This window comes from Triturus cristatus, chromosome 3_2 (genome assembly GCF_964204655.1).
Source record: "Triturus cristatus chromosome 3_2, aTriCri1.1, whole genome shotgun sequence".
Lineage (NCBI taxonomy): Eukaryota > Metazoa > Chordata > Amphibia > Caudata > Salamandridae > Triturus > Triturus cristatus.
In genome coordinates this window covers 1155960203-1156032291 of record NC_140584.1, presented here as the reverse complement: position 1 = coordinate 1156032291, position 72089 = coordinate 1155960203, and the positions used below count along the sequence as shown (strand labels likewise).

Here is a 72089-nt window from a genome sequence, read left to right as displayed (position 1 = left end):
ATGCATGTCTGAAAATGTCCCTATTTTAACCTTTACTGGTTCTGTAAGGTACGTTCTAATTTGTGTGTTAGACACACCAACTACTTGGATTGTTTCATCCGAAAGAGGAAGATTCTATACATCAGCTGACCTGACAGTTGATCGTGTAGCTCCAGTGTCGACTTGAAAAGTAATGTTTTCACCATTAACCTTCCCATCTACAAATGGTCCTGTCTGGTCTATTTCTAGAGTTGCGCCAAGCACGCACTCTTCTTCCTCCCTTCGACACCGTCAAAAGTTCTCCCCTGAATCACTCTCATCATTTCGCAGCCAATATTGTTTACCTGTTCTACATTGTAGAATGCCGAGTCGTTACTATACTTCTGGGTGTTTCTGCTCTGTGGTAAAGGCGGTTTTGGCACTTGATTCTGTTGATTAACAGCCTTCTGCTGTTGCTGCTGTTGGCTACCCACCTCACTCTGCACCTGTGGATTCAATGATGGATTTCATTATTAGTACTTGGAGGTGACTTACACTCGGATTTCCAATGCCCTAACCAACCGCAATTGTGGCATGGAAACTTCTTTTTAGCATCTTCTATATTACCTTTCCCCTTTCCTGGGCCAAATCTTGGTTTATTTCCTGGGTTATTTGCTTGTTCGACTAACTGGGCTTCCTGTCTTTCTGCAACTTTCACTTGTGCCCACATTGCCTTTTCCTTCAGTTTTTGTTGCTTTGCCTCAATCTCATCACTAAAATATTTAGCATGTCTCAGGATTTCATCAATTTTCTTGCTTTGCCAGTCAACTGTTTGCTGCTTAATCATCTCACTGATTTCAGGATGTAAACCATATACAAATCTGTATACAAAATGACTCAGATCCTTTTCACCCAGATTCTCATCTCCACTAAACTGCTTGAAAGCTAGTATTAGTCTTTCGTAGTAGGCATGGACTGATTCTTTCACTTCCTGATGTGTTCGATCTATTTTTACCCAGTCTGTTTCTTTGGGAGGTACCTTGTTTTTCAAAAATACCATGACTTGTTCGTATTTCTTCATTACCTCAGGGTCTGGTGCTCCTGTTTTGGGATCTCTCGGGTATTCTTTTGTTGGCCAATCTATAACTATTTTGCATTCTGCCCATAAGTCTGCTGGCACTATTATATCGAATAGGCTATTCAGGTCAATCCACAGTACTTTAGACAGCTTCACAAATCTGTCTACTTGTCTGCACCACTCAATGGGCTTTTCTCGCAATCGAGGGGAGTCATTTGTAAATGACAAAATGTCCTGTCTGGTCCATGGGACATGCACATATCCCCCTCCTGGAATCTCTCTCATGGGAAGTTCTGTTACTACCTTCTCTTTTTCTCTCACAGAAAATGCTGGAAAAGTTCTGTCTGAGGCATCATCTCGTTTTCTATACCACCTACTTTTCCATTTATCCACATCTCCCCATTTTCTCAGCAAAGTGATTATGTCCTTAATCTGTCCTATTCGTCCTGTAGTGTTCATGTTTTCAATGTCTTTTTCAGTGAAATCCACTCGGTAAGGCTTTTGTAAAGCTTTTACCCTGTTCATGTCAATTCCCATTTCGCTTGCTATTTCTTCTAGCCTGTCATGTAGGTTCTTTGCTCTCCAAGTGACACTCTTGCATAGAAACAACAGCTCCTCATCCTGGTAATTTTTCAGCTTTTCTGTGGGGATCGTCCCTAATATTAATTCTTCTAGTACCATGCGTAATTTGGCCACATCAATTGTTTGGGATTCTCTTTCCCTTCCCTTCAACCATTCGCTCAATTCATCTGTAGTTATTCCTGTGGATTTTTCTACACTCCCTTGTTCTGTCACTCTTTTTGGTTTTAATATTGATCCTCCTGTCATTCTGGTTCTTTCTATGGAATCGGGACTTAAGAACGGATTATTTGACACATTCAGTTCACCTTCGCTCATTGTATGTCTCCAAGGGTTATCCCTTGCTCTCATTAGGGGCTGTTCAGTCTGTCTATTGCTCACGTACGGAACTGTTTGGCCATGTTCGCTTTCTTTCTGCTTCTCAAAAATGGGAATAACGGGACCTATTGTTACAGGAACTGTGACTGCTTCTACATTGTTTGTCAATTCTCTTATCTTCTCTGTTAGTTCTAATGTGGGTTTTGCTAATTCCATCGAGTTTTCACTATCAGCCCTATTTTCCATTTCTTTCTCTCTTTCCCTAAGGGAATTACTTCCTTTCACCTCTGGGGTCATAACTTCTGTTTTGATGATTCGCAGTGTTTCTCTCTTTGGGGTACCTTGGGTTAATGCCTCTGGTTCCTGTCTGTAGGGTGGTGGACTTTTGTAAAACATGTCATCTAGAACATCGTCCTCAGATTCGTTTGCTCCATACCTTCTAGATTCTACATTATGTCTTTTCTCTACACATTTTCTCCCTTCAATCTCCCCTGCAGTTCTTACGGGAAACAGTCCTTCAGTCATACTTGCGTCTCGCCACCTTCTCAATCGATCAATATGAGTTTCACGATCATACTGTCGTCCAAACATTTATCTATATCTACCACCGCTTCTCTGCTTTTCTCGCTAATGCATCTCACCTTCCCACTCAGTCAGCGCCTCAAACTGTGTAGGTCTAGGTCGGGGCTCTAGGCTCATCATCCGCTCCCGCAGATTTCTTAATATAGCCAGATTAAATGAGCCATGTTCTGGGAAGGCTAGAACTCCGTCTTCCCTTGTGTACTTTACCCAATTGTCTAACCAAATGCAAGTATGATACCCATATTTCGCAACCATGAAGGATGCGGGGGTTTTCGTCGGAGGAAGTAACTGTCCTTCTCTTGTCACAATCTCTTTGTCCTTCACAAACCATCCCTTTATTTTACTAAATGTTTTCTTCTTCTTCTCGACTGCATGGTAATACATTTTCCTGTCTTCCGTGAATCCCTAGTCTTCTCTACAACTGTACGATCTCTTGTCCAATTGCAGCGCGACTCTCACTAACGCACCAATCCGGAGCGTCTACGTCACTGTCACAATTCTCAAATCCTAGCGCGACTCACACTAACGCACCAATCCTGGAGCGTCTACGTCACCCTGTACTTCTTCCAATCCTTGCGCAGCACACACTAACGCACCAATCAGAGCGTTTCTGCTGTTCTGACCCACTGTCCAATCCCAGCGCAGTCTTACTGACGTCAGCAGTCGCTGCAGCTGCTCCTGCTCCTGACTCCTGTCTCTTGTCTACCCCTCCTTTACAAAACTACTCGGTAGACTTTGTTTCAATTTCTACAATTCTGTTAGTTACAACATATAAACATCTCCATTGTCCGCTTCGCTAACCAAAGAATAGCAATAGACCTTTCTCACGAGATTTCCGTCTTTCTCGAGAGCAGCGCTTACCTCTGCCCCACTACGGAATCGTTACTTCCGTTGATAAAGTAGCACATCCCTCTACTTCACCCTTCTATCAAGCATCAATTAACTGTTTCTCCAGAATTAAGACACATAGTTGGAAACGCAATGCTCCTGAGAAATAAAACCAGAGTTTCGCAATTAACCGGAATGCCTTTTTCATTCACGCACTTTCACACCAGAAAATGTAGCACATTCACACAGAATCCTGTCTTTTCCGAGAACAGCGAACAGTCTGTCCTACTACAGAATTATGACATACGTTAACAAAGCAGCGCTTACCTCTGCATTGTCCTTCTAACAAGCTCAGAGAGTACCTATTACCTTTCTAGTGATAAGCGTTATCGGAATGCCAATAGGATCCCTGGTACCTAAGACCAGAACTTCACAGGTAACCTTCGCTATCAAACACACTTCTCTCACACACAAAATATGTCTCTAATGGCAACACACGGCGATGCTACCGAATCGAACCCAGACAATGCGACGCGCAACTTCAATTGTTACACGTTTCCCCTGTCTACATTCAGGGCCAACAATTCCGCCTTTCCCGAGAGCAGCGCTTGCCTCTGCCCTACTACGGAACTGTCACCGACTCCCTACGTCCCAGAAGCCATACAAACTACATAGAACTCAATACGACTTCAACCTATAGTGTTAGTACACATATCAATACCAATCAATAATCAATAAGCTATATACAAGCAAAATCATTAAACCAAACAATAAAAACCATCTCTAGCTACCAGAAAACTGGTGCAGTTCGGGTTCCTCAATTCCCCTCTATTTCCACGGACAGAATGATTTCTCAGTCACACACACACACACACATCGTACGCTGGTGGGGCCCATAACACCAACATTCATTCTATCAAACTATCCGTACCTACAAAGGGACATTGGTTCCGAACCAAACTGCTTTCTTGATGGAAGTATCACTTTCCCTGAATCACCCTAGCGTCTCTTCCATCAAAAGGTTGATAAATCATTTAGTTGGATTTAGTTTAATGACGCCTTAACACTCTAAAATTATTCAATAACACATTTCAAATGAAATAACAACCCCACACCTTAATTCAAATAATGATATTTTATCTAATTCAAATGCAGGTTAAATCTCAATAAATCAATTTCATCTTTTGTCATATTTACCTATTCTGGCTAATTGTCGTTTTCTAAATCAGAATCTGGTCCTTAGTCAAAATCGTCAAAGTTCTGTTCTATCATGCAGAGTCACCGTCCTCTCCGTAAGCATAACATCAGGATACTGGAAATGACGTTCGCAAGAAGTGGCGCGCTCATACCTCTCTAGTCTACTATTATTTATACTAAAATTTACATTCAAAATGTAACAAATAACATTTTCAGGGGTTTCTATTGGTTAATAAAAATGCATCTTGGTGTATCCGGCAACATTCTATGATTTTCCCATGTGGAATAAGTTTCAAAAGCGAATATATGGGAAATTGGGAATCTGTAGTTCAAATTGAACCATTTTTAATGAAGGGTTGGCCTTTCGCCCAGGGCAGCCTTGGTGGGCACAGTGATGACAGTTCACTGGCAGGTCACAGCCGCTGAAGTTTGCGCAGGCGCACTTCGCTTCTCCCTTCACTGATGTCATTCGTAAAAGTCAGATTCAGTCGGCGGCCATTTCATGGCAGGCCCAAATGGTCAACTTAAGCAAAGAAAACACAAAAACGTAATTAAAACATGGAAATGATTAAAACAGTGTTATTCCCTTACTAATACCCTTATGTGTGTGCATTTATCTAGCCATATGCAACATCTAAAGCCGTCAGTGCTTGTTTATTTAAGCGCAAATCACAATAACATCACACAAGCAACGTTTATCATTTTAATATGTATACAGGCTTAGTTCACTTATTATTTTAGCCATGCAAAATGCATTCTCACGTGTATTCTTTCTGTTAATAAGGTTGATTAATTCCAAAACATCAAACTATTAATTATTATAATTCTTCATTAGTCGTTTTAATATAAACATGCGAAAATGGAGTAGGTATTCAAAAAGAAAACATTATACCTGCTCCAGCATATGTCCTTCCAGACGCAGGGTATTTTACAGTTCTATGTACTTCCAAGGGCAGGCAATGCCACAGCTCTATGTCCTTCCATGGGCATACAATGTCACAGTTCTATGCCCTTCCATGGGCAGGCAATGCCACAGCTCTATGTCCTTCCAAGGGCAGACAATGTCACAGTTCTATGCCCTTCCAGGGAATGGAATGTCACAGCTCCATGTTCTTCCAGGGGCAAGTAATGTTACAGTTCTTTGTCCCTTTTAGGGGCAGGGAAAGTCGCAGCTCTATGTCCTTCCAGGGGTAGGCAATAGCACAGTCAGTTCAATGTCCTTCCTGAAGCAGGCAATGTCACAGCTCTATGTCCTTCAAATGGCAGGCATTGTCACAGTTCTATGTTCTTCCAGTGGCAGGCAATGGCACAGCTCTATGTCCTTCCAGGGTCGGGAATATCACAGCTCCATGCCCTTCTAGGGGCAGGAAATGTGACAGCTCCATATTTCTATTGGGGTATGGAATGTCATTGCTCTATAACCCTCCATGGGCAGAGAAAGTCACAGCTCTATGACCTTCCAGGACCCGGTAATAAGAACTGCTCTGATGCCTTACAGAGGTAGCAAATGGCACTTCCTCCCGACCAAAGACCCTTTAGTTGTCGGAAACGGGGCTACTCCATGACCTTTTGGCCCCAGTGAATGTAACAGCCCTATCACCTTCCAGGTGCATGGAATGATACAGTGCTATGACCTTCCTGGGACAGGGAATGGCGCTGCTGCTGCTCCATTACCTTCATTCTAGGGGTAGGGATGTCGTAGCACCTTCCAGGTGCATTAGATGTCGATAATCCTTGACTCTCTCAGGAACAGGGAATGTCTCTTCCCTATGATCTTCCAGTGGAATTAAATGGCTCTATTCCATGATGTTTCAGAAGGTGCTCCATGACCTTCCAGGAGTCCTGGACAGGGACTGGTGCTGTTATTTGACCTTCAAATGGCAGAGAATTAGCACCACCCTTTCACTCCAAGACCTTCCGGGGGGCAGGGAATCACAGTGCTACCTGACCCAAAACCATTGGGTTGTTTGGAGAGGCGCTGGGCTAAGACCTTCCAGGGACAGGAAATGGTACATCTCTATGACTGTCCAGGAGTATGAAATATCACAGTTCTGTCAGGGGTGTAATGCAGGCCCCTGCAGCACCTGCTGTGCAGGGGGTCCCTTAACCTTTTAAGGGGCCCTCAACCTTTCATAAGGACAGTACTTGCTTTAGCCATGACCTCCTCCTCAGATTCCCTCACTACCTTTCGGCAAATTTGCCCCTCGTCACTCCATAGCCCCTCTTTCACGTACATTTCATTTGTTTTAAAGAGCTGGTAAAGACTGGCTTTACTAATCCAATCAGCTATCCTCATAAAGTGCAGAACTGCTCTTTGCAGCAGGCATATTAACCCTCCGTGCTACTTTATGGCGAGTCAAAACTGCCACAAGACAAAATTCTGCTCTGGCTTTCTAGCAGGAACATCAATCACAAGAGTCATCTTGACATTTTTATTGCTGCCTGAAATCTGGACCCACAAGAAACTACTCTGCAGCAGGTGCTTTTAAATAGTAAGTTATTGCTAGACAGCCCTGAGATCAGGGCTCCCCCACCCCTTCCAGGTCAGCACCCAGTGCTGCTGCACCAATCCAAGCCCCTAAAGCCGGCCCTGCATGGTGGCTCCCATTGAACCCAAGATAAATGAATGTCTGTGAGAAATGGGAGACTAAGTAGCCCTCCTCCCCCTTCACATTCTGCAAGCGGCCCCACCGTTATGCTCTAAGCCACTGAGCTCTGTCATCTTTTGGGTCAAGGAGTGTCGCAGCTAACTGCTCCATGGGGCAGGGTATAGTGCTGCTCGTGCTCCATGACCTTCACTCCAGGGGCGGGGAAAGTTGCAGCTCCTTTTCTTAACATGGGCAAAAATGTCTCTTCTTGACTCCAGCTTTATTAGGGGCAGGGCATGTCACAGCTCTATGACCTTCCTCTGGTAGGGAACGTCGCCGCTGCTTTATGACCGCTCTTCCTGGGTCACGGCATGTCACAGCTCTATGACCCTCTGGTAGGGAATGTCTACGCCGCTTCATGACCGCCCTTCAGGGGCAGGGCATGTCACAGCTCTATGACCCTCTGGTAGGGTATGTCTACGCCGCTTCATGACCGCCCTTCAGGGGCAGGGCATGTCACAGCTCTATGACCCTCTGGTAGGGAATGTCGCCGCCGCTTCATGACAAGCCCTTCCAGGGACAGGGCATGTCACAGCTCTATGACCCTCTGGTAGGGAATGTCTACGCCGCTTCATGACCGCTCTTCAGGGGCAGGGCATGTCACAGCTCTATGACCCTCTGGTAGGGAATGTCTACGCCGCTTCATGACCGCCCTTCAGGGGCAGGGCATGTCACAGCTCTATGACCCTCTGGTAGGGAATGTCTACGCCGCTTCATGACCGCCCTTCAGTGGCAGGGCATGTCACAGCTCTATGACCCTCTGGTAGGGAATGTCTATGCCGCTTCATGACCGCCCTTCCAGGGGCAGGAAATGTCACAGCTCAATGACCTTCGACCCTCATGGATTGTCACAGCCAAGTGTGCCTGTCACTGTGTGCACAGCAGTTTCTGTCTGTCAGATCGAAAGCCTCTTTAGTGGCGTGGATTGATGGGCCGGCTAATCCGAGAGTTATTCGACACTAATAGGCAAGGTGCGCTTGGACCGCGTTGGAGCAGATGTTTTAGGCCAATTAGCGGTTGTTTCCTGAGAGGAATCCTGTTTACTGCTACAACATGCCAGGTGCATGTGAGTGTGAGGAGGGGGTTTCTGAGCCCCGCGAGAGGGGGCAAGCGGCCTGCTTCCTGGTCCCGCTTGAGTTTATTTATGTAGTCATTACGGGTGTAGCATCACAGGAGATGATATCACAGGAAATGACATCACAGCGTGTAACATCGCATTTTGACATCACAAGAAGTGGCAACACAACCCATGATCTCACAGGAAGTGACATCAGATCTTAAGCTTTCACATATGTTTAGCAGGTCTATCATGAGTACATTTGAGCGCATTACAATATTTAACAAATTCGATTTTGCATTGAGTTTGTGGCAAAATATTGAAGCAACCTCGATACAAAGTCTGGGCCTCAGCTCATACATTTTCTTTAAACCTTGTCACAAAGAAATTGGCAACAAGGAGAAATGTAGCAGTAAATCTGTTCTGCTCAATTGGTTGCAATGTCTGTATTTTAAAATATCTTATGGGGTTAAGGCACCTGCTGCAGAGATTTTTTTTCCACCAGCTAAATCTCAGGGAATAATAATAATGGTGAGTTAACTCTGGAGGGTATGGTACTTGCTGGAGAGATCTGCATCTTGCCTAATCTTATTTTTGAATCAAAGTTGCACAGAGGGTTAATATTTCTCCTGCAAAGGAACTCAATGTAACCCGCAGAAGACAGATTTTTATTTTATGTAAATGTGTAAGTGGGTTACAGCTCTTGAGACAGAGTTCCTTTTGTTACTAGCAGTACATCAATTGTAATCCTTCTAATATAACACAGGGAGGTATGAAGGACATGCGGCTCCAACACCTTGTAAACCTGACTTTCTTATGTCACACATCCTTTATATTGCTGTACACACATATGATTTATTGTCAATGTGTAATCTCTATGTGTGATGTAAAGCGCTTGGACGCCCTGCATTGGGATGAGTAGTGCTAAAGCACTATAAAAGAAATATAACAAAATAGTGGTATTTAAAATGCTGTTTGTGTAAATGCAGGGGCGACCAACGCATCTGACATTCTTACAGCGTATGCATATCACTTATATACAGGGACTGAACACATTCAAAAGCATTTCTCTCTTAAGTATCTGCGAAGTGTTAAAAAATTGTGAGCCTTTGTTTCTCCTCCAGTGCATCTAGGTGTGAGGTTCCCCACAGCTACCAGTCAGGATACAGCAAAAAACAGAGGCCTTATGGCCCCTTTACTTCAGCTTTTGTTTGGGCGAAGCTGGAATCTGATAAGCCCCGTCCCCACCTGAAAGTGTCCCGGTGTCAGAAAATGACACTGGGATGAGTTCAGAATGTGTTCGTGAATTCCATGAGAATTTGGAAAGGAACGTGGCACTCCGCTGAAAGTGGCCAGCTTTGCGACAGGGTAGACAACGTCTGCTCTCTGGAAATAGTGAGTAGACGGTGTCTACCCTCGACTTGATCCCTTGTTTCCTGCCTCATAGGGAGGGTGCTGTGTCTTCTATGGCTTAATATCTGCTTTTCTTTTTTAGGCCCCTCCTTTAGGGCTGGAGCAGCATTCCATCTAGGCACTTTTTGGCTAACTAGTGAACAAACATAACAACAGTGGAAACAGCTTAAGACTGATTGCAACTCCATGTAAATGACTGTCTTTTGTATATTGGTACTTAGTATTGGTTAAATGGAGGGCAGTGACTGAAATCATGTATATAGGTCTGTGCTTGGAGGCATGTGCGGAGGTCTGTGGTTGGAAGCATGTATGATTGTCTGTGACTAAAGCATGTACTGATGTCCATGACTGTAAGCATATATGGAAGTCTGTGTCTGGAAGCATGTACAGAGGTCTGTGGCTGGAAGCATGTAAGGAGGCAAGTAGCCGGGAAGAGTGTATGCAGGTCTGTGGCTGGAAGCATGTACAGAGGCATGTGACCAGAAGCATGTATGGAGGCATGTGGCTAGAAGTGTGTATTTTTTGCAGCTTTCTCTGCATGGTGCATGGCCTTTAAATATGATTAGCTTTCTCCACCAAAAGCATAGTAGAATGTTTTTCATGCTGATTTGGTATGGTCCAGTTGCATCCATTTAGGGCCCTGCCTTGCAGGCTTGATTTGTTTACATCGTAGCATGCCAGTGAGGTTTTTGGGCAGTCCAGTGTAGGCCACCTTGCAGTAGTCAGGCCTTGGCATGCGTAGAGATCTGGTAAGCTCTACCCAAGCCTCTAACTTTATGAGTTGTAACAACTTCTCAAGTACTGATAGTTAAAAGATGGTCGGAAAGGGCTTGTGAATCCTGGCATTTGGACAGGCATTCGTGCCTATCTAGAGATAGAGGCTATGTGAAGATAATTATTAATCATTTACTTTTACGCTCAATAGAAATATTTCAGTGTTTGCTCCTCTGAATGAAAGTCCCTCATCCTTGAACAAATATGGATTGGACATTCCCTGATATTAGGTTGATTCACAGCTTTATTTACAAGCAGACGTGAATTTGAGTGTTGTTCATGTACATGTGGAGTTGTATATCCTGTTGTTAAACGACATTATCTATTAGGTGTGTAAATATTTATATGTATATGTTGCAGTGAAATTGGTTATGGCCATGCACCCGGGGAACGGCGATACTTAGACATTCCTTCTAGTGGACTCAGTAGACCCTATTCTTACAAGGATCCTACTATCCAACTCCAGACTGTACCCTGCTTCTCGTCCAGTGTTTTTACTCTTTGAAGAAGGATAAAGTGATCAACTATGTCCAATGCCCTACATGTGCCAGTGCTGCCTGTTGGTCTTCTTCAAGGGTAATGCGAGACCCTCCCTGATGTCAGTCACCATCGCTTCACCATTTTTTCTCTAAGATCCAGTGTTGTTCCCAGTACCATCGCTTGTGCCATCTCAAGGTCCAGAATCCTGAATGGAAGTCGATGGGTAGCTTGTGTCACACACATTGTCTTGTGAACTCCCTTTGGAGATTTCTACTGTGGTAGGGAACATAGGAAAAAGTACACTATATGAAATGAGTTCTTTCTGCACTAAGGGCGTATAAAGTGATGTAGCTCAGATTTTATCTGGATTCAGGCATTGCTTTAGTTTTGTGCTTCAGACAGACTGCATTTAAATTGGCACGCAGATTTTGGTGCAAGTGAAAAACACCTGGTACATGAAACATGAAATGAGGCCTAATGAAATGCTTTTTAAAAGGGGCACTTTTGGTGCATTCAAAGTGAAAGACATGAATTGAGGCCTGGTAAATGCTTTCAGTCTGAAACGTTTGTGCTGAATTAACATGTGTTTTTGCAGTGTAGAGAAACTCGTGATCGCAGTTTCCTCTTTAGCTTTAAAGATAATCATGGAATGTGTTCTCTCTTCCCAGCTCCTTTCCTTGTAATCTACACTCCCTGTTTCTGTCTTAAGAGACTTTGGATTTGTTGCATATTTAGACAATGCATATTCAGTTCATAACACATCTTTTTATAATGTGTATCAATTAATGCACCAAGATTACACGTGGGGCAAGAGCATTTTGCATGAAAAGCTATCTAAAACATTAGAGCATATTGCTATAAGTACTTATTAACTGCTTGCGCTTTGAAAATTTGCATTGGTGCATGTTTTATGCTCTGCTTTCCATTGCACATTTTTGCATGTTGTGCACAAATTATAGAAAAGCTGCTTTAAACTAATAGCTTTTGCTAGGTAATACCTAATACAAGGTGTTAGTATGAGGTAGGTAAACATAATGGATTTTTTTTCATAAATTAATACTTTTTTTGTGCTTGTTTTGTTTTTGGCCTACCATAAAATGGCTGCCTGGGAAACCAGCATGGCTGAGAATTGTGCTGAATGAGAAACACATGCACAGAACCAGCTACATACTGCCAAGTGCCTCAAGTGAAGAGACAAACGGGTCAAGGCCACAGTGAACTGTAAATTCTTGTTATTGTGCCAATGTACCAGTGTTTGTGCAAAGTATCCTTCCAGTGTGCGATGTGAAAGGAAGGAGGAAATGGACTGATACATTTTTCTGCCTTAATGATGCATATTTGTATAATTATTAATGGTGAAAGAATCAGACTGTATTAAACATTAACGCTTCCTTTGTTAAAACTGGTATGGGTTGAATTTGCAATGAGAACAGGATGGTGAGACCCTCATGTCATCTATGGTAATCAATCACAGTGTGAGTTTTTTCTTAAACTGCAACATTATTAATTGTAGTCAACCAAGAATTAGAGTATAAATAATTATTTCTTTGGAGGCGTGTTAGCTTTAGGGGCTTTAGAGGTTTTCGAAGCTTTAGGGGGCGTGTGAGCTTTTTGGGACTAGAAGAGATAGGAGGAGGAGAGGAGAGGGAGCAGATGGAGGACAGACATCGTATGGGTTAGGCACGTGAACGTCGCGGGTGCAGCCTGGGAGCAGATTGCGTCCGAGGAGAGACAGAGGAAGGTGGGGGCCTTTGCTCATATTTTTGGCAAGGCAGATCACATTCCTCTGTGGTCTGTGAAGGAGGGGCCTTTTCAGGAGCAGCCTCTCTCTGTGAAGCACAGAGACGCAGATGAAGAGACCAGGGCAGAGAATGCAGCTGATAGAAGGGCTTTAGATTTAGATGCTAAAACTCTAAGTTTATGCTTTGACTAATTATCTAGTTTTGAAAAGATGTATTTGTCTAATGCATTTATTCCTCTGTATGGGAGATTTTTGCCAATTATTAATTATTGATTAGCCTTGAAAACTCACTCTTGAATTATATTTTTCCTGAAACTCTTTAAAGAGTTCTGACTAACATAGAATTAGGGGTTTTCCCTCCTGTATGCAACCTATAATATGTTTGTATTAATTGTATTTTCCCAATTTTCAATTCTGTAACCTGTTTGATATTTGACTAAATGAACAAAGGGTCAGAGAACTTTAACTTTTAACTAGAAAATAAAACCCTTTAAAATACTCACAACTCTCTTTATTGGCTTAAAAATTAATTGCATTTTTGATTTTTCATGTTTATGGAAAGTCTCCTGAAGGTAATAAACAGTGGCAAGGATCCAGTACCTTTACAGTGGTAAATTAGAGGTAAATGAGGTTTTGCATTGAGAAATTACCGTAAAATTACCACTGCATCAGAAGGAAGCATATGATATTAGGGTCTGTGTAGTGAAAAGCTCTCAGATAGAACACATTTTCACCCTGTATGTGTCTTCTTCAATAACTGTCTCAACTCTCTGGCATTCTTCCCCAACAAGTTTTCACCCTCATTCAAATGTTATCCCTTTTGGTGTGTCACCCTTCAGGTGTTATTTTGCAACAAGTTTATCACCCCATAGGCATGTTTTATCATCAAGCCTCACCTATGGGTATTCAACACAAAAAAGTTGTTACCTTACAGCCATTTATCCCCAAAATGTATCTCAGGTGATCCTCACTATACGTCTCACCCCAAGGAATTTCTCCCCAACTGTTGTCTTGTTTCATGTGTAGTCTTCACACATGTTCATTCCATATGCATGGAAGGAATGTCCATCCTTACGTGTGTCTGCTCCCAAGACATGTCTTACCCCTCTGACATTCATTTCCAAGTCTTATTCCTAGCAGGAGTCTTCTTAAATCCTAGTTCCTCCAAACATTTGTGACACTCCACAAATGTCCTACTCTAACAAGTGTGTCATCCCTCAGTAGTTCTTCCCTCTGTGAATCCACAGTGGGTCTTCATTTGTTGTGACTGCGCAAATTTATTGAGGACTTAGATTCATTTACTCTTTAAGCCCCAGCAATGAATAGACTTGGAATGTCAATCATTGAACGCATGGCTGGGTTTAGGGAAGTGGGACTGGTGTGCTGGCTTGGGGAGGAGGGGGCTGACCTCAGCGGGGCGCTATGTTTAGCAATAACTTACCATTCAAAAACACCTGCTGCAGAGATCTTTGTGCCTCCAGCTTTCAGGCAGCAATAAAAATGTCAAGATATATATTGTGATTATTGTTCCTGCTAGAGAACGAAATTGAGTTTTGTCTAGCGGTAGTTTTGACTCGCCATAAAGTAGTACAGAGGGTTAATGTGCCTGTTTTAGAGAACAGATACATTGCAGATCACAGATCTGTATTTTATGTGGATAGCTGAGTGGATTACTGATTTTGTCTCAGAGAAGCTATTGTGACTGTAGTTCATAAGATACTACTATAATGTAGAACAGTGACTGTTATGAACTGTCATCAAATACCTTCATGCAAACTGCAAAAAAGGGGTTATATTATGCTTTTTTTCCCCAGTTTTTTGTTATCTATTCCTAATGTTACCGGTAAAAAATGGTTTGGGTAGGTATACATTCTTATTAGTAATGACAATCTATACCAGTGCTTTAAAACAAATGAAATGTATGTGAGAGAGGGGCTATGGAGAGATGTGGGGCACTTTTGCCTGGTGGTAATGAGGGAATCCGAGGAAAAGGTCATGGTGGGGCACCAAAAATGATTGTCGCACAAGGCGCCACTAGTGCTTAGTCCCTGATTGAACTCCCTGGGACATGCCTGTAAGTTACACTATCCAGAGGAGTTGTGCAAACCACAGTGGCACACATCGGTCCAGCAAGCCACCGGGCAAGCGCTGGTCTCCTTTGATGTTTAGAGCTATGTAAAGGATCTCTGATATCGATGCTGCATTAATATTCCTTTGACGGCTTGCTGGGCAGTATCATGTTGGGAATAAACACATACAAGTCAGCTCAAATCCAGGTCCAGTGCCTGACTGACAACTTCATTTTTGACCTGTTTTAAGCCAAGATGACTGTTTCCTTAAGGGATCTGATGTGGAGATGCACCTGGCTGCGACGGATATAGACACCACAACCTCAGTTTCCTTTGTTGGGCGGGCTAACGAGAGGAAACCTAGTACAGGTAACCTGTGCCTTTGTCCAGATGTGGCTGGTGCCAGGTAAGGAAAGAAGGCCGGGAATGGAATGTTCTCCTGACTTATCTGTCCACCGCGGCACTCAACCTATAATGATGGTGCCTCACGCTGTTCAATGCACACTCTTGAATGGAGGTAGAAGGACACACCCAAACAGTCAGTAGCCTTAGGTGAGAGATGAATACTCTACTGGTCTGAGCCAAAACCTGGCTGACAAAGCCTCCAGCTAATGTCTGAAGGAGGCCATTGGTTGAAAGGGGCAGCCTCAAAGCCCACTTCATGTATATTGTTAGCAATCGGTCTGTTTGCCAGCTGCGCCTTCAAAACCTAGCCCTACAAAAGGCTTGTATTCACAAGCACTACAAGTAAAGCATTAGGATCACACATAGTCAGCAATGAAACAAAAGTATTGAGGAACATTTTTCAAAAGCAGTGCATGAAAAGTAATGGGAGTGCCTGGCAGAGGAGGGCAGAACCTGGCATGTGGTGTGAGTACCTGTTGTATATAGTAAAATCTGGCATGTGGTGAGAGTACATGGCAAAGTGAGCATGTACGGGGAGTACCTGAGCAAATCATGCCACTAATTGGTGACATTTTTCATTAGCTCAGCCTTCCAGAAGGATACTCCTCCAGAAATGTGTCAAACATTGATATATAAATGTTTGTCCCAGCCTTACAAAACGTCCATATTTACCCAAACACCCATCGATACAACCATTGATCACTTGGGGAAAGAGAGAGTTCCATGGAGAAGTCCCCAATATGCAGGATTCATGGTCTCTATGCCAAGCTGGTGCACTGTAGTCCTCTTCTGCTGGTAGAGCTGGGAGAAATCAGCGGCTTTACCAATGCCTACATCCCTAACTTCCAGCGAAGAATGCATTATATTTTGTTTCTGTGTTGATGTATTCGTTGAGTTCTAACCTTAAATCTGAGGTCCTTCTAATTGAACTGCATGGTATATTACAACCCGCCCTCTGCACCTAGAACAACTAAAATTATCAGACACAAATAACACACGAATGGGAACAATAATATACAATCGGAAACCAAGGAGTGACTGACAACATTTTATTATCAGATCAATAAAAGCTGCCATTATTTTATACCAGATAGAAAAATAACTTTATTTTGTAAGCGATAAATGGATGGTCAAACTGAATACAATGGCATGCGCATTATGACACATCACAACAGAGGTAACTGAGTATAAGGGAAGGATGCTATGAAATGCTCACACAGCAGTCCTTTCAAAGACAACTCCCGGGGCTCTCCTCATATGGACCGGTCCAATATCCCTCTTACCTCAGTACCACTCTGCACACAGCACTGGATTGCCCCTGCGTCCACTTCTTTCTATTTAGCACACATCAATGTGGGATTAGGAAACCTCCAGTACTGCCCCCCACCTTACCGTACCCCTCTGAGAACATTAGATTGGTCCAACCTTTGTTACCTGTCTGCTCCTTCCTTGACTGTCAAGTAATTTTCCACTTCTTGCCAGTACTCTTTTACTCATGACACTGGACAGAACTAGCATCTATACACTCCACACCCATCTACCCTTCCTGCAACCCTTAAAGCATCCCTCTTGCCATGCTACCTCTAAATCAAGTAGAGGTGGCCTTGGGTTTTAAGGCAGAGCACCAAGACGCAATGGAAGCACATCTTTTCTTTCGGTTTTGAGAGGTAGCCGACATTCCCAAAAATGTGGCCATGTCGGAGTGCAGCTCAATAACCTTCCTATAATGATTTTTTAACCTCAGGTACAGGTAACCCTGCAGATATTTCCATGCCAACATCTCGGAGGAAAAAGGCCTGCTGATGAGTTTCCAGTCAACCTCCTACGGTCTGGATGAAATTCTGGTGCCTGCCTTCCACATCCCATTGTCTCTACTCTCATCTTACACCTCACTGCACTGAACTGTTTGTGACTCAAGAGGCTCCAATAAGAACCGAACAAAATGACGTCAACATATGGATATATGGGGAGAAGGCCTAACGGAAGAGTCAATATTAGCACTCTGCTTCTTGAATGTCAATGGTGGCCTTGTTCCTCCCTCTAATCATGGAATTGTCACTTCTCTATACCAAAGTCTACTTTCCCTTTACTGCACTTTCTTATGGCTCCTGCCTGACCTTTCTAGCTGGGATCTTATAGGTCCTCCCTGCAGAATGGGGGTAGCAGGAGTCCCAGGCTTGTTTTTGGCATTTCCAATCCTGCATCAGAAAGGAGGTCAGAGTGTGAGGGATTGGTGCTGGAAGTCGCCATCTTGTCTACTTGACAGCGTTACCACAGCTCTGCTCTTCAAAGCTTTTGGTATGCTAAGCATTGCTGCCTGTCCTAACACAACACATACAGAGCTCTACGGCCTCAAGGCACTTGATTTTCTAGAGCGAGGATTGCAACGCAAGCACAGTGGATTGATCTCCTGCATTCCTTAGCCTCGCTGGGCTTCCTGGGACAAGGTTCTGGACAGCGACCTTGGCAGTGGCACCTTCCCAAAGTCCATGCGTGTGGGCTGAATGACCAGGGGCAGCTCTTTGGTGATTTCGGAGATCATCTTCTTGTCTTTGCACAGGCCGTTGCCTGGATTGCTCAGGGCTCTTTCAAACTCAATCATTCTGCGCAGTTCCTGAGGTGTGGGCACTCGTTCCGTCTTGCCTCCCAGGTCCACAGGCTTGAAGATGGGCATTGGCAGGACCCGCTGGTAGGGCAGACAATATTCTTTCGGTGCCTCCCCAAGGCGACCAAGCTTCATAATATTCCAGGGTGACCTCTGAACCAAGAAAAGGACCTCGTGCTGCTTGGCGTAGGTCTCTTTTCGGCGATCATTGGCTTCTCTCAGACCACAGCTGTGGAGAGAGTGAAGGAGCATAAGTGTTAGAGTCCCTGGTATATCATCTTGATGACTAATTGATTTCATTGACAATGCTTATTAGATTTCATCCCAGGCCTTGGCAACCTCCATTTAAAAAAATATATATGTTTTTATTATTTCCAAAACATAACAATTCAATTATTATCAGAATACTTAAGCAAGCTGGTGCACATATACCGACAATATGACCTGGTCGCACCCAGGGACAAGTGACATAGCCATAGCCAGCATGTACTGTATATCGTTCTTCAATGTAATAATGCCAAATGTCAACAAGACTCTTGATAAACAAATGTATTAATAATAACCAATTGTCAACGAGGATAATAGAAAAGGCATCCTAGCCGCCCATTTAAAAATACGAAACGAGCTTTCCCCTCACACTCTTGTCCATCCCCCCCCCCCCTCGGTGTGTCGCACACAGCAATAGTAATGGCAACGTCAAGGTGTATCAGAAAGGAGCGCTATAAAGGTACACTGCAGCAAGGATCAGGGAGTTCCTCCGTGCCTGAGGCAGGTATAGTCAGGGATACAATAGGTATAAACATCAGCTTATTAGATACAGAGGGGTCAGGGCAAAGCAGCCGGGTCACCAGCCAGAAGCTCATCATCTAGATCATCGTCCGGAACTTTCAACAAGACCACTAACGCTTCCCACGCCCTCGCTGCTTCCACAGCTTACTCGCTATTTGCTCGATGAGCCAACTGTAATCTAATGCTGGCCTCACATTCTGCCCATTTAAGGAGGTCAGCTTTCCATCTCTGGACACTTGGGCCCCTCTTGGAAATCCAATGTGCTGTAATGTCTCTTTTAGCCCAGAGGAGGCCCAGGTCCAAATACTTACTAGTTATCTTATTCTTGGAAGTATGGGGAAACCAGTGCAGCAGACAGAGACCTATAGTGGGCTCTACATCTCTTTCAGTGATGTCTCGCAGTAGTGTAACCACCTCTTCCCAGTATGTCCCAAGCTGGGGACAACACCACATCATGTGGCGGAAATCCGCATCCTCCGTGTTGCAGTGTGGGCACATTGCCGTATCCATGTAAAAATATTTAATAATTTTTGCCGGGGTAAGGTACGCCCTGTGTAGCATAAAAAAATGCACGAGTTGGAAACTGGTATTTCTAGAGCCTTTCCATGCCCGTTCGACTAGTTCAGCCCATAATTTCTCAGGAATCTCTTCACCCAAATCCCCCTCCCATTTCTGTCGTAGTATCTGTAATGGTGTTAGTGCCTCATGTATCATACACCTATAAAGGCAGGTAACTGCCTTAAAGGTTCCCGCCATTGATACCATGGATTGGCAGACCATTGAGGTTTGTGGCTCAATGAGCCCCTCCCTCCAATGCTTTTCGATGCCCGCAACGGTGAGCAGTCAAAATATCGACGTTTTTATATCGACCTACACTAATATCGATTTTTTAATATTGTAGGGACAGAATATCAACGTCAAGAATATTGGTGACCAGAATATCGACCTTAAGGTAAGTAATATCGTTTTTTTATATCGAAGTAAGTAATATCAAAGTAAGCAATATCAATAGCAAAAATATCATTGTTAATTATATCGATATTTATATTAGTGTTATGTATTTTAGTATGCATTTTATATGTATGTTTATCATTTTTTGTAATGTATTTTCATTATTTTTAAATATATGTATTAAATGTTTAGAAATTAGTAATTTTTTAATGTAAATTTTGCGTTTTAGCATCAGAACGGGTTGTGGGTTTATAGGGGAATAGGGTGGGAAGTAATTTAAGTATAATTAATTCATTGATTTGTTTTTATTTATTGTTATTGATTATGAATTTATTGTTAAATAATTACTAATTGGTAATTAATTTGTATTCATTGATTAATTTATCATTATATTAACTATAATTAATATATAATTTTTTATTTATTGTTATTGTTAATTTATTGTAAATGTACTATTAATTGGTAATTAATTTTATCAATTGATAATTAAGTTAATTGTGTTATTTGTTTATGTGTAGTGGGTTGTGGGTTTATGGGGGAATAGGGTGGGAAATAATTTATTATAATTAAGTATTTATTTTTTACTTATTTCTTGTTGGTATTTATTATTAATTTTTATTTAGTTAATTTTTCATTGGTAATTAATTTGTATTAATTGATAATTAAATTAACTGTTATTTTTTATGTGTAGCGGGTTGTGTGTTTATGGGGGAATAGGGTGGGAAGTTAATTAATGATATGTAAGTAAATATCAATTACATTTTTAGTTAATTAATTATTAATATGTTATTTATTTTACAAAAATTATTTAAATTAATAAGTATGTTAATTTAACCCCTAAGCTATCCTACATTGCCCACACTGTTACACTCACTGGAGTTGGAATAGTAATTGTAACCCCTACGCTATCCAACACTTTCCCTACTGTTGCACTCACTGGAGTGGGAATAGTAATTTTAACCCCTCCGCTATCCAACACTTTCCCTACTGTTGCACTCACTGGAGTGGGAATAGTAATTTTAACCCCTCCGCTATCCAACACTTTCCCTACTGTTGCACTCACTGGAGTGGGAATAGTAATTTTTACCCCCAAGCTATCCAACACTTTCCCTACTGTTGCACTCCCTGGAGTGGGAAGAGTAATTTTTACCCCCACGCTATCCAACACTTTCCCTACTGTTGCACTCACTGGGGTGGGAATAGTAATTTTTACCCCTACGCTATCCAGCACTTTCCCTACTGTTGCACTCACTGGAGTGGGAATAGTCATTTTAACCCCTGCGCTATCCAATACTTTCCCTACTGTTGCACTCACTGGAGTGGGAATAGTAATTTTTACACCTACGCTATCCAACACTTTCCCTACTGTGGCACTCACTGGAGTGGGAATAGTAATTTTTACGCCTACGCTATCCAACACTTTCCCTACTGTCGCACTCACTGGAGTGGGAATAGTAATTTTAACTCCTATGCTATCCAACACTTTCCCTACTGTTCCACTGTTTGGAGTTGGAATAGTAATTTTTATCCTTACGCTGTCCAACACTTTCCCTCCGCTATCTAATATTTATTGTATTATTTTAGTTAATGTAGTGTATAATTAATTTTAAAAAAAATACATTTTTTTAATTTGTTATATATATTTATTTAAATTGTATTTATATTATTGTTTTATCATGTGTATCGATGTATTTCTAATTTATAAGATATTTTTTAACAATTGATAAGTTATTAAAATAATTATTAAAACATATTAATAAATAAGTATATCTATTATATATTATCATGTGATCAAGCTCCCTGCGTGGAGCGAAACGCGTCATGGAGGACACTGGTCCTATGATTTATTGACATCGATTTTTTGGAAAAATAAATACCTGCTTCACCCACTCTTTGCTGTTGTGGGATTCTGTCATTTCTTACGGAGGAGAGAGGTCCGTACCTTCATTTTTCTGCTTAAGTGAAGAGCAGAGAGGGACTGTTTCTATCTATTATATATTATATGTATATGTTAAATTAATTTTTACATTATATATATTACTTATAATTTTTAAACATTTTTAAATATTTTTAACTATGCTTATTTTAATTATATGTATTATTTACTTTATTTTACATTTTTTTTAACTTAAATAAAAAACGATATTTATAACAACGATATTTTTGACATCGATATTTTTTTTCAGACATTTTTGCACTTACCATAATGTAGATAGGATGTCGATATTTTTGACTTCGATATTCTTGCTCCGATATTTCTGTAGGTCGATATTCTGACCTTCGATATTCTGTCAGTGATTCGGCCGCAACGAGGGCCGAGTGGAGCAGAAAGTATCCGCGAGGTAGGTCGTGCCTTTCTTGCAGTGTACGAAAGGGGAGCAAGGTGTTGTCCTCGTACATGTCAACGAGTGTGGTCAAGCTTTTCTCCCTCCAGTCAATCAACGCGGACCAGTTGCCCCCATGCGGCAGAGTAATGCACATGGCCAAAGGGATCTCAGGGGCATAAGGACGTGCGATCTGCCCTCTCCTCTGACTTCTGTTCCAATAAAGCAGAAACGTCTGTAATTCGGTAGTGAGTGCCTTATTTCGTAGTGGTAGTTGTAATATAATGCGAGACAGTGCCTGCCCAAGGGTTTGCCCATTATCTTGTCCGCCCGGCCCTCCAAATTCCATTGCTACTGCTTGGGTAAGCCACTGTAATTGGGCCACCAGGTAGTATGCCTCAAGGTCAGAAACCTCTAGCCCACTCTCAGCCTTCGGTCTCATTAGTATTTTGAGTGCCACCCTCCGTCTGCCAGCAGCGCAGAGAAACTCTGTAATCAATGATTGAAGCTGTTTAAAGATTGACAGGGGTATCCAAACCGGCAGGGTTCTAAAATAGTACAATAGTCTGGGGAGGGTCACCATCTTAAGAAGGGACACTAAGCCAGCCACCGAGAGAGGCAGTCTTCCCCAAAACTCAGCATTACTTTTAAGGCTCCGGATGGCTCTACCCACATTGCCCTCCAGTAAATCAGTCTGCGTATGATAGATTTGGGCCCCCAGATATGTCAAGTAGCAGTATTCCCACCATACCCCATCTGTAGTTAAAAGACCACCAGTCAATGGGGCCGCGGGTAACAGGCAGGACTTCGCCCAATTCACATTGAGTCCAGCAACAGCGCCTAGGTCATGCAGTAGATGTTTTGCTCCGACGAGGGAGTCCGCAGTATTCTCTAAAAACATGAATAGGTCATCGGCGTATAGGGCATTGGCAGCCTCCATTATATCAAATAAAGAGACATTAATGGCAACACTCAAATAGTAGCTGAGTTAAAACCAGAGGCAGTCTAGCTTATAAGGATATGTTGTGCAGATTTAATTATTTAAAGGGTACCAAAACCCATGCAGTGAAAATCAATTGAACAAACTTAAGAATGAAAGATTACGTTTAGAAGATATCTCCTAGTAAATCATTTAGACTACAAGAGAATATCTGATTTCAATCTAACTGGTGTCACAGGTCTTCCAGGAAATACAAAATTTAAAAATAAATTGTCACAGCAATCTGCAGTCAACCAGGAGGAGTAAGGCTTTCCCAAAAGCAGCCAAACGTGCTGGTACTTAGAGTATATACTTGTCCATAGTGATCCTGTCTTGGTGGGAGTTGTCCATGGTTGCTCAGGCAATGGCAAACCAATTTCTAATTATCACCCAGCAGATGCTGCTGGCCTTCACTGCCCTCGATCATTCTGTGCTTCTGTATTTGACCCTTGTTGCTCATAGTCACTCTGTCCTTGTGAAAGTCATTGTCCAGGGTTGTCTTATTCTTGCAGTTGTAATTGCCCACTCCTTGTCCCATTCATGTGTTTGGTCTGTCTGCCTAGTGAAAGCCACTGCTCATTGTCCTTCACTGCTCATGGTTGCTTTGGAGAAATCATTGCAGATAAATGTCAATGTCCCATGCACATGAGAGTTGCTGAGCTGGACACCCTTTCCACATCACTGACAGTTGTTACTCTGTACTTATGAAACCCATTGCTCATTTTGCCCATGATAACCCTATGAATGCGTAAGGTATTCCCCATGGCACTGTGTGCCCACTATAGTCATGTTCATGGGAAAGTATATTTCCCATCATTAGCCATGGTTGCCCTGTCCTTGCACAAGCTGCTGAACCTTCTTTGCTGGTTACCACCATGTCCTTGAGTAAATGATCGCACTTTGCTACCCATAATCGCCTTAAGGCAGTGATTGATCTTTAATACTTCACCCATGCGAAGTTGTCCAGCTATTGTTGCTTTTGGTCTCCCTGTCTGCGTTAATTGTGATGTCCTTCAGTTCCTTTCCCTAATTATTTCAAGTGGAAGACTTTGCATTTTATTCCCCTGATGTCACCCTTATGGGTGCTGCTGTTGCCTTTCTTAAAGTTGGCATTCATCCTTTCTGAAGGTCCATCTGTACATATGGGTCATTGACCATCAATTCACAGTTTCTGTGGCAGGCATTATCCATCATTGTCTATATTAAAACTAGTTTTGTTATTCCACGGTTTCAATGTAGAGTTCTTACTCCTCACCTTCCTATCTTTGTTGGAGTAGTTTGATGTCCTTTTTTCTGATTGCAGACCTTTTTCTTGCGCTTGCTCTATGGGGCCCAATAGGATGGCGGGCGGATTGCCCCCGCCGGGCCGGCGGTGGTCACCGCTGGCCCGGCGGGGGCAATCTGCCCGCCATACACACAGCAAAGACCCCCGCCATATTATAATGGCTGGGGGGTCCGCGGCAGACAGAAAGACCGTCCACCACTTTTCCGCCGGTCGACTCGTCGACCAGCGGAAAAAGTGCCTGCTTATGGTGGCGGTGCCTGTAAGACACTGCCATCCATATTACGTTGCTGGCGGTCGTATGCCTTTCCACGGCGGCGTTGCCGCCATGGAATGGCATATGGTCTTTGCTTTGGGGGCCCGTTGCGGACCCCCAGGGTGAAGGGGGTAGGGGGTGCACATGGGGGTACCTATGGTGGCCTATTACGATGGCGGTAACGGAGCGCGGAACCGCCCGCCGAAGCTGCAGCGACCCGCCATGCACATTAGGATGCGCCCACTACACTGGCGGGCTTATCCTGTGCCTTTTCCATTGCGGGTGGATCTGCTGGCTGCAGACCCGCCCGCAATGGAAAAGGACTGTGCACATCATTGCCATGCACTACGTGGCAGGCATCATGGCATGGCAATGAGGGGGGGTACTATTCACCCTGGGGGCCCGCAATGGGCCCCCAAAGCAAAGACCGTATGCCTTTCCAAGGCAGTGTTGCCACCGTGGAAAGGCATACGACCGCCAATATCATAATATGGATGGCGGTGTCTTTCAGACACCGCCACCGCCCGCCATCCTAATGGGCCCCAATGTTGCTGATGTCTTGCGAGCATTACGTACGCAAATCGATAACTTGCTTAGGTTTTCCTCGGTTATAACGCAACTCAAAACATAGTTGTGTACAAAATGCTCATGATACTCACAACTTTCACTTAAATGTCCAACTTGCTTAGAACTTTATGACCAGCGGGTATTTTTTGTTGTTCGTGTGTTTGTGTCCATCCTTTCTAACTTCACACACCTCCTCCCTCATCCTTCATTAATACCAGAGAACCTGACTTCCATTTTGCGGGCAGAGAGGGGAAATATATAATGCTACTGCAAGCCCTTCATGGAGGAAATGGGTGAGGAGGCGGTAGGACTTAGAATTCGAGGAAGAAGAAAGGGATACATTGAGGAAAAGGAAGAAAGTCAGAAAGAAAGCAGGAAAGGAATAATAAGGAAGAAAGAAAGGGTGTCCTAATGAAAGAAGAAATAAAAGAGGTAAAGAAGAAAGCATGGATAAAGGAAAGAAGAAAGGGAGGATGGAAGGAATAATGCAAGTAATCCCATCTAGCATGACAATCTTTCGAGAGAACTGGGTAGGAAGTAGGAGGGTTTGGAATACCCCCAGCATCAACTCAAGGCAAAATTTCACAAATTTACTCCTGGAAATTCCAATGAACTAGTTGAAAAGTTTTTTTACTGGATCAGATTGAGGCACATGACTTTTGGAAAGTGAAATCTGTGTTTTCAACAGAAGAACAGGGAATGTTCTTCTGGTTGAAACCTTCAGAATCCAAGAGCAAGTTACGGGATACAGCTGGAACCGAATGAAGTTTCTTCATAAGTGCTGATCCATGCCCAAAACCCCCATGCTCCTGACTGGCTTCAACAGGCACCAATTTACCTGGTCAACTGTAATTTTCATGAGGGGGGCGTGGCCAACTGACGGGCATGGAGGACGTGAGATGAAATAGCTCCGTCCCATACCCTGACACTTAGCGAAATATTCTGTACTAATCTGGACCTACACGGATGGGTCACCCATCCTTCAACAGTGGAACACTTCTGGGACCGATGACTGCGTTTTGAGCCCCTGTGCTATTCCTGGACGACACCGGGGCTGTGGAGTGACGGAGGGCGGAGCCACGTCTGCTGCGAGGAGCTCCCGCTGAAACTCGCAGCTCCTGCCGTGCCTGCGGCGGACATGGGCGATTTTGCCAAAGGAGATATGGACACTGTTCCTGGTTGGTGCTAGTGAAGAAGGTGACTGTGGCAGAAGACTGAATGCCCGATTTTATAGGAGACAGCAAAGGCCACGAAAACAAAATGGCGGATGTCGACGGCCGCAAACTCGACCAGCGCACGTAATGGTGGATGCGGGAGGCGCTGCGGTGAGTGACTGAGCACTTGGGGAGAACACTGGCAATGCGAAATGTTGGTGCTGTGGGCACCTCCCCCCCTAACAGGGACATATCCTGGTGATTGCATCAAAAGCCTGTGTGAGGAGGTGTATTGGGAGAGCCCGTGTGGGGACGCCCCTGCTCCTGAGACAGAAGCCGCTATAATCCCCGCTGACTACGAAGGGAAACAACCTGCACGAAGACACATTGGGGTGGCCTCCGCCCGCTGCCCCAGCCTCTGTGCATGAATTAAAAACCGCTACTGGGACTAACGAACTGTATCGCTGCCAGGGCCGCTTCTGATCAATGGCGCCCCCGCCCCCATGAATGGTGGCTACACGGCACTAGCAGTGGTAACGATCTCTACCTGCTGGCTGCCCTGACTGCAGTGGAGTGCCCAAGACCAAACTGGGGGTGCATTGGTACTGCCACCGTTGGGATTGATTTATTGTCCAATAGTTGTGAGGAGACCAGCATTCCTGACAGTGCACACTGGGAGTGAGTGACCAGTGCCTGGCTGGGAATAGAGACCCATAACACGCGGCTGCATGCATAGTTGGTTTACACCTTTGGCCTGAGCCTACCTGTGAGCATATAACTGCAAGGTGAAGTGCCCTGGTGGCCCCGCAAGTAAACATCCTGGAGCAGAGACGGATGGGCGGACGCCATGGCACAATGGGGCGCAGCTTATATTTGGCAGTGACCCCTCCAATGCTTCGGATAATGATGTGATACCTCGCATGGGGACGGATCCCCACTATGCTAAGCTGGACTTAATTCTGAAGGAGATATGTGACCCACGAACAGCACTGGAGGCGCGAATGAGGACGATGTCCACCAATCTAGGTTTACTGCAGGTGGACCACAAGAAGATTGCCGGCAAGGTCAAATCGAATAAGTTGGCACTGGACGATCTCATACCCCAGCAGACCATGCATTCCACCCAGCTAGAACAATTCCAACGCCAACTGAAGGGCTTGCAGGACAGAGTGGACGACGCAGAAAGGAGATCCCGCCGCAATAATGTCTGCATACTTGGAATACCGAAGCGCAGTGAGGGATCCAACCCCACCCAGTTTGTGGAGAACTGGCTGAGGGACCATGTGGCGAAAAAGGGCCTAACATCCCTGTACAGTGTGGAGCGTGCGCACCGAGTGCTTCCCAGACCTCATCAACCAGGCGCACCACCCCGCCCGCTGATCGCACGCATACTACATTACAAGGACCGCGACACGATCCTACGGGCCGCTAGAAAGAATGCTCCCATACGTTTTGAGAATGGGATAATTTCTCTCTACCCAGATTTTACCCAGGCAGTCCAGAAAGCTAGAGCTACTTTTCAAGGAATCAAAAAGAACCTACGTGCAAGCAACTTGAAATATGCACTGCTTTTCCCGGCTTGACTGAAGGTTTTTTACGGACAAAATCGATCTTTTTTGAAAGCCGGGAGGAAGAGGCGGACTGGCTCGAAATAACTTTTACGCTGGAGACCTCACAGTCCTCACTTCCATCAGGACAAATACATCGTGCTTCCCTGCTGCGAACTGCTGGACTACTCAGGCCGGGAAATGGCAGTAGTGTGGACACTATGGACGCTGGCCCAACCTCGGAACAGATCACAAACAGCCAGAAAGATGCACTCCTGATGGCAGCGGCGTTGGCTGCTCATGATGCTCAAACTGCAGCGACTTCAGTGCACTCATCGGATGCTGCCATGGTGCGCTCAAACTATGAGACTAGCATAACGCTGTTGCTCGCGATCGCGGCTCAAATTGCCAGAGACTTCTTATGTTGTGTTCCGGGATGATCGGGAGTGGTAATGTATATAGATGCTATTCAATATAGAATACTGTTGATGACTGCTTTAGTAGGTCTAGTGTAACTAAGCTGTATAGGGAAGTGTGCTAACATAACCAACGCTTTTTCAAATGGGCAATGTGATGTTTGTATGAACTGCCGCAGTTCAGGCCTCCAACCCCCAGGCGATTGCGATATGGCATTTACTGTTTAGAGTCCATGTTGGACTTTTATTTCAAGTTTGGTCCTCTGATGTTTTATGGGGGAAGCTAGTATTGGGGAGTTTCTATGTTGAGGCATGCTCGGCTCGTATGCAGCTCATGTCTGAAGGGCTTCGAACTCCACATGTCGCGTGGCCAATACGCTATCCGTACCACGAGGGCATTACATAATAAATACACCTACTGCACCTGGAATGGGTGGGGCATGGTCTCCATCCATAAGAGACACTGTGTCCTGGTGCAACTCAATAGAAGGAAGGTTGCTACAGCTTACCTGCAAGAAACTCACCTTAATGCTGATGAGGCAGCCAAGTTACAGAAAAAATGGAGGGGGCAACTGTTTGCCATGACATACTCAGCTTTTGCCAGGGGGGCGGCGGTGTAGGTGCGAAATAATATCCAATTCAGGCTTCTAGAGCAAAAAATAGACTTTAATGGCAGGTATGTGTTACTTCAAGGCTTGTTGGATGGGGCTCATGTGGTTAAGGGTTGTATATATGCTCCGAACACTGATCAGGAAAATTATCTAGCTGCACTGGGTGTAGCCCTGACAGACTGGGCCGAATATCCCTGGGTGTTGGGGGGCGACTTTAATGCTGTATTGGACATTGACTTGGACAGGTCTCACCCCCCATTACACGCTACAGAAAGCAAAAAGCAAGCTGAGGCACTCAAAGGGTGGACAGAGGGCTGGGAAATTCACGACGCATGGTGGGCAAAACATCCAGGGCATAGAGAATATTCCTTTTACTCACCACCACACAGACTGCACACTCGGATAGATAGGTTCCTGTGTTCCGGAGCACTGTTGGGATCAGTTACTACGGTACTCCATATGGGCAAAACCCTGTCGGGTCATAACCCGGTGGAATTAACGCTACAATGGGGCAAGACTCCAACTCCGATACCCACGATGCTGGAAGATCCGGTCTTCTGTCATGCCCTCTCGGAGGTGATTGCCCATTATTTCTCGGAGAATGCGGGGTCTGCTAGTACTCCCCAGATGGAATGGGATGCCTTTAAAACGGTTATCAGGGGAGTGGCAATTAGCACTAAGACAGGAGTTTGGCTTGCTCTGATAGAACGGCTCACTGAACTCGAGGGTAAACTGGCTGCGCTGGAAGGGGAAGCTTGGGGACAAATGAACAATTAACAGAGCTACGGGAGGCTAACATACAATACGCCAAACTCCTCGAGGAGCTGCATGTTGTCGATCACCGGCTATACACACAGAGACAACACACACAGGCAGACAGGTCAGGGCCGCTGCTAGCACGGTTGGTTCGGAACAAACCCTTGCCCGCACCTATGTTGGAAATTCGAAACAGTGAGGATGTTGTGGTTAACACGCAATTAGACATCAATACTGCGTTTAGGGACTACTATGAGCACCTATATGGTCCACTAACTGGACATACTGACACTGATTTTGAACTCTTCTTTGACGGATTATGCTTACCAAAGCTCACACAACAGCAGCGTGACGAATTAGCACAACCGATAACAGGGGTGGAAATCCGACAGGCGATTAAAGCTTTACCACGTAATAAAACTCCTGGGAATGATGGCCTGCCGGTTGAATTTTACGTGGTATATGCCGACTTGCTGATTCCTCATTTACAATGCATATATCATGAGTCGTTGGAAGCACGTGGGCTCCCCGCTACTACGCTGCAAGCGCTAGTGGTTTACTTACTGAAGCCTGGGAGGGATGGATTGATCCTATCGAGTTATAGACCTTTAACACTCCTTAACACGGACTATAAAATCCTGAGTAAATTGTTGGCCACCCGCCTCTGTCAGTTTATCCCCAAACTAATACACACTGATCAGTGTGGGATTGTACCTGGTAGGAACACGATACTTAACATCAGACGCCTACACCAAATTATGATGGGCACACTCAGCACGGGAACTAAGAAAACGGGAACTAAGGAAGGTTGCATATCGCTTGATTTGCGGCAGGCATTTGACTCCTTGCATTGGGACTATATGTTCTATGCCCTCGCAGGATTTGGTATACCTGCCAAATATATTACTATACACGAACCCCACTGCGCGGGCGCACAGGGGTCGGCATATCTCGCGGCAATACACGGTGGCTTGGGGTACCTGACAGGGATGCCCCTTGTCGCCGTTGTTGTTTATCGTGGCGCTGGAACCACTTCTGCACAGACTCCGTTCTTTCTCAAGCTGTAGGGGGATAACGCGAGGTCATGCATCTCACACGGTTTCAGCTTACGCAGATGATCTCATTCTTTATATCAATGACATGGATGCGGATCCTCATCCAATGCCCTCCATATTTGCGTTATTCCAAGAACTTTCTGGCCTGGCTATTAATGCTACCAAGTCGTATGCCTATTTCTTTGATAGCTCTGTGAGAAGCGGTCAATTTACGTTCAGCCCCTGGACCTTTCACATAGCGCCTGATACTTTTAAATATCTCGGAATACAGATTTACCGTGATGCCACGGATCTCCTAAATGGCAACTTAACGCGGGTGATTACTGCTCTCAAATCTCAGATCCATTTCTGGATCTCGCTGCCCCTATCGGTGGCGGGCCGAGTAACCATCACTAAAATGGTGCTGTTGCCGCGGCCACTTTGTTACTTCACCAGTCCACCTATACTTGAACCATCGAGGATTTTAAAGTATTGAACTCTTTATTGATAGAGTTAGTCTGGGGCACGGGCGAAGACGTATCAGCCTGGCAAAACTACAATTAACCCCAAAACAAGGGGGGATGGGGTACCGGACTTGCGCGCATGTTGCTATGCTACCCAACTGCAGTGGTTGGCATTCTGGCTTGCAGGACGTAATTTACAAGAATTGGATATGTCACTGCAGGACAGGTCAAGGGGGTCATCCACAGGCTCTTACTGCCTCAGGCTTTCATACCAACATCGACACCCCACTTGCTACGGATAGCCATTACTTACTGGAGGAGCGCAGTGAGGTAAACTGGACAGACACCACCGTATGCTCCCACCATTCCGCTGCTAGGTGTCCCCACACGAACAGGACTGGTCACTAACCGTGCTTTACAGGCATGGACTGATGCGGGCATGAACACAATAGGAGGGTTCTTTTCTGAGGGTGTATTAATGACACATGCAACATTTATACGCGAACATGGTGCCCTGATACACTGTTCCTACTACATGCACATATATGCAGATATATACACACTACATGGTCACCAGAGGATACTGAACCAACCACGAACACACTACTTACCATGCAATACCTAAAGGGACGCCTGACAAAATGGTAGACTCACGGTATTCGGAATGAAATGGCGATCTCTTTACGACTATTGCGCGACAGATGGGAAGAGGACATAGGCCGCGAATGTACAGACAAGGAATGGTACACTATACTGGGCTACCCCAAAAAGGTGTCTCGTAACCCTAAATTTAAATGCATTCAATTGATGTTACTCCACAGAGCCTATTTAACCCCACGCAGATTGTGTGCTATGTTTCCGGGGGCAAGGGATACCTGCCCACGCTGCTACACACCCAACGCGGGGCTGATACACATGGTATGGAACTACCCTAGACTGGGACACTACTGGGCGACGGTATGCAAAATAATGACGGATATAGCCCCAGTGCGTCATAACGACACACTGGAATACTGTATATTGGGACTAGGGCCCCGTGGAAAGAAGGGTAATCCCATTTATCGGTTTGCTAATCTTGCACTCCGTCTAGCTAAAAGAGCCATAACCACACAATGGAAAGCCGCTAGGGCTCCGTCCCTACAGGATTGGCATACGGAAGTAGTGAGATGGGGTAAGGCGGAAGGGGCTGAACTAAAAAGAGAGGAGTATAGAGGTCTACGGAAAACACCGATATCGATGAGCTGGAATGCAATGATGGAAGAATGCGCAGCGATAGATATATTATCCTACTAAGGGGTCATGATGCCATCTGCGGGGGTCTTGGACCACTGGCATGGGACACACAGGCTCCTTACAGCATCAGGGGGATCTATTACTTCTCTGCATACTTCTCAACACCCGTTCCGCACACAAACACGCCGTCGAGCTCTGGGATCTGCTCGACACTTCCGCCCCAGACGTGGCCTTCCTGACCGAGACCTGGTGGAACGACTCCTCGGGGCCCGACATCGCCATAGCCATCCCGGACGGCGACAAAATCACCCGCAGGGATCGCGTCAACAGAATCGGAGGAGGAATAGCCATCGTCCACAAGTCCACCCTCAAGGTCGCCACCCACACAGATGACACCCTCAACACCTCCGAACACCTGCACTTCCGGATCCACAGCAACCCCAACACCACCCTGAGAGGAACACTCATCTACAGACCCCCCGGGCTCCGGGCTCAGCTCAGAGACGCCATCGCTGAACTCGCCAGCTCCCACGCACTCGCCTCCACAGACTACATCCTCCTCGGGGACCTGAGCTTCCACCTCGAGAACAACGACGACGCCAACTCCACCACCCTGATCGACAACCTCACCAACCTCGGCCTCAGACAACTCGTCACCGCACCCACCCATGCCGCCGGCCACACGCTGGACCCCGTCTTCTCCACAGGCACCCACGTCACCTTCGACCACACCACTGAACTCCACTGGACCGACCACCGCTGCATCCATTTCACCTTCAAAAAACCAACCACGCACAACCGCACCCAAAAGCTGCCTCGCTGCTGCTGGAGCAAAGTCACCGAAGACCTGCTGACCGCAACCCTCACCCAGAACCCACCTACCGACCCCATCAACCCAGACGCCGCAGCCCGAAACCTCAGACAATGGATCGACAACTGCGCCAACACCCTCGCCCTGCTCAAGAAACCCTCCAACAGCCATGCCAGCAAGAGAGCCAACTGGTTCACCAACGAACTCCAGACCTTCAAACGCACATGCCGGAAACTGGAGAAGATATGGCTCCATGAACGCACACTGGACAACCACGCAGCCCAAAAGGACGCCACCCGCAGACATCACCACCTCATCAGATTAGCCAAGAGATCCTCCTTCAAAGACCGCCTGGACAACAATGCACACGACAGCAAAGAGCTCTTCAGCATCGTAAAAGAACTCTCCAACCCCAGCGCCAACACCAACGACATCCCGCCCTCACAAGAACTGTGCGACTCTCGCGCCATCTTCTTCCACCGCAAGATCGCTGACATCCACCACAGCTTCAATACCACGTCTGCCACGACTATACCAGACTCCACCTCCCCTACGAGCACCACCAGCGACAACCGACTGACCTCATGGTCCAACGTCAATGACGACGAGACACGCAAGGTCATGAACTCCATACACTCAGGATCTCCATCAGACCTGTGCCCACACCACATTTTCAACAAAGCAGATGCAGCCATCGCACCCCAACTACGGAAGGTCATCAACATCTCCTTCGAAACAGCAACATTCCCGGAAGGCTGGAAGCACGCCGAAATCAACACCCTCCTCAAGAAGCCCAAGGCGGACCCCAAGGACATCAAAAACTTCCGGCCCATCTCCCTGCTCCCGTTCCCGGCAAAGGTCATCGAAAAAATAGTCAACATGCAACTAGCCCACCACCTGGAAGACAACAACATCTTGGACCTGTCCCAATCCGGTTTCAGACGAAACCACAGCACTGAGACAGCCCTCATCGCCGCCACAGACGACATCCGGCGCCATCCTCCTAGACCTAGACCTGTCAGCCGCCTTCGACACGGTCTGCCATTGCAGTCTCAAGAAACGCCTCCTAGAAGCCGGAATCCAAGAGAAGGCCCTTGACTGGACCACGTCCTTCCTCTCTGGCAGAACCCAGAGCGTCCACCTCCCACCCTTCTGATCCGAAGCCACCAACATCATCTGTGGCATCCCACAGGGATCATCCCTCAGCCTGACGCTGTTCAACGTCTACATGGCCCCCCTCGCACAAGTGACCCGCCATCACGACCTCAACATCATCTCCTACGCCGAAGACAACCAGCTCATCCTCTCCCTCACCAAGGACCCACACACCGCCAAAACCAACCTCCACGAGGGAATGAAGGCCGTCGCCGACTGGATGAGGAGCAGCTGCCTCGAAGCTGAACTCGGACAAGACGGAGATCCTCATCCTCAGACCCACCCCCTCAGCCTGGGACGACTCTTGGTAGCCAAGCACAATGGGAACAGCACCAACACCCACCGACCATGCACGCAACCTAGGATTCATCCTCGACTCCTCCCTCTCCATGTCCAAGCAGATGAACGCCGTTTCCTCTTCCTGCTACAACACTCTCTGCATGCTCCGCAGGATCTACAAGTGAATCCCGACTGAAACAAGAAGAAAGGTGACACAGGCCCTCGTCAGCAGCAGACTGGACTACGGCAACGCACTTTACGCAGGAATCCCAGCCAAACACCTATGACGACTACAACGCATCCAAAGCGCCTCAGCCCGACTAATCGTCAATGTCCCCCGCCGCAGCCACATCACGCCCCACCTGAGAGACCTACACTGGCTACCCGTCAACAAGAGGATCGCCTTCAAGCTCCTCACCCACGCACACAAAGCACTCCACAATGCCGGACCAGCCTACCTGAACACCAAACTCAGCCTCTACACCCCCACCCACCTGCTCCGCTCCGCCAGCCTTGCCGATGTCCCCCGCATCCAACGAACAACCTCCGGTGGCAGATCCTTCTCCTATATCGCCGCCAAAACCTGGAACACCCTCCCTACCCACCTACGGCAGACGCAAGACCTACTCGCCTTCGGAAAACTCCTCAAGACCTGGCTCTTCGAACAGTAGCGGCACCCCCCACCCCGCCGTCAGCGCCTTGAGACCCTCACGGGTAAGTAGCGTGCTTTATAAATGCACAGATTGATTGATTGATTACTTAATATAGCAGGAATGCCGGTACACCTAGGACAGACTGTGGACCTGAGATACACGCAAAGTTTAGATCTGGACATGTGAAAGTGCTACTATAGGCACTTGTTGCCGAGCTTGCGGGGAGAGGGAGGGTTGGGTAAGTTTTGTTAGGAATGTTATAGATGTGATAGGTCATGATAGGTTTGATTAACCATGATATGTTATGCTGGACTTCTGATGTAGGCGAGAATGCTGTGTACTATCCGTAATGTCCTGCTATTAGAGACTCATTCAACGATTTAAGACTCTCATAGACCCTATGCAATGTGAATGTGTACCCTTCTAATTTGGTTGTAAACATATGTAACTATACCATGTATCAGTATGTTCATGTCTCGCTCTACGATGTCTGGATAATTGCTGTGGGAAATCAATAAAAACAAATTTCAAAAAAAGAAACTAATTTTCATCAGAGTTCCTACAATGCCCACAATACACCTCCTGTAGGTCACACTACTCAACAACTTATTAAGTATAAATGGAACTAACAGGAATTGTATGGAAGTGGGAAAGAATACATTGATTTCGTTTTTTTTCCTACAGCACAAATGCACTAGATTGCAACACCGATATTCCAAATATACCATGAACTAACTGGATTTGAAAAGAGGAGAGTTTTAGAAAGGGAATGAGGAAAATAGACAGATGAGGCTGCAATGTCTAGGAAGCAAAGAGGAAGGCAAGAAGAAAGGGGAAAAAGGGAAAGAGGATGAAAGAGGAGAAGTAATGAAAAAGGATCGATGAAAGGGGCATGAAAGGAAGGGAAGAAGGTAGGAAAATAGTCAAGGAAAGAAGGTAGGGGGCACAGAGCCTCCTATGAACACCCACTCACCCTCATGTATCCACTCTGTAGATCCGCTTTCACTCACCCTCACTTAATCAAACCATAGACCAATCCTCCCTCACCTTCACTCAGCCAGCCCTTGTGTGTACATTCAAGCCTAACTCTCCTTGGATTTGCACTCACTTCCTCTACCATCCCTTGGATCCGCACTCACTCACCCCCCTTAGCCACAGACTCACTCGCACATCTGCTACTCTCCATATTCTTATCACTTCTCCTAAACGTCCCTACAACCACACTCATCCTCACTCACTCCCCCTGGCTCCATCCCAAGTCAAAAAGGAAGATCATCCTGGACTCATTCTGAAGTTATTCGATGACTTCAGCCAGGCTATTCCTGCAATTATCTGGGGAAGTCATCCCAAACCATCCTGAAGTATGCCTATAGGGGGAAATATTTAAATGAGATGACTCCTCGAGTCATCAAAGAAACTACTCCAGGATTAGCTCCCGATTACTTCAGTGGAAAAGATGTTATGATCTTGTACTACTGCAGGATGAGCCCATGATGATTTCAGGATTAGGGTGGATTACTCCAGAATGGGTTCCTGATTACTTCAGTGGAAAACATGAGATGTTAATGTACAACTCCTGAATGATCCCATGATGATCTCAGGATTAGGCTGGATTACTCCAGGGTGATCCTATGAGTATTATAGGATGGGGCTGTATTATTACAGAATCATTTTGTGATGACTTCAGTATGAGGCTGCATTACTCATGGATGATCCAAGGATAACTTTAGAATGGGACTGGGACCGTACTAGTCGATTAATTCATGATGGGGATGTATTACCCAAGGATGGTTTCTGGTTGCGATACTGCATGGTGGTTTCAATATGCAGATTTATTAATCTAGAATGACCTGGAGTAGTAATACTTGATTGACATACACAAGATGTTAGGAAATACAGTTTTATTAGTTCATTAGCAGACCAAATTATTGCTACAAAAACAAGCATTGGCAAAGCCAATAGGTCTTGCCTTTTTGACCATGTGGCTTGCCAATGTCTTCTGCCGATGGGCTGTAGTATCTGTTAAAATAAATAAGCATTGGGAAAGCCAAAAGGTCTGGCCTTTGAAATGCTAATGACTTTGCCAATATGTTTTAGCCATATTGTACATGAGCGTGGCTGCTGTTGAGCAGGGCTAAAGGTTAGAGGGGTACCGGAGAGTAGCATGTCGAAAAGTGCAATGTGATGAAGTGGCTTAGATTATAGCGGCTGAGTGTTATAGGGCGGTATAGAACAGAGTGGCGTTGAGAGTCTTGCGTAGAGTGATGTACAGTAGATTGCTGTAGAGTGGAGTGGCATAAAGTGGAGTGGTGTAGGAGAGTGGAATGGCAGAGTGGAGTAAAGAGTTGTAGAATCGGGTGTCAGAGTGGAGTGGAGTACAGCGGGGTGGTGTGCTGTACAATAGAGTGGAGTAAAGTGGCATGGATGGGGTTATGTAGAGCGTTGTTGAGTAGTGCTGTAGGGTGGCATAGCATTAAGTAGTGTTGTAGAGTGGAGAGGCGCATAGATTGGAGTAGAGTTTAATGGAATAGTGCATCACAGAGTGGACTATCATAGCTTATAGTGTCGTAAAGTGCAGTAACCTAGATTGAAGCTGTGTAAAACACAGTGGCGCAGAGTAGACTGGCTTAGAGTGCACTGGTTGAGTAAAGTGGTGTAGAGTGCATCGGGGCAGCGTAGAGTGACGTAGAGTGCAGAGTAGATTGCAGTGGTGCACAGTAGATTGTTTCAGAGAAGAGTGGCGTTGAGTTTAGTGGTGCAGGGTAGACTGCAGAGCTGCAGAGCAGAGTGGTGCAGAGTGCAGTGACGTAGAGTCCAGTGGTGTAGAGTGCAATGGTACAGAATAGATTAGAGTGGCGTGGAGCAATGCAGAGTGTAGTGGTGCAGAGTGCAGTACAGTTGAGCGGTGCAGAGTAAAGTGCAGTGGTGCAGAGTGCAGTGACGTAGAGTACAGTGGTGTAGAGTGCAATGGTAAAGAATCGATTAGAGTGGCGTTGAGCAATGCATAGTGTAGTTGTGCAGAGTGCAGTACAGTTGAGCGGTGCAGAGTAAAGTGCAGTGGTGCAGAGTGCAGTGACGTAGAGTACAGTGGTGTAGAGTGCAATGGTAAAGAATAGATTAGAGTGGCGTGGAGCAATGCAGAGTGTAGTGGTGCAGAGTGCAGTACAGTTGAGCGGTGCAGAGTAAAGTGCAGTGGTGCAGAGTGCAGTGACGTAGAGTACAGTGGTGTAGAGTGCAATGGTAAAGAATAGATTAGAGTGGCGTGGAGCAATGCAGAGTGTAGTGGTGCAGAGTGCAGTACAGTTGAGCGGTGCAGAGTAAAGTGCAGTGGTGCAGAGTGCAGTGACATAGAGTCCAGTGGTGTAGAGTGCAATGGTACAGAATAAATTAGAGTGGCGTGGAGCAATGCAGAGTGTAGTGGTGCAGAGTGCAGTACAGTTGAGCGGTGCAGAGTAAAGTGCAGTGGTGCAGAGTGCAGTGACTTAAAGTGCAGTCATGCACAGTAATGTGGCATTGAGTTCAGTGGCATAGAATGCAGTCTTGCAGAGCTGAGTGTCAGAGTGCAGTGGCTTGGAGTGCAGCGGCGCAGAGTAAAATAGTGGTGCAGCTTAGAGTGCAGTCGCAGAGAGTGCAGTGTTTCAGATGAGTCTGTCATAGAGTGAAGTGGCATATAGTAGAGTGGCGTAGAGTACATTAGCATGGAGTCCAAGGGCCTAGAGTGGGGAGTAAAGGGGCGGTGAGAGCAGTGGTAGCAGAGTGGTGGCATCATAGAGTAGTGGTGTCAAGTGGTGACACAGAGTGGTGTTGTCGAGTGGAGTAGAGTGTTGTGGAGGGGTAGAGAGTGGAAGGGCAGAGAGAGAGTGACGTGGAGTGGCATAGAGTTGTAGAGCAAACAGTCCACCATCCTTCTGAGACTGGTCAATGGAGAAATATGAAAGAGGGTAAAAGTAAAAATTGTAAGATATAGCGCTTAATAAAGGAAGTATAGTATAATTTGTGTTTATACTTTGGTGATAGCAGATCTTTAATGTAAGAAAAATCACCATATGGTACCCTACCTTCACTGCAGAATCATTTGAAATGAGAACGACGCCCTTGCCACTACATGTGATTGCAATACAAGGAAAGGACCCTACCTGACTCATAGCTTTATTTTAAGTCTGTTATTTTATATATATTCACTGAAAAAACCATAGGTTTCACACGTTATAGTTAGCTGGACATTTTACTGATAAAAAACCAATGAAATTCCCCCGTTATAGTTACTGTAGGCAACTATAACTCACGCGGCCGTAATCCTCTGCTGATGACATATGTGTCTTTATGAAAAAAAAATATTTGTAATATATGTATAGCTAAAATTTAATGGAAGAAGACATGGGCAAATAAGTGTCTAAATACAGTATTAGCATCAGCAGAGGATTACGGTCGCGTGAGTTATAGTTGCCTACAGTAACTATAACGGGGGAATTTCATTGGTTTTTTATCAGTAAAATGTCCAGCTAACTATAACATGTGTGAAACCTATGGTTTTTTCAGTGAATTTGCAAGGTTTTTTAAATGCTAATTCCTAACTATAATATATATATATATATTTTTTTTTTTTTACCGTACGCTTACCGTAAGCTTACCGTACGCGTACCCCGTGATTTTTTTTAAAATCAATAAATGTTTTTTTTGTACTTTTCTGTCCTTCTTTGACCCCCTTACAAATGTTAGGGGGTCTGTAACTCTCCTCATTGCCCCCTTTCCTTGTTTTCACTCTTTTTTTTCAGAGTGAAATACACAAAATGGCGGCCGCCGCTTCCTGGTTTCGACCGATTCGAATGTTTACTAAGATCTAAGAGCCAATCAGAATCGCGCTCGCGCACGCCACCGTACGCTTACCGTAAGCGTACGGTAAGCGTACCGTAAGCGGGCTCAGATATATATATTGATTTAAAGGCTATTTTCTCAGAATCTACTGAACAGATTTACACCAAACCTACAAAAGGCACTTCCTTGACCTAGGGAATACCTCTCTGCCAAATTTTGAGTAATTCTGTTCAGCCGTTCGGGCTGTAGCTCGTTCTAAAGGTCCTATGGAAAAATGCATGGGAAAAACGCGTTTTGGGACCCCCCTTTTATCTCAGCCCCCGCTTGACGGATCCCCCCGAGACTTTCAGGGTAGGAGCGGAGCGTAGCGCCCCACCTATTTTGAGAAATTCGCGAGGATTCGTCGACCGGCGCCAAAGTTATTCAAAATAGAATGTTGAGGTGTTCCTATGGAAACGTGGTCCTAACTATAACTACCTACTGGCGACCGCCAGTAGGTAATATAAATATATATATATATATATATATATATATATATATATATATATATATATATATATATTCGAATGTGGCTGTGTGAACAAGGATACTGTGATATCCGAAACGCGTCGAAAAGCTGCAAACTTAAAATAAAGACCTGACTTTGCCACGAACAAACCTGGTGTCCGTGACTCTCTCTTCGCTGTTTGCCGGATGGGAAGCGGGAAGAGTTGGGAAAGTGTCTCTGATATATATATATATATATATATATATATATTTCAAAAAACGATGACGACGCCATGTGTGGATTTAAGCATTTATTCTTCTGCCGCCACCAAACGCGTTTCGACTGCCAAGCAGTCTTGCTCACTGGTACAAGTTTTGAAAAACGCGGCCATTTTTTAAAGTGCAACACGTGCAAATCATTACTACAACTCTAAATGACATAAAAAACAGACTCGTAGTTTGTGGTAACATAATCACACAAAATATTTTCTAAGGCATCGTCTTTAGTTGTCCAGTGTTATACCATTTGTTTGCTTAATTCATTATATCTTTTAAATAACACGGGCAATTTCGATTCCTGTACTTTGAATATTATTGCTGTTGCGTATATTCTTGATTCAAGCTCCAGTGAACTTTATCGATACCGCATGCAAAACGACAAATATCGTCATTTAAACTAGCGAAAACATGTGTCAATTTCTTTATGCAATCTCGAATATACAAATCACATCTCAATGCATTCTATTATAGCTCAAGTGAGCCTAGTTGACAACAGCACATCATTTCGTCATTCGCTCAAGTGAGCTTATACCTTCTATGTAATTTGATGAATCTCGGCTCAACAAATTAAATACAATCAATTCTTATATTTGCCCAAAATCATGCCCAAGTGGGCTTAGATCTAACAACTTTTGACAGCCATTACATGTTGTTCATATCTAGTGATTATTATGAGTCTGTTATACATCTATATCTCTCTCCTGATTAAAAACATTCCTCAGAGGCAACGCTTGACTATTACCAACTATAAATGAGTATGTAAATCTTCTTCCATATTAAGGCCTTCTGGCTGTTTGGAATTTAACTCTATAATGTACCGAGACTCAAGTCTCCGCAGTTTCTTGACTCTATTGACTCTCCTTACATTTGCTTTTACCGAGTCAATCACATAGTAAGCTAGCCCCTTGGTTTCTTGATTATGGACTTGCTCAAAGTGTCGGGCTACTGGGTATGACCTGTCCCCATTCTTAATCGCCCTTAAATGCTGCAAGACCCTCTTATGCACTTCCAGAGTCGTGCTACCTACGTAGCGCAGGCCACAAGGGCACTGCAGTACGTAGATTGCATGATTTGTTTTGCATGTATATCGGCCTTTGATCTTTCTCATCCCTTTTGTAAGGCCTACTCTGTATTGTGACGTGTTTGTTCCGTGCATGCACGCCTTGCATTTAGTGCACTTAATGAAACCTTGCATGTTACTTAACCAGGTTGTTTTGACTGGTTGCTTTCTCATTACATTGCTTACTAGTGCCTGTTTGAAAGATTTTGCCTTTCGGAAAGTGATCTGCGGTCTCTTAGCGACTTGCTTCCCAAGCAGTGGATCATTTTTTATAATGTGCCAATGTTTATTCAAGATTTGTCTTACATCATCATGTTGCCTGCTAAAAGTAGTGATGAACCTACACTGATTCTCATCACTCTTGCTTATCCTCTTGTTCGCATCAAACAGGATTTCCTCCCTTTTCTTTTTCAATGATTTTTTCACCCCATTATCTATCCAAACATCTGGATAACCCCTGCTTTTAAATCTCTTGGTCAGAATATCAAGCTCCCTCCTGCACTCTTCTGGTGCACTGCAATTGCGCCTAACCCTTAGGCTCTCTCCATAAGGGATGCTTCTTTTTAAATTTACAGGATGGAAGCTATGGGCGTGTAACAGAGTATTACCGGAGGTAGGTTTTCTGAACAGTTTTGTTTCAACTCTCCCATCTGAAATGTAAACTGTTAAATCAAGGAAATTTACACTTACATTACTGATTTCACTTGTGAATTTCAAATTGAGATCATTATTTTGAATTTGGGCTAAAAACAATTTGACTTCTTCCTCAGAACCCCTCCACACTAAAAAAAGGTCATCAATGAATCGACTCCAATGCATTATATGGTTGTCCCATTCATTGTGATACTGTACTCGGATCACCTGCTCCTCCCGCCAGCCCATATGCAAATTCACATAGCTGGGGGCGAAGCAGGTGCCCATCGCAGTACCGCATATCTGGTGGAAGAGTTGCCCTTCAAAAAGAAAGAAATTACTGTTCAGACATTTTTCAACCATCCTAATTAACATCTGGGTATGAGCCCAGTGTTTAATTGATCTGGTATCAAGAAAGTGCCTCACTGCTCTCAGGCCATCTACATGCCTGATGCTTGTATATAATGTTGGCACATCTATAGTTACTAGTAAGTAATCGTCTTCCCAAGGAAGATCATAGATCCTCCTCAAGAAATCTCCTGTATCCTGTATGTACGAAGGGAGTGTTTTGACCAGGGGATTGAGAAATGAGTCTACAAACTTAGATGTATTCTCTAATGCACTGCCTATAGCTGAAATTATTGGGCGGCCCTGATGACATCATCCAGTGAATATGTGTCTTTCTGTAAAATAAATATTTTTTATATATGTATATCTAAAGGTTAATGGAAGAATAAATGGGTAAATAAGTGTCTAAATACAGTGATGTAATATGTGACGTCATCAGCAGTGGATTGCGGTCGCGTGAGTTATAGTTACCTGAACTAACTATAAAGGGGGAATTTCATTGGTTTTTTACGATTGAAATGTCCAGCTAACATGTGTGAAACCTATGTTTTTGTAAGTGAATATATATATATATATATATATATATATATATATATATATATATATATATATATATATATATATATATATGTATATATATATATATATATATACATATATATATATATACATATATATATACACACACACACACACATATACACACACACACATATACACACACACTCATATATATACACACACATAAATATACACACATATATATATAGCCACACACACACATATCCACACACACACATATATATATTCACACACACACATATATATATATATCCACACACACACACATATATATATATAGATACACACACACACACACACATATTTATATATATATATCCACACACACATATATATATATCCACACACACACATATATATATCCACACACACACACATATATATCCACACACACACACATCCACACATTTAGATATATACAAATTTGCCACCGTTTGACAAATCTTAACAAACCTTTTCCAAAGAAGGTGCTCCGGTGATTCTTGTTGCACATGGAAAGTATCGGGGGATTGGTAAAGAGCGGGCTGAGAAAAATGGCATTGAAAAAAAGGGTGTGTTTGCAATGTTAATTCCCATCAAACCTGTCAACACTACTACAGCCCAAACCATTGAATGGACCACGCCGGGATGGATAGAACACAGAGTACTCTTCGACATACAGGTTAACACAACAGCTTACCAGCAGAGGTCCGAGTAGAGACACATGTTGGCTATATCGAGATTGACACTACCAAACTTGACCATTTTTAACGTTAATTTTGATGATACATTTGATGTGTCCTGATGAAGTCAGAGATGTTTACGCATCAATCTGCCGAAACACGTGTTGGGTAAGGGGGGACTACTGAAGAATAAGGATCAAAAGAATAACAAGCATTGGCATAGCCAATACGTCTCGCCTTTGGGGCCTTATAAGTGTCTAACCATGCAACAGTTTATGTTGTTGCACCAAGGATACTGTGCTGGATAACTAAACACTTATAAGGTCCCAAAGGCGAGAGCTATTGGCGATGCCAAAGCTTGTTTTTTTTTTTACGAGAACGCAACAAATTCAGTCTTTTTTCAACTGGGGATGGATGAGGTATGCGGTGGAGTTGTGCTGCCCTCTGTCACGGAAGATGGTCGGGAAAGAGAAATGGTCTGGAGATGGAAAGGAGTACGGAGAGAAAAGAATGGGAGAAGGCAAATGAGGAATGAAAGAAAGCAGAAAAGGACTTTACTGCAGGATCATTTGCATTCATGAAAGCATCCTAGACTCAACTGGACCCCCTGCATATCACAAGATGATCTCAGTACCCTTAGGAGAGTCTCCATGACACAGAGCTCTAGTTGTATGTGCAAAAGACTTACTTGAAGACGCTTTCCCTCCTACCTCTACATCTATAGGTCTGTCCTTTTCAATAAATCCACTACAGCATGGAGCAGCACACTTCACACATTGGCTAACTTCGCTTTCAGTGACGGCAATCTTTCCTTGCACCAGAAACACATTCACACACAAAGTATTTTCCTTAAAGGCCAGGGGCTAATATGCCACGGTGTGCTTTTAAAGACCAAACACATTTTTGCTTCTAACCAATTGTTTTAGATTGATGTGGGCCTGACAGGTTTCCTAACCATGTTTCGCAACATAAATGATAAAACAAAAACTGACAAATCGAAAAGGCATGCTGTCAATTCCAGTCCTTTTAGCTTAGCCACTGCGTTTTCTATATTGTAGATCATTCAACCCCAGTCCTGTCACTTTGTCGCCTAACTGTGACCATTGCCAAGCAGCAGCATCATCGTAAGAGAGTGAATCTGAGTTTTTGGCCTATGCTGGCTGAGACCTGCAATTTGGTGATCAAGCAACCCCAGGAAAGAGGGCTGGGGAATGGAGTAATTTGGGGTACCTTTCAGTTTCTGTGTGCACTACTTAGTGAAGAGTGCATGGTGCTGTTTGCGAAGAGTCCAAGTAAAAATTGGGCGGGGCAGATAGCAGTACTGCACAAAATGTAGCAGTTAACTGCACAGTGCATGAACAATCATTGTACTAATGTACCAGGTCTGGATTGCAACGTGTAAACACTTTCTGAAGTTGGGGGTATGGAGGAAGAGTAGAGATTAGAAGGAAGCAGGCAGGTGGAAGTCATGAAAGAGATGTACAAGAAGGAAAATCATAACAAATTTCTTAAATGTATCTGTTCGACCCCTACCTTTACATAATCCTTGTACAGAAGAAGTTCCCAAACCTCCATGAAAATATTCCTGATGGTTTCATGTATATATTCATATAGATGGTCTTATGTTTATTTTATGCATCTTTATTAGAGGAGTTTCTGTACATTTTGTGTGTCTGTCTATACTTTTTGTATACTTTTGTATACCAATGATTACATTCTTAATGCATATGTTTTGCTTTATTAATTGATATTTTCTTTCCCTCTCCCTTCTATTTCCTTCCCTTATTTCTTTATTTCTTCCCCTTGCTTATGACATATCTTTTTGCACTTTCGTTGTGTTTAAACATTATGTTCTATTGTTATTCTGTTGTAATTGATTTTCAATAAACTCTCCTTTAAAACTAAAGAAGGAAAATCATAAAAGGGAGAGTGAGGAAGGAGGAGAGATCGGAATGCAAAGGAAGACAAAGAATTTGAAGAGAACTGGGGAGAGCACAGATAGGAGTATAAGATTGGAGCGGAACATGAAGAGCGTGAAAAGGAGTAGACAAGAGCGAGAAGCAGCGGTAGAAGAGCAGTCCTAGAAGAGGGCCTAATGGGAGAGAGTGATGGAAAGACGTGAAGCTGAACAACAAAAAGCGGTTAGCGAGCGGAGAACCGAGAGAAAGGGGAAACTCGGACATAGGGTAGAGCATGAGTGGAGAGAAGGAAAAAAGAGAGGTGAGAAGAGGAGGAAGATAAGATGATAGTGAAGGAGAGAAAAAGAGTGTAGCTATTCATTATTAAACATAAAGTAATTTAATATGTACGGTTGAGGGATTGACAGGGCTGGAGTATACATGGCCTGCTTCAATAGTGGCTGTCGAAGATATGCAATAAAAATTCTTTAACTGTGTTAAGGTCTGCTGCTGTTAAAAGACATGTCTGTAGCATCACCATTGGTGCACCTGATACAAGATAATAAAGTTTCAGTAATGCCATCGGGATCAAACTCTGGTGGAGATCGGGCTCTGAAGCTTCAAGGAGTTATATTACATGATCAGGCTGTAAGACACAACATCCTACTTCCACCTCTTTCAAAAGGAAGTCAGACACTCATTAGGACAGGCTTTCACGCGCACCTTAGACATAATGAGGCACTAAATTCAGCTGAGTCTCCTCCATGGCTGTTGTTGAGATGTGAGCATACCCCCTACCCCTCCCCCACACACACATATTTGCTCGGTGTCTCAAACAAAGCCCAAAGCACATTCATACAATCTAGCTTACATTCGATTCTCACATTTTCAAGAGACAAAATAATTAAATCAGAGGAGCGGCCTACTGCATTCGCCACTTCTCCCAAACAAAGCACTACATTTTGGCGCGGCATATTAAAGAGTGGCGGTTTCCCGCCTTAAAGCGCTGCGTTTTGCTACAAAAGCGTGAGGAGAGGCGGCAAAAATCAAACCATTCCCCTGAACCAAAAAACCAACGAAACGGAGCCAATCTCTCTTCTTTCCCCCTCTAGTAGTCGCCCCCCGAATCTGTACACTTTCGAGGAAGAAGAACTTTCTCTGCTCCCCAGTGGGTTCCCCTGCACCTCAACTTCCGCTTCCGTCCAATACAGAGTGTCTAGGGCACGGGTACTCATAGTACGGCCCGCGGGCCTCCAGCGGCCCGGCAAGCCTTCCCTGGCGGCCCGCGGACCTTGCAGACATAGTGCCTGTGCCCTGTGCTTGTCAGCGAACACCGCCGGTTATAGCAGCACGGAGCTGTGAGGCCGGGCGATTCTTTTAAAGGCCATTTACTTGTTAATGAGGCTTTGTTGTATTTCACCTCTTCTTAGCGCCCCTGCATCTCCCCCCTCTGATTGAGTGGAGATGCAGGGGCGATAAGAAGAGATGAAATACAACAAAGTCTCATTAACAAGTGAATGGTCTTTAAAAGACCTGTGAAGTACTTGGGTGCAGCGGCCGTGTGCGTTCCTTGGAAGCAGTCTCAGCGCGGGGTGAGGTGACAGGGGACAGCAGGGGTGATGGAGGGCAGCAGGGAGTGAGAGCAGGGGGTGAGGTGACAGAGGACAGCAGGGTGAGGTGATGGAGGGCAGCAGGGAGTGAGAGCAGGGGGTGAGGTGACAGCGGGAGGAAGACAGAGTGCGACAGAGGGAGGGAAAGGAGGAAGACAGGGAGAGGAGGAAGACAGGGAGAGGAGGAAGACAGGGAAAGGGGGGAAGACAGAGAGAGGGAGAGGGAGGGAGACAGAGGGAGAACGGAGGAGGGAGGGAGACAGAGGGAGGGAGACAGAGGGAGAGAGAGAGCAATAGAGAGAGGGAGACGGAGAGAGGGAGGGAGATGGAGAGAGAGAGGGAGGGGGACAGAAAGAAAGTGAGACAAACAGTGAGTGAGACAGAGGGAGGGAGAGAGAGGGAGGGAGACGGAGAGGAAGGGAGGGAGAGAGGGAGACAGAGAGAGGGAGGGAGAGAGAGGCAGGGAGACAGGGAGGAAGGGAGGACAAAGGGAGGGAGGGAGGGAGACAGAGGGAGGGAGACAGAGGGAGGGAGACAGAGGGAGACAGAGACAGAGGGAGGGAGACGGAGACAGAGGGAGGGAGATGGAGACAGAGGGAGGGATAGGGAGGGATAGGGAGGGAGGGAGACAGAGGGAGAGAGGGAGAGGGAGGGAGACGGAGAGAGAGAGGGAGGGGACAGAGCGAAAGGGAGACAAACAGTGAGTGAGACAGAGGGAGCGAGAGGGAGAGAGAGAGGTAGGGAGACGGAGTGAGAGGGAGACAGAGAGGGAGGGAGACAGAGAGAAAGGGAGACGAACAGTGAGTGAGACAAAGGGAGCGAGAGGGAGACACAGAATGAGTGAGACAGAGTGAGTGAGACAGAGAGGGAGGGAGACAGAGAGAAAGGGAGACAAACCGAGTGATGGAGAGAGAGATAGAGAGAGGGAGGGAGATGGAGCGAGAGAGAGGGAGAGTAATAGAGAGAGGGAGGGAAACAGAGAGAGAGAGAGATAGATAGATAGATATGTGTGCATACCGGGTCTGGTGGCTCAGTGGATGAAGGCGTCCGCTGCAGGGGCCTGTGTTCAACCTCATGGTCATAGGTTTTTTTTGCTCTAGCCCCGCCCCCTCCCCCACTGGCCCCGCCCCCACCGGTGCGGCCCTCAGCCAGAAACCACACTGTAAATTTGGCCCCCGAGAGAAAGTTTGTGAGTACCCATGGTCTAGGGCATTCCCATGTCGCACCATCCTTCACTACCTCTTCCCACCCCTCAAACCCGCACTCACTCACCCCTTCTCAGCTCTGCTGGACAGACTGAGGTCCCTCCAGTCCGCCGTGTAGGTCTCCCTCTGGGCTTTGTTCTCTTCCTGCACCTGGCAGCTCAGCTCTGCCGCAGTGAGCATCCCTCCATTACGGAGGACCACAGTGCGCCCCGACATCTCTGCGGCGTGTGTCTGTCTGTCCGTCCGTCTGCTCCTGGTACCTAGCCCGGGCCTGTCCGCGCCTGTGCTTGTTTTTCACCTGCCTGCAGGTAGCCCTCCTTGCTTGATATGACCAACCCTGGACTCCTCTCTCTGCCCCTGCCTGTCTCTTTCTGTCTCTCTGAGGCTCTGTCCCCTGCACCTGGCACCGCGGGATTTATACCCCCTCCGCCTGCTGCTATTTTTATGCCCTGTGTCGTAACACGCTATATCTGCAGAACATACTCATCTCTCTTCCTGGTCCCAAAAATTCCATCCCTCCTCCTGGAGGGGGCACTGCCAGCCGTGCTGACAGCAGATAATTCACATCGAGGGGACTCTGAATACACGTGAATACCCCCCCTCACTCAAGTGATGGCTGGATGCGAGTGTGTGGGCGGTCACTGCGTCATCGTAGCTCATTTCACAGGCCTGTGGAGTTACTGGCAGAGAGGTGTCACTTTAGCGGTTCTGCCGTAAGTGAGATGGCTTTTCACCTCATTTAGTGGGAAAGCACGTCCTCATATGTCATTCCTTAAGCTTGTAGGGCTTTTAGGAAGGCAGGCACCCCAACCGCAACCCCAAAGAGCTGTGCACGTGGCACATTGGCCTGTGTTTGTTTTACTTTGGGGATGTTTTCAGAGTGGATCACAGAGTTTCATGCCCTTTCGGTTGTGGGCTTTCTGTATGAAATTGCGAATTCCAAAGTCAATCAGAGCAGCAGAGAGCTGTGATGTCACCGGGGAATGTTGGCTGGTTTGACAGACAGCAGGGTGTGTTTGGGTGTGGAGCAGTGGGGAGTGAGGGAAGATTAGCCAAGAAGGTAACTGTTGTAATCTATGAAGATAGACACCTGGAGCCAGGAGGTATTATTAAGACGTCTTTATTCAGTCTCCAGTTCAGGTCACATCTGTCTTGACCCCAGCCAGCCTAGTGTGGTACCAGCCCCACCAGGAGCAGCCTGCCTAGCTGCTCAGCCCATCTCCAACTGCCAACCCTCATCCACTCAGACACCCAGGCATTCCACGCATCACAGGCACACCAACATTCCATGACCATCTCACGCTCTGGCTGAGCAGTTAGAGGCAGCAGGGCTGAAGTACATGTTATACAATTAAGGAGGGTATAACATTATCCCTTTTCCTTCAAAGAAAACGAAACATGCAAGAGATATAACATCAAGCAAGAACTATTAACAAGAAAAATGAATAGTGGTACAAGTCTCACGGATGCAAAAATAAATACAAAACATCGCAGGACAAAGAACCAATACAGCAAGAAAAGATGGATCAGATACATACATTAGAACAGCAATATCTCCCATCCCTCCCTGAATAGAGATTATAAAACATTTTGAAGCGCAAGCAAAAGCGTAACATTACCAGAAATACATTTGTAGCATTTTGTATCATACACTGTGACGTAATGTACTATAACGCAAAGGATAAAAGACCCCACAAAACCAATGCCCAAAAGCATAACATAGAGTAGCGCTAAAGGTAGCATACCCTGCAACTACAATCCCAAGAGAAAGTGAAACAAACATGTATATGGGTCGTCACCCATAAAAACGCCCGTGAAGGGATGTACATTAGTACTGCGCGCAACTATTTATGGACCGAGCCATAACCCAACCCAGTGTAAGGGTTAACCTAGGTACTCCAACCCCCTTGTAGAGGTTACATACCTCCATGTAGGAGTAACCAAACATAAATACGAAAATAGCTCTTGACCCCCTTGTGGAGGTTACGTACCCCATATGGGAGTAACAAACGTAACTAAACAAAGGGCTGTTACCCACAATCTTCCCTTGTGTATGGAAACAATGTGATGACACCCCACAGGACATCAAGGAAGAACCATCTCTAGTAAAACTAAAGCCTATGGCATCACAACAAAAGATGTGCTGAAGATGATATTCTCACTATCTTAACCTCTGAGAAATGAGAACACTGTAGCTTTAATAAACTACACTCTATAAACATGCCTTTAAAGAAAGTATTATGCCCACATAAAACATGCTGGTGAGCGCCCTCTCACCCGAGTTGTGCTTGAACAGCACTTCCCCTCCGTAAGGGAACCCAAAAAAAACAAAAGCTCAACCAAATAGAATGATAAACACATTACAGTTATCTATAAACCAAGAGCAATGACAAACCCAAATGTTCAATACATAACATGTGAGAGACACAGGGCACCTTTGTACCTGAAGCTTAGTAAGTAAATACATAGACAAACTGTGTGCAGAAAAACTGGTTCTTCACCATTCCTCACGGTGTATCCCTCAACTTGTTCTGCCGAATACCAGGTAGTCAGTCGATCCTTCAACTTGTATTCCCCGAACGAACACCGCGTTGTCCCAGACAAACTGTTGAAAGAGTAAAACTTTATTTAGAAGACCAGAAACAGTGTGGTTGGCTCTAACGTAGGCGCGTGGTTTGCAACTCTGCCGCAAACAGGAACTACCAAAAGGGAAAAAGACAATAGCGGCCGCCAACCACAAAATGGCGGCACGCTGTCGACGTCGCTGCAGAGTGGCTCACGGTGCATCCGTGCGCCAAAATATCCACAAGAGCCAGAAGACGGAGTCGTGGCAGCCGTGCACGTCACACCGAAGATGGAGGAACAAAGAGAACTTCGCCAGAGGACTGCACGCGACCCTGTTGCTGGACAAAGGTAAGCGCGTGCAAAGCTCGTCTCGTGACATGACTAGATTTGAAATTGAAGGCTGCGGTTAAACTGCCAAGAGTCCAAGGGGCAGCCACAAAACGTAAAAATTAAGAAATTGGCTTACCACAATGTTTGCACATGTAAAGGGGGTGACCAGAGAACGTTGCAAAATGTCACCATTTCAGCCTGTGCTTGGAAATCACCCAAATCGATTTTTTTTCGCAAACACATTAAAAAAGTATTGTCTTCTGCAGTGCAGATAGAAATTCACAATATAGACACCATATCTCCAGCGCACCACTTAACAAGCTGCTTCCCTGCACTGTACACTGTGGTTTTTGTGAACTGATGTAAATATACGCTCCTCGCTGAGAATATGAAGATACACCCCTGAGCCCTTTATGGCCCCTTTGAGGTGCCCGCTTCCTTACTGAGTTTAGAGTGCAAAACAGTGTGGGCAGTGATGCCTCTTCTGTACATCCGTCGTATCCTACTGGATTTAATGTCCTTCCATATGTTATCAGAGCATATACCTTGGCAATACCACACAGCAGCAGTGTAACGCTAGTAGGTACTGACGTTGGTTGAGGTTCCAACATGCTGCAAGTGTCTGTTAAGCATCAAATATTCTCCATCTGTGCAGGCATTGCACGCTGTTAGTTCAAACATATTATGATGAAAAACCCCAAATTGTGCCTTTTCCTTAGGAACACAGTAGACTCTGAAGAGCGATGTGGTTGGAACACCAACAACTGGTTGTAGTGAAGCTACCCATCCAACTCACCAAACCCCTTTTGTAGGTAACAACGTGGTTGGAACACCAGATGTGGCTGTAGTGACTACTCCTCCAACTCACTGTCTTCCTTTTGTGGCTGGAACACCAAATTCGGTTGTAGTTGAACTACTCCTCCAACTCACTGTAATCCTTTTGGTATGATGTGGCTGGAACACCAGATGTGGCTGTAGCTTAGCTACTCCTCCAACTCACTGTAGTCCTTTAGGTGGCTGTAGTATTCACAGGCTGTAGTGTCCTTTGGTGATGACACTTCTCTGTGGGGCTGTCCGTTAGTGAGGACACTGGTGGGGCTGGCGCTGGCTTGTCTGGGAATTCTTTCTTTGTAGATGTAGTGGCTTGTAGGATCTCTTGGTTTCTCTTTAAATTTCTTTGTAGTTCCTTAGTTTCTGTGCTGTACCAAGAGTCTCTAGGGTTCAATCCCATCCTCGTCGCCAAAATTATGTTGTAATCTATGAAGATAGACACCTGGAGCCAGGAGGTATTATTAAGACTTCTTTATTCAGTCTCCAGTTCAGGTCACATCTGTCTTGACCCCAGCCAGCCTAGTGTGGTACCAGCCCCACCAGGAGCAGCCTGCCTAGCTGCTCAGCCCATCTCCAACTGCCAACACTCATCCACTCAGACACCCAGGCATTCCACGCATCACAGGCACACCAACATTCCATGACCATCTCACGCTCTGGCTGAGCAGCTAGAGGCAGCAGGGCTGAAGTACATGTTATACAATTAAGTAGGGTATAACATTAACTGTGTTCTGAAGAGCCTTTCAAGTAACCCCTGAGTAGTGTTTAGGTCGGCGTCTACCAGACAGGACACCTGTCTGCTTGTAAGGACATATTGGGACATGTAAAAGCTTACTTAGCAATGCATTCCGCGCGTTGCTTACCATTGGCTTTGTGTTCTGTTACTTGCATTTGCTTCCTTCTAGTCTCTGACTTCATTTGTTTTAGCCCGTCTATCCTGTGTTTACTCCCCCGTGGAGCATTGCCTGTTTACCACCTCTCTGCTATCGCTCCTTCTAATTTTCCACGCATATTCCCTTTCGGAAACTATTTTTTTTTCTTTATCGAAAAGCACTTTTTTAATATAAAATCTGCTCGATGAATTTCCCTTATTTGCATTTATTTTTAATAACATACGTGAAACTACTAATATAACACAAGAGTGTATAATATGAGAAGATGTGCACAAGTCATGATAGTTGATCTTTTTTAGCTGAAATAATGTGAATATTGCTAAACCTATACCATAAGAGTTGAATTGTACTGGTGCAAGGTGGCCACTTTAACTAGGGCCTCATGTAGGTGGGCTGGCATTTACCACTTCATAAATACTGAATCATACCGATTCGGTATTTATGAAGTGGTAAATGCTATGTAGGTATTCCTGCGGTAAAAATTACCGATTCGTAGTAATTCGGTAATTACCGAATCAGTATTTACCGATTCGGTAATGAGGCATACCTTCCCATTGATTGAATCAATGGGAAGGTATGCCAGACAACACCCACACACTCCCCCTACATCTCATTTCTGTATTCGGAATTTACCGAATCGGTAAATTACCGAATACAGAAATGATCCCCCTACATAGCAAAAGCCTAAATACCGGTCGGTAACGGTATAATTACCGAAAATCGGCCGTTACCGACCGGTATTAGGCTACCTACATGAGGCCTTTAGTGTCCAGCATATACCAGGCCAACTTCTCACATTGGTGGGTAGCGTGTGGGATTCCAGCTTGCCATTGTTTTACCAGAAAATCTCTATTTGAATTAGTAACTGAAAAGCACTATAGGTACTCAAGGTACATATAAAGTCAAGCTTAGTATCAATAAGTTCTACTGAACTAAGAGCTGTTTGTCAAGGGATAGCACACCCTTTCTACAGCTCAAGCTAGGATCAGTAGGCCACAAACTAGTGTAGGTAGTACAACACTGCACAACACTAGAATGTCCTTAAAGGGTGGAGCCAGTGGGTCCACTCAGCCTCAGTATAAGGACATGCCTTTCTTTGACTTGAAAGCCATGTGTGCTGCAAGGCACCTGAAGCTAGGACAGAGTCCCTCCACACTACACCTGATAGATCTGCTGACAGCAGATGATCTTAGATTAGCTCTAGGACAGTGGCGTAGCTAGGGGGGGGGGTGGGGGCGGCCCGCCCCAGGCGGCACTATTTCAGGGGCGGTAGCGGCTGGCGGTAGTGGTTCTTTGCTATTTTATTATTTCGATTTAGTCGCTAGAGTTTATTTTATTTGCTGTCCCGGCTTCGTTCAGCTGTCCCGGAATTACCATTAATTAGACAGACGGGTCCGAGTCTGTTCGCACTTTGGAGCATTTTTTGACCTGATAGATATCTGCCCGTAATATCTGTTGTTTATGGCCATCACGTAGGTTACGCTTCATGCAGCACGTTTACTTCCGCTTTACGCATTGTTGGCGCCAGTCTCCACGGATGTCGAGGTTATGCAGCCATTGAATTAATCTCCCGGTAAGCCGACTTTTACATCGTTTTCTGTGTTTTGACAGAGTCGGGCCGTTTTAACTCTGACACCCCGGCCTATTCTGTTTCCCTTTTCAAATAACCCCGTTCGGAATAATTAACACGGGAAGCAAGTACACCTTCCGTGCTTGTGATTAGTGGAGCGATTAAAATGGGCCAGCCAGTGAATGTTTTCACTCGGGACAAGTCAAGGAGTTTTTCCCTCGTTGTAAAATAAGTACTATGTACAGAGACAGATATTGGGTAGGTAGGTAATTCATACGGACCCCGAGGATCGAGGGCATCACTGTTATTCTCACAATGCACATAACAAGGAGGAAACCAACATGTCTGAACACAGCAGGGGGCAGGGCGGTTATGCCCCACATGATAAGGCGCATAGGCACACTACAGCACCTCTAGAATAGTAATTCACAGACGGATCTCCTCCCCCTCGGGTCTCTCTGGACCTTGGCCACTTTCGAATGCCATTAGCTGAGGATTTTTTACTACTCTGGGTTCTTTCTCAATGCTCTGTCAGCTGGCAGAAAAGTGTCTGAACTCTGCCACGGCAGAAACAGAGTAGCCAGAGCAGGGACATCCACGGCAGCTGCAGCTTAGAAGGAGCTGTACGTTGCAGGTGCACTTCTGTCAGGCGCGCAACACCCATTGGACTCAAAGGGCTTCAGCCCCCCCCCCCCCCCCCGTCGTGTGTGGCAGCCCGGGATGAGACACCTTCCCGGGCAAAAAAGCAGCCGCACCCGAGCACTTCACAGGTCTTTAAAAGACCATTTGCATGTTAATGAGGTCTTGCTGTTGTTTCACCCCTTCTAAGAGCCCCTGCAGCTCCACTCTGCCTATTGCTTAAAGTTCAGCCCCCCCCCCCCGAAATTTTTGCTCAGCCCCCCCCGAAATTTGGCTCTAGTTGCGCCTCTGAGAGGTTATGAAAGACCCTTTTTGCTTTAAATTTCTTTAGGTTTAAATTACTTTTGCCCATACCTTCATGAGTTGCCTTTATTGCTTTTCAGAACAGCACCTCTCTAGTTGTGTCGTGCCCCTGGAACCTTCCCGTATTTGCATACTTTAACAGTACCAGTCCTGGTATGATATAATTAATTTATTGTTAACGCTCACCTGTACCCGTTTTTAAACTTATTAACGCATAATCTATAAGTGACTTAGTAAATGCTGTTAAAGTAAACTAGATCAGCTTCACGTTTCAAAACCGATGCACCGCTTTGTCTGACTGTTTGCCTGTTCTACCTTTTTATGACCCCATATTTTAAACGCGTATTTGAAGTTCTAGACACTACGCATGCAACTGTTGAGGGAAACCTGGCATTAAGAAAAGTCTGTGTGCCTTTGAAATCTCTTCTTCGCTATGGTTTCCCACCATCCGTGAAATAAATGTGACGAGCAAAGGGCGATTTCAATGCTCATTACTGAGGCACGTCCCGTTTAATGTCAACACAGAGGCTGCTTGATGACATGGAACGCAACATGCATGGCGGCTGCCATCTCCAGGTCCCGTCTTTCTGTAAAGTGCCAGTATGTTTGTGGGAGTTTGAAGTTGCAATGTAATTTAATTGCTGACTCGGTATTGTCACGTGCCTGTAATCGAAAGGAGCTGCATGTCTCTAGCCTTTGTGCTCCTTTGGCAGGGCTAATTGGCAGACTTTCAAAACTCCAACTTGTTTCTTGCTTAAGTGCAGACACAGGTGTCTGCAATAGGCCCAAATAAAGACTAGAAGTAATATCAAGTCTGCAAAAATAAGCTGTATAGTTCAATATACTTGAGCTGGCAGCCAATGCGCCTTTATTGTGATTTGTCGGACTGGACACAATGAGACAGCAAGGAAGTTTATTCCTTGCCTTCTCGTGTTCAGTCTGACAAATCACAACTTGTATTTCCTAAGTAGATTTCGGGCCTTATTTATGAGGCCTTGCGACAGTTTTGCGCTTCCGTTGCGTCACTTTTTGTGACGCATCGGCGGCATAAAACATGCCTCCTGTTGCGCCCTATTTACAAAGTGACGCATCTAAGCAGATGCGTCACTTTGCAAACCCCTGCGCTACATTCTACCCGAGTCGGGTATAATGGGCCTTATTTATGAGGCCTTGTGACAGTTTTGCACTTCTGTTGCATCACTTTTTGTGACGCATCGGCAGAGTAAAACATGCCTCCTGTTGCGCCTTATTTACAAAGTGACGCATCTAAGCAGATGCGTCACTTTGCAAACCCCTGCGCTACGTTATACCTGCGTCAGGTATAATGTATGCCGGGTGGGCGTTCCCACATCAGTAAGCCTTGTAGAAGTGACGCAGCGAAATCTACGAATACTTCAGAAATACTGACATATCTGTAACTCCTTGCGACATGATGCGTCATACAGTAAATATGACGCATCCATCATGTCGCAAGGAGGGCGCACTGAGAAGTGACGCATCACTGCTTTCACGCAGCAATGCGTCACTTATAAATGAGACCCTTCATTTGTAAAGGTATATCAATAAATAAAGAAATCTGTGAGGTACTCAGCATTGTTATCTCAAAGTCTGCTATGAAGTTCTGTGGTTATGCTGAATAAGCAGCTACCTACTTCATTATCATATGAAATCTCTTTTTTGATGTCATAACTACACTTTTACTATTGCTTTATCAACCTTCTGGCTTTCTCAAATTTGCTTGGAAATACACCATTTGCCCATTCTTTTTTTTTTTTTTCAAAAACACTTCGGGTGAGAACTCCCCCGAACCGCCCTTATGATGGTCTGGTTCGCTCGCTTGCCACTGGGGACTCATCACAAACTTTTACTCCTCACCGCTTTCAAATGTCACTAGCCGCAACTGGGGTACACTTTTTTAATGAAAGATATTGCAGTTATGCTAGGATAGATTCTTTTAAGGAAGAAAAATAAGTATTACACAATGTCAAGGAGATTAAGCACATTCCTTTGTATTGCTGAGATCATTTAGCAGTGTTTTGGCGATAGGTTTGCCAGAAATTCAGGTCAAACTTAGGTGGACATTGAATAGAACACTACTTTTAGATACAGACATACTTACGATATTAAGGGAGGAGTCAGCAGTATTTTGGAAGTAATCTTGACACTGCTTCCCTGAAAATGGTATGGGATGTATACAAGGCAATTGTCTGAGGTATTCCATGCAAGCAGGGGGCTTGGAAAGGAAGAAAAGTGCAGGAGGACAAAAGGTTTGAGGAAGAAATTAGCATGTTAGAAATGTACCTACAGTAGTCAGAGGAGGAGGTGGAAGCGGCTGAGCATAGGCTGCTGCTTGAGAAACTTTAGGGTTTTGGGCAGGTAATAGAGAGGAGGAACAGAGAAAAGTGGCAAGCGAGCAAGTTGGTGCACTTTAAATACAGGAAGAGGAGAGGAAGATTGCTTGCCTGGAAGGCAACAATAGACAGAGGATGGAACCACATTGAGGCACTAATAGTGAATGAAGAGGGAAATACTTCAGAAGATCAAGATCAGATAGAAGTGTGTATAGTAAAGTTGTTTGAAGACCTTTACACAGAGACAACTAACTGTAAGCAAGCAAAGTTAAGAGAGTGATTAAGGAGGGTGCAGCTCCCAGTTTTCTCTGTAAAGGAACAACAGCCCTCTTGAGCCCCATCTTGGAGGAAGAAATCCTTCCACAAATAAATAGAACCCAGAGTGGGAAAGCAGCAGGCACTGATGCACTCCCGGGACAGTTCAATGAAGCTTTGAAGGAGGTTATAGTTGCTATATGGAGAGAGTTGTTGTCTAGGAGATCACATACCCGCTGTTGTGGAATGAAGTCATAATCACCTTACTCCTAAAGCTGAATAAGAACCCAAAGAAGGTGGATTCATATAGGTCAAATTCCCTGTTGAACTATGAATATAACATTTTTTACTGGTATCTTATCAAGAAGACTAGCTAGGGTAGCAGGTATAAGACATCCAGACGAAAAGTGATTTGTGCCAGGAAGGCAGTTGTTTGTCCTAACCCGTTTGTTAATTTCATCAAAAGACATATCTATTGCAAACTCAGACCCTTTGGCTATAGTCACAATAGATGCGGCTTACGTATTTGATAGGATCTTTTGAGCTTACTTGTGGAAAGCTTTAGCAGTGGCTGGCATTCAACCCGCATTCATAATCTGACTAGGAGAATAAACATCTGGAGGGGAACCCAACATGGATGTCCACTATCCCCTTTACTTTTCGATCTATACATGGAGCCCCTAGCTCAGGCTTTCAGAACAGACATTGACATTCTTTCCTTTGAGTTTCGGGGATTTGAAAATAAGGTTGCTTTGTATGCTTGGTTCGTGCTAATTACAGTTGCTTTCATGTGAAATGGATCCAAAAAAGAGACACGCTTGCGAGAGATGCCCTTTTTCTCTCGTTTTCTCTCTGAGGGGTGCTACTAGCGTGGGAAAGGGAGGTGGGGGAGGTGAAATAAAGTAAGACAGAGGGGTTGCAAAGTGGCCAGATTGATTTTATTTACATCCAAATACACCAGCATCACAGAGTTTGCCAGTGAAGCGCTGCTTTCGTTTTCTCTTCTTTCTTTGAACAGCATTGTTGTTCCCAGGTTGGGAGAGTGTACCATTCCTGGAGGTACTGCAATACCTGGTTGTTGGTTTGATTGGAAATCACAATGTGTACCATGGCTCTGTGTTTATGGATGTGGTCTTTTTATACCATACTGCTTACGTTTTGTACGGATATAAGCAATGGACATTGAAACTGTTCCCTTCAGGGCCCTCTAGTCATGTCCATAACTTTTCAGTTGAAACTACTCGCTGATTTCTGAATAGTGAGTGAGAGATCGTTAAGGTAACCATGTTGTTTCTGCTTACATTTCACATGCTTTACTTAATCTTGCATTCCCTATGAGTGGTTGCTTTTACTTTTTTTTAGGCAGTATATTACTCTTATCAAGTGCATAATTTGTTTTGAGCCACACCCAAGTGTTTATAGCGGGCACAATTAGTTTGTAGCTGAAGGCAGTGCGAGTTTCTCTCAGTGGGGAAGTATGGTGTTCAGTGGGGGAGAGGATGTGGCACTATAGCCAGAGCTGTCGAATTTGGAACTGGGGAACCGGGTTCAGCCTTCATGACCAGTCCACCAGACCACTCTACTGAGGGAGCACATTCCCATGCTAGACCGTAGAAGGCCCCACTAGACCTTAGAAGGCTTGATGTCTTAGCACAAGCAGGTGTACCCTAGTGGTGTCTATTGTGGGTTACCCTTGAAGGCCTGTCCACCACAATCCATCTCCAGTCTTGCGGGCAGGCCTACAAAGCAGCACACCCTAGAGCAACAGTGATCCAGTCGCTGTGACTCTGTCACTGAGGTCACATGAACCTTGAGCAGATTAGGGCGATGCGAACGGTGTGACCTCACTGGGTACCTATTTTGGGTGGGTACGTAGTGTTTGCAAGTATATTTTGTGCCTTCCTGGCCTCCAGCAATTTTCAGAAACAATAAAAATGTAATGATAACTTTGGTGATTAATGTTCTTCCTAGAGAGAGATGGAGTTTTGTCTAGTGGAAGGGTTGACTCCTGGAAAGGTAGCACAGAGGGTTAATGTGCCCGCTGCAAAGAACATGTACCATGCAGATCACAAAGTGCACTGCTTTAATGGGGGGACCATGATGAATGGTCATTTAATGCCCGCTGTAGATGATAGATCCCTGAACAGTGTCATGTATGTGCATGTTTGCATTGTGCTGAGGGGATAACTAGGTAATTATTCACGCAGCTCTCTGATGGATGTCACATGTGGTTTTTCTGAGCCCCCAGATAGCTCATGCAGTCTGTGTGTTCTCTTTTGTATTGCCAGTCACCGGTGTATCCAACTGTGTAGCCTTGGACCGTGTCATGTATGTGCATGTAACTTGCATGATCGAGGTAACTATTAGCGGCGATACTACGTGTCTCTTGGACCTCTTTCAAGTGGTCGCTGTCTTTTTTCCCCAGCAACCCCCCCTCCCCAGGGGCGGCAATCTGCGAGATAGCCCCGGGCGCCACAAGCTCTAGCTACGCCTCTGCTCTAGGAGCTAATAGGTCTGAATGAGGGGGTGGGTCAATTACACTCTCTGGGTCAGATGATGAAAATCAAGATGACCTGGACTCTGTGGTTGAAGGACCAGATCCACAAGGATCTGAAAAGGACAGAGGAATGTTCCCTAAGAGAACTGACAGAGTGGAGGAGAGGCCTAGGTCCCCTTCTAGGGAATCTGACAACTCCTATCACTCTGGCAGAGAATCTGTCCAATAGAGGAACTCATACTTTCCTAGAAGAGAGACCTCCTCTGAAAGAATGTACAAACTGCTGCAGTATGAGGAAGCAAGATTTGCCCTCAAAACCAAGCAGTTGGCATTAGATAGAGAAGCCTTTGAGCTCCAGAGAGCTTCTAGAAGAGAGGGGTTAGAAGCCACTCGTGGCAGCAACAGTGTCCCTAGAGTTAGAGAATATATTCCACACCATAGGAACCTGTCCAAGGTTGTTCCTCCCTACCAGAGTGGGGATGATATCCATAAATGGATAAATGCTATGGAAAGGGCCTGTAGAGTACAGCAGGTCCCCCAAAAGCAGTGGGCAGCAATCTTGTGGCTCTCCTTTTCAGATAAAGGTAGAGACAAGCTCCTCACTGTTAGAGAAGAGGATGCTGATGACTATGAAGTCCTGAAGAGTGCATTGATAGATGGGTTTGGCTTAACCACTGAGCAGTACAGGTTGAAGTTCAGAGACACCCAGAAAGCACAGACTCAGGACTGGACTGACTTTGTAGATTGTGCAACCAAGGCTCTGGAGGGTTGGCTGGTTGGTAGTAGAGTTACTGATTTTAAGAGATTGTATAATCTTATGATGAGAGAACAGATCCTTAATAATTGCCAGAACCAGTTGTTGCATCAGTACCTGGTGGACTCTGATCTGACCTCTCCCCAAGAAATGGGAAAGAAGGCAGACAAATGGGTCAGAACCAGGGTGAGGCAGAACACCCAGAACCAAGGGGGTGACACCAAGAGGCAAGATCCTAAAGGCTCTGAGAAAGGTGGGGATAAGTCAAAAGACCAGAAGTCTTCACAAGGGCCCCAGAAATCTGCGTCTGGTGGAGATTCACAGTCTAACAAGGGAAAAGGCCAAAAGAAGCCCTGGTGCAAATTCTGTAAACAGAAAGGGCACTGGACTTCGACTGTAACAAGTCCAAAGACCAAACCACCACCACTCCTGCCCATAAGGCAACTGTTCCCCCTAGTGCAGCTACTGGTGGAGGTGGCAATCAGAATAAGGGTGCTAGGCGCGAGACCTAAAAAAAGGCTAGGAGGAAGGAAAAACGTTCAGGGATGACCCTGAAAAAAGGGCCAAGTCCAACAGAGAGCAAATGCATATTTAGGGGCATATTTATCAAGGGTTTTGTGTCACCCTTGCACCATACAAGGAGGTGCGAGTGATGCAAAACCTATAATAAGATTTACCAAGTTACGCAAGGCCAACTTGTGGGGCCCTGCATGGCTTGACAGATCTGGAATAATGCAGTGTCCAGCAAGCGGATTCCTGGCTCCCACACCTCCACCTCACAACTGCGACGAGCAGCGAGACAATCCACGGAGTCGGAGACACCGCACTGCAGACTCCTTCTAATTAAAATGGTCTGACCTGAAGCGGCGTAATTATCCCCCGCCTTTAATTATTTCTCGCCATGGCTGCTCATTACAGAGGAGCTGCTGCTGCCAGACCCACACGCCGTGCATGTGCCTCTGATCCACTCCAAGCGCAGCCACATGCATGCAGCAACTTCTAGGGGGGGTTAAGAAAAGTCACGTACTGGCAAACAGCACCATCTTTTCAGCCATCAAAGCCTGACGAACACATACACTGTTGTGCCCGCTCACCCACTCACTCATTAACGTGACACTGCTTGCGGCATCTCTCCTAGCTCCGCCGAACAGGCTGTAGTAACACCCTCGGCAGCGCCTTTGAAATGTTCCCCAGCGCCGCCGTACCGGTGCAGTGCATCAGGTGCTTGAGATGTAGCCAGGCAGGGGCTGCCGAGGTTCCCTGCACGTCCAGAGACACCCAGGGGCCCCATTCCGAAAACGAGCCCAGGAACAAAAAACAGAGGTGCGCGCTCACCACAAAGGAGCAGGGCCGGAAATTGAAACTAGTGGTGCGCGCGCACCACAGAGGAGCGGGGGCGAGGGAGCGCGGTAGCGAGGCGAACGCACGCTGCTGCACGTGCTAGACACAGACGGGAATGAGCGGAGCAAAGGCGGGACATGCGCCCGCCTTTGTCCAATTGCATGCCTTATTTCTGTAAAAAAAACACGCTCAAGCCAATAGCAGCGGGCGAAAGCCTGATCACACGCAATCAGAACCCCGTACAAGAGGTCTTGCGCTGCACGAGCATGGTTGCACACTGCACCGCTAGGCGCGAGACCTAAAAAAGGCTAGGAGTAGGAAAAACGTTCAGGGATGACCCTGAAAAAAGGGCCAAGTCCAACAGAGAGCAAATGCATATTTAGGGGCATATTTATCAAGGGTTTTGTGTCACCCTTGCACCATACAAGGAGGTGCGAGTGATGCAAAACCTATAATAAGATTTACCAAGTTACGCAAGGCCAACTTGTGTGGCCCTGCATGGCTTGACAGATCTGGAATAATGCAAGGCAGTGCAAGTCGCTACCTTGCTCTATTCCGCACCAGGGAGGCATTTCATAGGTGCAGCGTGGCTATTCCCACTCATGCACCCATGGATTCTGAAGCAATCCCAGATTTACCAATACTGGTAGACCTGGGAATGCACCAGCATGCTGAGCCTTGCCATGGGAGGCGTAAGGAGGTGAAATATCTTTAATTATCTTTATTTTTCCTCTATCTACGTGTGCTGCATTCTGCAGCACATTAGAAAGAGGAAAAAGCCTAGTGAGGGTTGTTTTTGTGCAGGAAGGTGTCCCTTGTTACAAGGACTTGCGCTGGAGGGCGCCGGACTTAGGAATAGTATGATTAACCATTCCAACTCAAGCCTACGAAACAGTAGGGAAGGTGTTGGAATAGTAAATCATACTATTCCTTAGTGTATAGAGCCATCCAGTGCAAGTTGTTGTAACGACTCGCGTTGTAATGCCTGCGTTGTAAATGTATTGCGGTGTGAAGACTGCGATATAATGGATGTCTCCCCTCTATTTCATGCAGCACAGCAAGGTATGTTGCTGCGTTGTGTGGAATAATGCTAAAAATGGCCCTCAGCCTCCAGGAACATAACAAAGGGAAAATGTAACTTTCTAACAATTACTGTTCTTGATATTTCGAGATAATTGTGGCATTTACAAGCAACAAGGTTCAGGATGGTATTAAAAATAGAGAAAAGTTCTCTAACAGGATTGTCAGATTTTCTATACACAAGAAGAAATATTTTGCACAAATTATACGAATTTGGCATTGGTATGTTTTGGTGGTTGCCCTGTAAGTGGTTTGGGACTCTGCGGCATACAACGATTGTTATACCGCTTCAAGGGCTTTACAGTTACGGTTGGCCATTCTCAACTTTTCTGAATATCAAGGGGGGGAAGGCTTATGGTAGACTTGGCGAAGAGATTTGAGAATCCCTTTCTTGAGTGACCTTTGAAATGTTACAGATTTTCGTGCCCTGGATGCATACATTTGTACTTGGAGCCAAGTGGGCATTTCCAGACCACTTCTCCAGCATTCCTTGCTTACTTTGGGTCCACTTCATAATATATAATAGATCAACTCAAAGGAAGCTTGTTGTATCATGACAATAGTTGCCAGGTCCCATGGGTTTCCAGTGCACATTCATTGCATGATCCTGGTATGTGGGGCTCTAGTGCCACCTCAATTGTCTCTTCCGTTTCCTCAAAAAGAATTCCATTCCCTGTCCTTGTTTCACCCATCACCAAGCTGGTTCCAAACCAGTTAACCAGCCTAGTCCCTGTTCCAAGAATGCTCCACGTATTGCCAAGTCTTCTGTGTGAGATTTGCCTGGTGTGGCTATCCCTCTCAGATCCTAGGGGGTGGGTGCAGACAGTGCAAGTGTATACTTTGCACATATATGTTAATCCACTCTTTTCCCCAACTCTGACGTCAGAATTAACATCCCCCCAAACGCCTGACTCTGCCGCACCCATTGGGTTTGCAGAAGGCTTAGCCTCTCTGGAAGTCTGCCAATCAATTTACCTGGTGGGGCTGTATTCTTCTGCTGTCATTAATCCGGGACATGGTGGGCAGCCTCATTTCACGACTGCATAGATTGTAGCAGTGCTGCTGAGTTTTTCACTGACATTTCCGGATTAGACAGACTGGACCATGTCACCTGCCTTGGCCTTTCAATTCAGCAACCTAAATGCATTTGTATCAGAGACATCCTCTCTGTGCCATCATCTTGGCTGTGCCCATTACCTCGCAATCGAAGCATTCATTTCTCGAGCAGTGGCGGCCATTAATGTACGGGGGTGGTGGTGGGGAGGCAGGAAGTTTTTAATAAAAACAATGTTTTAAATCACCTGATCTCGCTGCGTCTCTCCATCCCCACGTCTCTCCTGCATGGGGTGAATCTCTTCCAGGGACAATGCTGCAATGAAGCGTTGTGATTGGTAAGTACACAGGCTCTCCTGAGCCAATCACAACGCTGGAGTGCAGTGTTGCTATTGGTCTGGGCGCTGTGGTTGGGCTCTTAGCCGGGAAATGGGGGCCTGGGCATGTTCCCCATGCAGGTTGTAATGCAGCTTGCATGGAGAACATGCGAGGTGCACGTGAATGTCTGGCTGGCCCGAGTGGGCCGGTCAAACATTCATGGACACTTTACAGAGTGAACAAACAATCCTCCTCCCCGACCTAAGGAGAGCCAATGCCCATCCTGCCCTAGCCTGACCATACGAAAAGTAAAATGATAATACCTTCAGTTATTATCATTTACACTGCTCCGTGACCTTAGTGGAGGAGCAGCTACTGTTCTTGAGTGAAAGCTGCCCGCGTCAGCGGGCGATTCTGCACTGTCTCATACGTAGATGCATGACACTAAAACACTTCCCACCAAGCCCACATATGTTATGCAATTGCACTAGTGAAGTTTTCAAATATTTGTGCATTAAAAACAACATTTTGTTCGACCAGCGTCCGAGCAAACACGTGTGCAGAACTGCGTTGTAGAGAGCCACTCGGGCTCTCCACTACTTTGTAGCAACATCACACATGCATCCACACACCCCTGGGGCGGGCTCGCCCGAGGGGATAAATAAAGGTGGGCAAGACCGCACGTGGTCTTTACGGTGTAGCCCAGCAAAGTATAACTTGCGTAGTGTCCTTTATTGATGCCACAATAACTGCGACACTGGGGCCTGCACTTCTACACTGGCGACGAGGGTCGTACCTGTGCGTGCGACGCTGCTGCGGGTGCCTGCGGAGCGAGCGGAGCTCTCCGTCGCTGCTCGTGCTCCCTTCTCTTCGCTCTCGCTGCCTGAGCTGCCCGCGTCTGCCTGCGGCCTGCCGTCGGCGGAGCCCACCCGCTTCCTGCCTCCTGCTTGCCTGGAGCCGCTGCTGTCCTCATCTGGAAGGCCGGGTGAGTGGCAGGCATTGCGCGCTTCCCGGAGCCTCCCAACGGACTGCCTGCAACAGGGGGCCTTGGCAGGCTGCCCTTCATACTGCCTGCTTGAAACTTGCTCGTCCGGATACTCGCTCCTGTGTGGCGTCTCCCGGGGGGGAGGAAGACGAGTGTGAGCGCGAGGAGGAGGCACCCAGGCCCCGGCTCACCACCATTGGCTGCTGCATCTCCTGAACAGGGAGCCCTCAAATCCAACAAGCATTGGCAGTGGACAACCCAGCCTGGGAATACCTCATTGTGCCCCTCTGCTCCCGTGGACCAAGAGAGCAGCATTCTCCCACCCCAGCGGTTTTCTGCGCTCTGGCACTAGCTTTCTTCAGCCTGCCCCACGCCCCACCATGTCCACACCGCCGGTTACCGGCGCTGGCACGTCGCAGGGGAGCGGACCCGCCGCGGTGGCGGTCAACCACCCGCCGCCGCCTTCGGTGGTCACCCACACTGCCGTAGCGCCGTTACCCCCCTTCAGTGAAGCATCGGACCCTGCTACCGCCGCCCCGCGCTGGAAAGCTTGGGTAGGTCGGTTGAACCACTACTTCCGAGGGACCCATGAGACGGACGGAGCAGTGAAGAGATCGCTACTCATTTACTACTGAAGGGCGGAAATCTACGAACTATTTGACACGCTCCCAAACACCGGGGAGGATGACGACTACGACGCCGCAGTTGCGGCGCTGAACAAGCACTTCGATCCCCAACTGAACCCGGACTTCGAAAAATTCAAGTTCAGGAGGGCGTGTCAAACAGACGCAGAGTCAGTGGACATGTTCTACGTGCGGCTGCGCCGGCTGGCCAGCACGTGCCCGTTCGCCGATCAAAGGGCGGAGATCAGGGATCAAATCATTCTAGGTTGTCGCTCCAAGCTACTCCGGAAGCTGATCCTCCGGCAACCAGGAATCTCGCTAGATGACATCCTCATTCTGGCCCGGTCTCACAAACTATCCGACGCCCGGGCGGAAGAAATGGAAGCCGCCCTCCACACGCCCGTGGCGGCGGGACCAGGGCTCAAGAGCGTGCCCATCAAGGAGGAAAGGGTCGAAGCGATACTGCGGCGGCCTCCCGTGCCCCGCGCGACACCCAAACCCGTAACGTCGGGCCTGTGTGGCTACTGTGGGGAGGACCACCCGGCGACGGCGACCTGCGGAGCAAAAGGCAAGATGTGCTCTCGCCGTGGGAGGATGAACCACTATGCCCGGGTGTGCCGCGGCGGACGCTTCCGGCAGCAGTCTGCGAGGCCGAAGTCTGGACAACAACAGGTGCGCCAGCTCGAACACGAGGATCCTCCGCCAACCGACCGGTCCTACCGCCAGGCGCACGACCCGGTGTATGAGGACGAAGAGGACGAGGTATTCGTAGTATCGTTCGTCGGCAGGATAAGCTCCCGGCGGCGGCCGCCGCCCATGTGCTCAGTCTCCGTGGGCCGCGCAGAGATCCAGGCTCTCATCGACACCGGTGCGTCCGTGAATGTCATGGACTCGGACCAGTATGACCGGCTATCTCCAAAGCCCCCGTTGGCATCGTCGAAAGCAAGAATATACACCTATGGCGGGACGGATCCACTTCCGCTCCGTGGCGTTATCACCACCACTGTCGCCAGCGGAGGATACTCCACGCAGACGCAGTTCTATGTCACGGAGGGCAAGAAGGGAACGCTGCTCAGCTGCCACACCGCGGAGGACCTGGGCCTAGTCTTCTTTGCAAATCAAGTTCATGACTCCCACGCAGAGGCCATCCTTCAAGAGTTCCCAGCTCTCTTCACCGGCCTGGGCAAACTGAAGGGCAAAAGGTTCAAACTGCATATAGACTCCAACGTGAGGCCAGTAGCCTTGAGACACCGGAGAGTACCGTTCAGCCTGCGTCCGCAGGTGGAAGAGGAGCTGAGGAAAATGGAGGAACTGGACGTGATCGAGAAGGTGTCTGGCCCCACGCCCTGGGTGTCCCCGCTGGTCGTGGCGCCCAAGCCTAAGCAACCCGGAGCCATTCGGCTGTGTGTCGACATGCGGTTGCCCAACACCGCGGTGAAGAGGGAAAGGCACATCACCCCCACAATGGACGATATAGTGGCTGATCTCAACGGGGCCAAGTGGTTCTCTGTTCTGCTTGGGTTTTCGGATCAGATAGAACCCGCTCATCAGAGCCTCACTAACCCAGCCAGAACGTTACCCCCTCCCTAGAACCTATTTACAATCCTACAACCACATATATCTATCACCTAAGGACAGGGGATTCCTACTATGCATACCAAGATCTCATAAGTGGCGGCCTCGCGGTCCCATACGAACCCAGACCTCTCTGCCCATACGACAGTATCACAAGTGGCGGCCTCGCGGTCCCATACGAACCCAGACCTCTCTGCCCATACGACAGTATCACAAGTGGCGGCCTCGCGGTCCCATACGAACCCAGACCTCTCTACCTAGACGGCAGTCTCAGCACAATCGGCGGCCTCGCGATCCCATACGGATCCAGACCTCTCTGCCCATACGACAGTATCACAAGTGGCGGCCTCGCGGTCCCATACGAACCCAGACCTCTCTACCCAGACGGCAGTCTCAGCACAATCGGCGGCCTCGCGATCCCATACGGATCCAGACCTCTCTGCCCATACGACAGTATCACAAGTGGCGGCCTCGCGGTCCCATACGAACCCAGACCTCTCTACCTAGACGGCAGTCTCATACGACGGTTCATCCTATGATCACCATAACATACAAAAAGGGAATCAGTCTCACTATTCATCAGATCACACAAGGATTGCCAGTTCGGGCATAGCCTGTTCTCAGGTTTGAGGGGCTCCTCTTTCCCTTATTCAGTTACCACTTACCTGATCAGGGTTAACATCTGTTCATGTAGCCGCAGCTGACTAGAAGAATAGGCTACCCTCTTATACAAGAACACACAGCATATGTTGGTTCACTACAAACTGGATACTTTATTACTCATTGCACATACAATCACATAACATTACGATATAACACATAACCTGCAAAGAAAAGTGAAAGATTAAGTTGTACACTCTAATAAGAAAGGGTCGACATCACCTTAGTAGTATGTAGCCTGCACTCAGTGGTCATCTAGGCTCCCTTCTCGTCTGTGCCTCGGCTCGCCTGGAATCACCCTTCTCCGAGTCACTGGGACCTCTTCCTTATCGGCTACTCTCTCCTCTCTGGTTATTCTGTTAGGAAAGCATCTGTCTCTCAGTTCTTCTCCGCCCTCAAGATGGCGTCTGTCTTCCCTGGAATAAGTAGTAGCTCTACTGCTAACGGCTAGATGCCGCCTACGGACTGCCCCTGTAACTGCCTCAGACTTTCACTAATATAGAGGTGCATTTCCTCATGGAAAATTCCGGCCCGTAACCTGCCGCCCACCAAATTCTTGTACCTCCCCGTACCAAGGACACGTTCCCAGCCGGCCGGCCTGATGTAGTGTCTTCGGCATGAAGAAAAATACAATCCTTCGATAAGGGCCGGCCTGAACCGGTTCTCTCCAAGCGAATAACACCTCATAACTAAAACATTACGTTTGACCTAGAAGAATCCCAAGCTGCCGGAGCAGAAAGAAAGATGGAGTCTCTCCCGTTTGAGGCCTACCAGGCCTGCATTCAGCACGGCTCCATGAAATACCCTCACTACAGGACAGGTTATCCCTAATACTAACAAATCTATCCCCTAGGCTATATGTGCAAGCCCTGATCTATGGGGAAGAGCACAGAATCATGTCGAAGTGCCTAGTAAATAGGCTCCATCCACTACTCTAACCCTTAGGCTTGAATGGTAAGAGACTGAAGTCACATTCAATCACTTGTTAACACAAGAAGGCCAGGAAAATCGAGCAGAACATTTCACCCTTGACTTCAGTCTATTATACATTCATTAAACAGAACTAACATCTGTGGAAGAATAATATGAAACAAAACTAACTGATCTATGTCTATTACCAGGTGTGCAGAAGTGAAGTAGTGAAGGAATACACTGAATAAAGCAACAGATGGAAATCAAAATGCCAATAGCAATCAGAATACCTCCTAATATTTGACGTAACATATGTAAATCAGGTAACCAATTAAAGAGCCAGTCAAACCAGCCCTGGTCAATGTGTTTTCCAACTTCTTCTGTTAAGTCATGTAGCTTATTAATGTGAGCTCGAATGGATTGTGTATGATCAGACAAGTTAAAACAACAAAGACCCTCAAAATCAGAACAATCGTGTCCATGTTTAAGCAAAAGATAATCAATGGCCGCTCGATTTTGCAAGATAGCCCTTCGTTCACCCTGGGCGTCTAATAGCATGTCCGACAGGACTGTAGAAGTATTATTAATGGATTTCACCATCCAGCAGGCCATTTTCTCAATAGATTTTGCATTATAAACTGCCAAAGCAGGAACACCAATAATTGAAATAGCCAGGCTAAGGTATTCGGACTTAGAATATAAATGCAAAGATGAGTCACAATCCTCCTGTAACCTCACTGTATCTCGAATCATACGAGAGTTGGCATTCGGATGTGATGAAAACATGAGCAAGCTTAGTCTAGTAATGGCACAAGGGCCTCCAGAAATATTTGCGGGGACATATGGCCAGGAAGTATTACCACATGAGAAAAGCCATCCGGCAGGTAGTAACATTGTGCGATAATGACTGGGGGCAACTACCATACTCTTGCAAGTCATGTTATTCTGAACAGAAGTACATATTTTCGGTGTCCTTTGAAGGCACAAAGTTCGTTCATGAGTGGTGAATGAGGTGGCACCTTTCAATTTTAAACGCATACATTCCGAAATTGCACTAGGATTACACGTAAGGAAAAAACACAAATCACCTTGTGTGATATTATAGGTAACTATTTGGGACTGGATGGGGGGTATCGGGTCTGACAATTCAGTACACAAGGGGCAATACTGATGGGTAGCGAAATCGCCCAGAAGAATATTGGGGCGAGCGGTTGATATATTGAAAATATGAGTCAGAGTCTCCAACGAAGCAGGGACAGCAACCAGACAAGTTGCCAAAATGTCATTTACTGATCTCATCGGTGTCAAGCAGAAATGAGGGGCGCTAGTCACCCGTTTCGCTAGTGAAGTCCAAAAGTTCGACGACGAATCCCACGCAGCGAAGGAACGCGACACTCGGGTTCTCAACTCATCCCGGGTTGATGGGATCCCTCCTCTCTCGTCGTAGCAGTCCAAAAACAGTCCAACGCTGACACATCCTGCAGCAACAGTCCAAAGAATGATCTGAAAGAGAATCAAATACAGGCATTATTCATTCTCGTAAGTAACATTTGTCAGCCGGGACTGCTTCCCAGCTATCTTTCCCTGGTCTCATAACTAAAATGGTATTATCTTGACCGGTTGCAATGACCTCTGCTTGTTCAGGGGGATTCTTAGGCGACTGCACCCAAACTCTGGCCCCAGGATTATCTGTGGAGCCAAAACCTTTCTGGCCTCGTACAGTTAGCAACGTTGGGGCAGTGCCTTTTACCATCTCACCACTGAAGACAGGCATTATTAGCAATTGAGCCACTCGGTCAGTTTTATGTATCAGTAAGTCAACCTCACTGCTATTCAGCAGGAGCACCTTAATCTCTCCCTGATGGTCACTATCAATGATTCCTCCAAGCACCTGAATACCTTTTACAGCCAGCCCCGATCTAGGGGCAATTAATCCGAAATTTCCAGGTGGTATCTGAACACCAACACCTGTTTCAATGATGA

General features: G+C 45.9%; 1 protein-coding gene across 1 annotated transcript; it reads right to left on the bottom strand.

The window, feature by feature from the left end:
- Window positions 1-16159: 16159 nt before the first annotated feature.
- LOC146859310 (telethonin-like) lies at window positions 16160-48963 on the bottom strand. Its single transcript, XM_085649980.1, has 2 exons — window positions 48639-48963; window positions 16160-17961 (listed from the first exon to the last, which is right to left on the bottom strand). Exons 1-2 carry the CDS (start codon window positions 48785-48787, stop codon window positions 17547-17549), a joined length of 564 nt encoding a protein of 187 aa, XP_085506106.1. The 5' UTR covers window positions 48788-48963; the 3' UTR covers window positions 16160-17546.
- Between the last annotated feature and the right edge of the window lie 23126 nt (window positions 48964-72089).

What these genes read in the sequence shown, in the direction of transcription:
- LOC146859310 (XM_085649980.1), bottom strand. Translation starts at nt 48,787, where the DNA reads ATGTCGGGGCGCACTGTGGTCCTCCGTAATGGAGGGATGCTCACTGCG. An exon ending in TCCAGCAGAGCTGAGAAGGG is followed by an intron (nt 17,962 to 48,638) that starts GTGAGTGAGTGC and finishes CTCTCTCCACAG; the next exon opens with CTGTGGTCTGAGAGAAGCCA.